The sequence below is a fragment of the Hyaena hyaena genome, unplaced genomic scaffold, assembly GCF_003009895.1.
Source record: "Hyaena hyaena isolate Hyena2069 unplaced genomic scaffold, ASM300989v1 scaffold_493, whole genome shotgun sequence".
Classification (NCBI taxonomy): Eukaryota; Metazoa; Chordata; class Mammalia; order Carnivora; family Hyaenidae; genus Hyaena; species Hyaena hyaena.
The window spans coordinates 170,785-228,627 of record NW_024081125.1 but is presented as its reverse complement, the minus strand read 5'-3'; the positions used below and the strand labels follow the sequence as shown (position 1 = coordinate 228,627).

The 57,843-nt window shown below is 46.8% G+C and overlaps 2 protein-coding genes across 2 annotated transcripts in view; both read left to right on the top strand.

The window, feature by feature from the left end:
• Nucleotides 1–6,863: 6,863 nt before the first annotated feature.
• On the top strand, nt 6,864–34,917 carry LOC120246904 (alpha-1-antiproteinase 2-like). The gene is made up of 4 exons (XM_039254552.1): nt 6,864–7,748; nt 31,008–31,101; nt 31,168–31,278; nt 34,350–34,917. The coding sequence occupies exons 1-4, from the start codon at nt 7,103–7,105 to the stop codon at nt 34,915–34,917; spliced, it is 1,419 nt and encodes a 472-aa protein (XP_039110483.1). The 5' UTR covers nt 6,864–7,102.
• Nucleotides 34,918–54,546: 19,629 nt separating this feature from the next.
• Nucleotides 54,547–57,843, top strand: part of LOC120246913 (corticosteroid-binding globulin-like) — a 10,272-nt gene continuing 6,975 nt past the window's right edge. The window contains exon 1 of the mRNA XM_039254564.1: nt 54,547–55,156. Within this exon, the coding sequence (XP_039110495.1) occupies nt 54,547–55,156 (610 nt within the window). The remainder of the gene's footprint in view (nt 55,157–57,843) is intronic.

The window sequence follows — 57,843 nt, the reverse complement described above, 5'->3', positions numbered from 1 at the left end:
CTGGGGTCCGTCACCTCCTCCCCTTTCTTATCTGGGTTCACGACCCCTTCTTCCACTCATTGGCCCCTTACTGCTTGTAAAAGCTTGTGTTTGCAAAACCCACCACCCTCTTCCCGCAAACAGTTATCTCTCGGGTTTCATCTGGCCCTGAGGGATTTTTTTCCTTTTTGAATTTGTTGTTTCATGTATGAATATATCACAAAGATCTCCTATATTTTTCACTATTTTTTAATGTATGGTTTTAAAAAACTTACATTTTAGTCCATTACGTATGGTACTATAATCCATTTAACAAGTTTTATATATCTGGAAATTTCTAATTTACCTATTATAAATAATGCCATGATAAACATGTATATACTGAAATTTTGTGCATATATGTGATATTTGATTATTTTTTAAGATAGATTTTTAAAGTGACTTCATTATGCATATTTGAAATTTTGATTAATTCTTTAATCTTTTTTAAATATATTTTATGGTCAAGTTAGCTGACATACCGTGTATGCTGTGTGCTCTTGTGTTGGGGATAGATTCTTGTGAATCATCCCAATGTTTACAGCAGCGCTTTCACCAACAGTCAAATAGGGTTGGGTTTAGCTCAAGCAGTTACTTCCCATGTGGTTGCTTCAACAACAATCAAATTATAGAAAGAGCCCCAATGTCCATCAATGGATGAATGGATCAAGAAGATGTGGTTGATATACACAATGGAATACTACTTCACAATGAGAAAGAATGAAATCTGGCCATTTGCAGCAACGTGGATGGAACTAGATGGTATTATGCAAAGTGACATAAGTCAGGCAGAGGAAGACAGATATCATATGTTTTCACTCATATGTGGAACTTGAGAAACTTAACAGAAGACCATGCAGAAAGGGAAGGAGAAAAAAGAGGTTCCAACAGGGAGGGAGGCAAACCATACAAGACTGTTAAATACAGACAACAACCTGAGGGTTGATTAGGGGGCAGGAGAGGGGGAAATGGGTGATGGGCACTGAGGAGGGCACTGGTTGATGGGCACTGGGTGTTGTATGTAAATGACAGATCACGGGAACCCTACCCCTAAAACAAGAGCACAATGTATGCACTATAGGTTAGCTAACTTGACAATAAATTACATTTAAATGTTTTTTAATTACTCACTAGTTAAAAAAAATAAAAAAATAAATAAAAGGGAAAAGGAGGCAATACTAAAAAAAAAAAAAAAAAAGGAAAAAAGAGGAAGAAATCAGGTGCCCCACTATGAAATCAGGGGCAGCACGAGCCTAGAAATCAGAAGCCGCCCTCGGGCCCGGGCTTTCCTGATGGTGGACATGGTCCCATCCATCTCAGATCTCAGGAACAATTCCAGCCTCCAGGTCCACATGGATCCGCCTCCCTGACCTGACACCATGAGTGCTGAGGGCTCCGGGCTGGGGAGCAGGTGCAGGAAGTCGGGGAGGCACGGCCGGATTGCAGGGGACAGGGTAAGAGCAGGACAGTCCCCCGCGCACCCCTAGGCCAGGCCAGGTGCACTTGATGGCTGATTAGGAGGCACGTGGGTTCTCAGAAGTCAAAGCTGCCTTTTCTCATCAGGCGCTCGCTCAGTGTCCCTGGGTGATCCAGAAACACAGTGAACACGACGCAATGAAAACTCAGAGCTACCAGCATTCATTTTAATGTCGTGCTGTGCAGTTCACAAAGAGCACAGCCACCAGAACAGCGAAACCAGAAGTGAGGAATGTGCATAAGGAAACAGTGGTTTCTTTGGTCGGCCATTATCACTAGTCTTTTTTTTTTTTTTTTTTTAATGTTTTATTTATTTCTGAGAGAGAGACAGCATGAGAAGAGGAGGGTCAGAGAGAGAGGGAGACACAGAATCTGAAACAGGCTCTGAGCTAGCTGTCAGCACAGAGCCTGACGTGGGGCCCAAACCCACAAACCGTGAGATCATGACCTGAGCCGAAGTCTAGACTAGTCTTGAAATATTTCCTGAGTCCTGTAGCTCGGATGTGACTTTCAGCATCAAAACGCTAGGATGAAAATGTCCAGGGCAGGGTGAAAGGCACACAGAATTCTGTAATCCCGAGTCAGCCTTCTAACTAGCAGGGCACCATGAGCAGGGCCTTCGATGGCACCTCCATCCAAGCGGGCCTCAGTTCCCGTCCCTGCAAAATGGGGACAATGAGATCGAACTCATTCAAAAGTTTCTTCTGTGACTGATGGCACACAGCGTCTTTGTCTGTGGTGCTGGCTCTTGCCAAATATTACACATCAGACCACAGATTCTGAAAAAGCGGCATAGGAGGCTGGCTTCCCCTGTCTTGTGATTCGCTGGCAGAAAAGCAACAAAGGGATGAATTACACATACTTGCATGCTTTGTTACCAAGGACCTAGACTTGGGAGTCAGATGGGATCTTGCCACAGCTCTACCGTGAACCAATGTGCTCCCTGAGAGCTGGGGAGGTCAGCGCCTCTCTGTGAGCCTTGCTTTTCTCATCAGGAAAATGGGAGCACTAAGGGCCCTTGGGTCTTGATACTCTGCAAGGTGCTAACTATCTCAGGGCAGCGCGATCTCGTTCTTTCCCACAATTCCCCTGAGCCTGGGCGCTTGGCAGGCACCTGCTAGCTCCTTTCTGTGCCTGGACAAATGGACTTTGGAGTTCAGAGGACATGATCCCAGCTCCCAGTGTGAAGATTCCAAGGGCTGAGACCTTGATGGTAACAAGCCCAGTGATTCCCGGCAGCTGATGTTTCCTACAGGTCAACTGTCGGAGGGCAGCTCCAGCACATCCAGGGGTCCCGGAAGGATGGACGGTGTTGGCAAGAGAGAGAATGAGAGAGCCCCGAGATTCTTCCTGATCACCAGGCAGGCATCTCTGTCCTGTCGGTTTTGGTGTCTTTATTTAAAGGTTCAACCACAATATGAGGTCAAAGAAAGGAATTTCTTTACAACGGAAGGTCTTTTGCGATGACAATTGCCGAATTATTCCAGTCATAGTGAACTTATAACAGAATGTTCTTAGTGGAAAACAGGATAACATATAGGTTAAGTTGTATATAGATATTTCCAACATGAGCCAGTAGTAGCAGGAAGAGATACCAGTTTTCGTTTCTCATGGCAGAAGCTGTGCAAATATTGCCATTTCCTTGCTGTGACTGCCATCCAGAGAGGCCGGTGCGGCTCCCGGCAGTCAACCATGTCTCAGGCACCAGTCTAGGCTCTACGGGAGTTCTAATCCACTTTCTCCCCTCGACAGCTCTGTGCAGACAGTTTCAAGGCAAAATGAACTCTTGGCTGTGCGTGGCCTTGGGGCCCCCATCGCCCACCCTTCAGATGGCCCCGTGCCTGCTGGCTTCGCTGGACAAGGCCACTCCAGAGGACAGCAAGGCCCTCTGATGGCATCAGGCACTCACCTGCCGCACTCTGGAGGCTCCCAGCCTCCTTTCCAGCCGCGGGGGTGGCTGTGGGCCCGTAGGACTGAGGGTCCCAGCCCCCCAACACTGCCCTATCTGGAGACGAGGCCCCGCAGGTGCGCGTCCCGCCCACCCAGCCTCTCTGGGGAGTCAGCGCATCCTGCTGAGTGAGTAATTTTCCATCAGCCTCCTCCTGAGCGGACACTGGTCTGCGAGGCTGGGCCACTGTTCCAGGATTATTATCTCCACTTAGCAGAGGGGGAAACTGAGGCACAGACAAGTTCGGCTCCCACTTGCCAGGGTCAGGAGTTGCAGGTGGCAGCAGGCCCTTTGCTGTTCTGCTCAGCCCAGCCAGTGGGGAAGCTGGAATCATGCCCTTCAAACCCTCCCAGCGCATAGTAGGCCTGCTTTGATGATGCATCATGGTGCATCATGCATGGGAGGGGGGGTGCTGCTTGGGGGTTGCTTTGCCCTCCTCCCCCACTTCCCAGGCTTGGAAAGGACCCTGTCGCCCTGATGGTCTTCACCTGTGTCTCTCCCACCTGCAGGCAGCAGGGGCAAGTCCTCTCGGAGGGCCCCCTTCCGTGTTCTCCAACAGGCTTCTCTAACACGTTTCAGGCCCTTCTCTTACCCGGTTCCTTCTCAACTCCCGCCATAGCCAGAGTCCTTGGCCTTGCCCTGCACACCCCACGCCGCCCACTTAATTATCTCACTGGAGGAAGCACATGGCCGTTTAGCTTCCCCCCCCCCACCCCCCCGCCCCCGCCGGTGGCCTGCTCACCAGATTTCCAAAGGATGGCCCATGGCCTCCCTGCTTCCTGCCCCCCTCCCCTGCCCCCTGCACGGTGGACCCTGGCCTTGGTCTTGTGCTTGGAGGTCCTCCTCTGAAAGGCTGAGGTGTATTCATTAACTCCTCAGATAGCCCTGCCCTGGGGTCCGTCACCTCCTCCCCTTTCTTATCTGGGTTCACGACCCCTTCTTCCACTCATTGGCCCCTTACTGCTTGTAAAAGCTTGTGTTTGCAAAACCCACCACCCTCTTCCCGCAAACAGTTATCTCTCGGGTTTCATCTGGTCCTGAGGGATTTTTTTCCTTTTTGAATTTGTTGTTTCATGTATGAATATATCACAAAGATCTCCTATATTTTTCACTATTTTTTAATGTATGGTTTTAAAAAACTTACATTTTAGTCCATTACGTATGGTACTATAATCCATTTAACAAGTTTTATATATCTGGAAATTTCTAATTTACCTATTATAAATAATGCCATGATAAACATGTATATACTGAAATTTTGTGCATATATGTGATATTTGATTATTTTTTAAGATAGATTTTTAAAGTGACTTCATTATGCATATTTGAAATTTTGATTAATTCTTTAATCTTTTTTAAATATATTTTATGGTCAAGTTAGCTGATATACAGTGTATGCTGTGTGCTCTTGTGTTGGGGATAGATTCCTGTGAATCATCCCAATGTTTATAGCAGCGCTTTCAACAACAGCCAAATTATTAAAAGAGCCCAAATGTCCATCAACTGAAGAATGGATGAAGAAGATGTGATTTATATACACAATGGAATACTACTTGGCAATGAGAAAAAATGAAACCTGGCCATTTGCAGCAACCTGGATGGAAGTGGAGGGTATTATGCTGAATGAAATAAGTCAGGCTGAGAAAGACAAGTATATGTTTTCACTCATATGTGGATCTTGAGAAACTTAACATGGGAGAAAGGAAGGGGAAAAATACTTTCAAAAAGAGAGGGAAGCAAACCATAAGGGACTCTTAAATACAGAGAACAAACTGAGGGTTGATGGGGGCACGGGGTAGAGGGGAAAATGTTGTATATAAGCAATGGTCCCGAGTTTTGATGACTAGCCTGGCTTTACTTGCTTCTCCAACAATCTCATTTTAAATAGTACACTCAGAGAGACTAAAAATTTTTGTGCTACTTGAGTCTCTCTCTCTCTCTCTCTCTGTCCCTCCTCTGCTTGTGCTTTATCTCTCAAGATGAAAGGAAGGAAGGAAGGAAGGAAGGAAGGGAGGGAGGGAGGGAGGGAGGGAGGGAGGGAGGGAGGGAGGGAGGGAGGGAGGAAGGAAGGAAGGAAGAGAGAGAGGGGGAGAGAGAAAAGCTTCTAGGAGCTGCTGCTGTGGGTGACTGTGTAGTGGACGCAGTGCCCACACTCGGAGGAGTTCTGTCATTAAGCCCCAATGACAGAAGGACCATGGGGGCAGCTGAGTTTCCAAGGTGACAGATGAAGAGATTTGCTATGGTCTCCCAAAGGCCTGACGTGACATGTCACAGCAGAATCCTGGACCCCTACCCAAGAAACATGGACACCCCAAACCAAATGGGTCCAGTGAACACTTTGGCCCCAATGAGCAAGTTGGGACTCCCCAACTCAAACCTGCTCCAAAATCAGAAGTCTGTCCAACTAAGGAAAGAGAGGCCTCCCAAGTGGGTCACGTGCTCTGAAGCCCTCCTCCCCCTTGCCCAAGGGCACTCTGACCCCAGGGGACCCTGGGCAATCTCTGGGGGATGTCTGATTGTCATCCTTGGCGGTGGGAGGTTGCCACGGGCATCAGGTTTGGTCTAGGATGCATCTAAACATCCTACAATGTACAGGACGACCCCCCGCAGCATAGAATGTTCCAGCCAAGAATGTCCACGGTTCCGAGCTTGAGCCCCCTGACGCCCTGTGTGCTTAGCCCTCAGACGCAGCCAAGTTCCCGCTTCAGGGAGAAAGTTTCTGGGCGAACACGCCATGCATGGAGCACCAGCCCAGACGCGTGGAGACCTGCCCGGGGCCAGCTTGGCCCAAACAGCTTTGTAGCCTTGAGCATGTTCCGGAATTGCTCTCCAAGTCTCAGGCCACTGAAATAAAAGTCAATGTCTGCGAGTGCCTTCAGGGTTGACTGAGTGCCTCAGTGCTTTCATGAGCAGTATCCACCAGGCCTGGAATGTCGGAGGGTCAGATGATAATCAAGTGAGTGCTCAGATGGCCTATTCCGTGAGAGCTGTCACAGTTATGAGAGAAGGGAGGTGGAAGTGTATGGAGTCAGGGAGAGTCTGGGCCACAGTCAGGCAGGAGGGGTTTCTGGCTGTGTGTCCTTGGGCAAGATCTTACCCTCTCTGGGCAGCAGCCACATGTCAATGGAGACCAACTGGGGACTATTCCCAATCGAGGCATCCCTGCACTTGATCCGACCTGCTTCCTGGGTAAGTGCACACACGTACATTATGCTTGCTGTGCCTCGGTTTCCTCTGATGTAAAACAGGGGCCATGGCACTTGCACACGGAGCCATCGTAGATGTCAGCGCTGCTGTCAAGAGCATGGACTCCAGAGCCAGACTGCCCGGCTCTGTGATTCCGTGCTCTGCTCTGTGGCCTGGGGCAGGGGACTTGGCCTCTCTGGCCTTCGTCTCCTCATCTGTAAATAGACAAATGTCAGATGCCCTGGGTCACAGGTCATCACAAGAGGCCCAGGAGTTGAGGCCGCACGGGGCTTACATGGGCTGGGGTGTGGGGAGCACTGTCAGTCTCTGCCGCTGTTCTGTTCTCCATGATGAGGACGTAGGAACGTGCTCGGCACTGGGCACTGGGCATGCTTTACGTGGTGTCAGTGGGTGGCCAGGGACTCGCCGTGTGGCCTGACGTGGGCGTGGGGCCCCTTCTCTGCCTGCAGGACGATGCCATCGTCCACTGCGTGGGGCGCCCTCCTGCTGGTGGGCCTGTGCTGCCTGGCCCCCCGCTCCCTGGCTGATGGAGACGCAGCCCAGGACACACACGCACCCGAGCACGACCATGCCCACCACGAGGTGCCCGCCTGCCACAAGATCGCCCCGAACCTGGCTGACTTCGCCTTCGGCATGTACCGCCAGGTCGCCCACGAATCCAACACCACCAACATCTTCTTCTCCCCTGTAAGCATCGCTACGGCCTTTGCGATGCTGTCTCTGGGGGCCAAGGGTAACACGCATGACCAGATCCTGGAGGGCCTCGGCTTCAACCTCACCGAGAGAGCGGAGAGCGAGGTTCACCAGGGCTTCCAGCAGCTCCTCCGCACCCTCAACCAGCCAGACAGCCAGCTGCAGCTGACCACCGGCAGCGGGCTCTTCATCAACGAGAGCGTGAAGCTTCTGGACAAGTTTCTGCAGGACATCAAGAACCTGTACCACTCGGAAGCCTTCTCCATCAACTTCGGACACAACGAAGAGGCCAAGAGACAGATCAACAATTACGTGGAGAAGGGAACCCAGGGGAAAATTGTGGATTTGGTCCAAGACCTTGACAAAGACACAGTTTTTGCTCTGGTGAATTACATTTTCTTTAAAGGTAAGGCTGTGACCGCCACCTGAGCTGACTCCCACGAACACGCACCCGAAAATATTCTGAAACATGCAGTTCTTAAACATTCCATGGCAGGGCGGGGCGACTAGGTCAGTGCGTCTCTGCCTGTGTTATTCAATTTCCACCATCAACTAAGGTCAGGGAGCCATTAATGGGTGGGACAGTCAAATCATCATCTTCTCTGCAGGACTTATCAGAGCCTTTAATGTCTCACTGTACATTTCAATCCCCAGCAGGGAAGGAGGTAAAATAGGCAGGTTTAACAGAGTGGATGAAGGGAATGGGGGTTCTTGGAACACACTTCCATCATCTCCAGTGCAGCGGAGGGAGGGACAACTCTGGAGTCAGAAACACCAGGGTGCAAATCCTTCCTCTGTTGATTATTAGCTGTTTGACTCTAAGCAAGTCACTGTACCTCTTTGAGGTTCTAGTTTCCTCTCTGTAACGGGCACATAATCATACCCTTGTCGGCGGGTTTCTGTGAGGATTGAACAAGTTACCGAGAACATGGGACTGTGTGCTCACACGGCAGGTGCTCAACTGAAGTTGAACCTCAGCCTGGCCTCTTCCCTGAGGGATGGCAACATGAGGGGGCCTGCGGGCCCCAGAGAGCACTCCAAGGCAGTGGAAATGTCCTGGGGCAGGGAGGTAAGAGCCCCCTGCGGGCTCCTCGCTCTGGAGACAAGAGGGTGATGGAGGGCCCAGGGCCAGAGCTGGCAGGTCTTAGATCTCAGCTCTGCTGGGGGACTTCCAGCAGCCTGGCCCATCTCCTGCCTCAGTCTTCATCCCTGTCCAGTTGGAAATTGAGGCACAAGGGTCCCCAGGGCTTGTCTGGACAGTGTCACTCTCGGCGTAGCAGAAAGGAGCTGCCCAGTCATCTGCATTCCGCAAGGTGGTCCAGGGAAAGGCTGGGGGTGGGGGCGAGAGTGATTTCCTGAATGATAAGAGCCTCCTGTTCACAGGGGACAGGGAGACTCGGACAGGGAGGTGCCGAGTACAACTTGGGAAGCTTCTAAATACACCTAATAATAGTCATTAATCATCTTCGGGCCATCCCCGAAAATAAAATCCGGGTGAAAATGCTTGCTCTGTGCACCCCAGCTGGCTCCACTTTGCCTCTGCGATTCACAAATTCTGGAACCTCCTCTAGCCTCAGTTTAGCCCCACAAAGCCCTTCAGTAACCCGGCGATGTCCTTTTAGACCCCATTTGCAGATGGCCTACCTGAGGCTCTGAGAGAAGTGCCTTGGGCTCAGGGATTTCAGAGGACTTTTGTCCCCTGCCTCTGGGACACTGGGAGCTATTGGCTAATCGCTGAGTCTGAGTTAACGAGTGATTTTGCCTAAAGATGCCATTTATTCAAGAAAGTGAAAGGTGACTAAAGACACAACCTCTGCCCAACGGCTGGCTGGGAACCCAGTGCCGGGTGTTGAACAGATACAGTGAAGGTCCCCATCAGAGTCCTGGACCCCAGGGAGCTTACACCTGATACTAGAAACAAGGCAGTAGCCACGGAAGATGAAGTGCAAGAGAGTCTACCTGCTGGGGTTGGGGGCCACTCCCCAGAGAGGCTGAGAAGGAGAAGTGAAGGCTCACCAGTGAGGTCAGGAGAAGGCGGTGAAGGCCTATGTGTTGCCTTCAGGGCATGAGGTCACAGACCTTCTAGGTGATGGGAGAAGCTGAGGCCTGAGTATGACATTAGGCCCAGAGAAGGGGCCAGGCCCTGGGGAGAAAAGAATCAAGGAGTCCTGTTTTCGAGATGGTTGGTAAGTAAGTACGAGCAGTTGATGGGGCCCATAATTACCAGATAAAGACCTTTCACTTATTAGTCTCCATCCACACACACACATGCACACCTTTCACACACACACATACACACACACACATTTAATGAGCACCTAAGCTGAGTGAAACTCTTAACGTGAAGTACCTCTGTGGCCCCGGGAGATCATATTGCATAGCTCTGATTGTCCCAGTTAGGAAACCAAGGTTTAAAGAAGAGCAGACATTTCCCTGAGGTGTCAGCGGGAAAAATGGGATTGAACCCAGATCCTCACGATGGAAATTCGTATCTTTTCCACTATACCTTGATAATTCAGTTGTGAGTTTTGTGGGCCTTCAGTAAAATGCTCAAATGGTAGACACCCAGCCAGCAATACTGCCTATCTTTCATTGTTTTAGTTTTCATTTCAAGGAAATGCTAGAAAGACCCAGATCCTTAATGAGCCTGTGGTTAAAATCCCTTTCTTGAGTCCCCAAGACAGCCCTCAACCCATCACATGGGCCATGTTCCCAACTCTGGGTGGGGGAAGGTATAGCCTATCTCTGTCTCAAATAGGCCCCTGTGTCTCTCCTCTCCAGGCCAAAATTTATAAGGCTGTGCTGAGCATTGGTGAGAACATGACAGAATATTCTGGAGTCACTCCTTCAGAAGAGAGCACCTGTTCTAAGCACCTGTCCATCAAGTTCAACAGGCCCTTCTTAGTCATCATTGAGGATAAGAACACCAACATTCCTCTCTTCATAGGAAAGATGGTGAACCCCATGCAAAAATAACTGCCTCTCTGGGTTCAGCCCCTCTTTCAGGCCAGGCCCCCTCTCTAGATGACATAAAAGAATGGTGGACCTGGCCCAAGAGTGAGTGTGATGAGCCCATCCCTAATCTTCTTGTCTTGGGGCTTCTGTTTACATGTGTAGAATCCAGTCTTAGAAAGTGTTTGTATATCCACTTAATTCATATGCACTGGGTATGCACACTGTCCAGGCACTATGCTAGGCAAGATTAAATGTTGGTTGAAACCCATAATTTATTATTTCATTTTTATTTGAGAGAGATAGAAAGCATGAACAGGAAAGAGGGACAGACGGAGACAGAGAGGGAGAGAGAGAGAGAATCCCAAGAAGACTCCATACTCAGCATGGAACCCGACATGGGGCTCCATCTCATGACCATGAGATCATGACCTGAGCCAAAATCAAGAGTCGGATGCTTAACCAACTGAGCCACCCAGATGCCCTTGAGACCCACAATTTAATAACAGAGATGGAAAGCCAGAAATGACAGGAGATGGGCCTCTCTAGAAGTGGGACAGGACACCTAATTAATGGTCTAGATTTCAGTAGAAGAGTGACAAAGAGAGAAAGAGGCAAGGCCAAGCCAGGCAGATCACTCAACAGGGAGGAAGCTAAGGGGTCTGCACTCATGTGAGGGATCAAAATTCATCAGAGTGTTCAAGGTACAAATCCACCTTCAATCTAGGTGTTTGGACCTCTGGTTAGATCACACAGTAAAACATAAAAAACATCAATGTCCTGGGGTACCTGGGTGGCTCAGTTCGTTAAGTGTCCAACTTTGGCTCAGGTCATGATCTCACATTTTGTGGGTCTGAGCCCCGTGTCGGGCTCTGTGCTGACAGCTTAGAGCCTGGAGCCTGCTTTGGATTCTGTGTCTACCTCTCTCCCCTGTTCACACTGTCTCTCTCTGTCTCACTCTCAGAAATAAATAAAGATTTAAAAAAAATTTTTTTCAATAAATAAATAAAAAACTTTTAAAAACATCAATGTCCTTAAAGAAAGCACTGGGTCATGCATCCCTTGATACTGAAGTGGGTAAGGCCTCTTCTAAACAAGACAAAAACTCAGGAGTTTTAAAAGTAAGGCTTGACTTACTTGATTTTACAAAATGTAAACCATATGGCAACAAGCAATGTCATTCGCTTTGCCAGTAAGTTACAGCAGTTCTAAATATTTATGCAGCCAACATCGGTGTTCCTGAGTATGTGAAGGAAACATTCACAGAACTGAAGGGAGAGATAGCAACACAGTAACTAGAGAATCAATACTCCACATTCAATAACTGATAGGAAACCACAGAGATCGATAAAAGGAGAAGGACTTGAACCACACTGTAGACCTACTGGACTAACAGACATCCACAGAACACTCCCCCACCGCAGCAGGATACACATGTTTCTCCAGTGCATCGGGAACATTCTCCAGACCATATGCTAGGCCACAAAACAAGCTTTCACACAGTTTTAAAGATTGGAATCAGACAAAGTGTCTTTTCTAACTACAATGGAACAAAACTAAAAATCAGCAGCAGAAGAAAAACTGGAAAATCCAGAAATGTATCGAAATTAACAATTCTTAAGCAACAAATGGGTTAAAGGAGGTGTCACAAGAGCAATTAAGAACTATCTTAACACAAGTGAAAATAGAAACACAACAGGCCAAGACTGTGAGATGCAGTGAAAGCAGTATGAAGAGGGAAATTTGTAGCTGTAAGCATTTACGTGATGAAGAAAAAAAATCTCAGATCAACAACCTAACTTCATACTTTAAGGAACTAGAAAAAAAAGGAACAATCTAACTTCATACTTTAAGGAACTAGAAAAAAAGGAACAAACAACCTAACTTCATACTTTAAGGAACTAGAAAACACAAATGAACAAACAACCTAACTTCATACTTTAAGGAACTAGAAAAAAAGGAACAAACAACCTAACTTCGTACTTTAAGCAACTAGAAAAAAAAAAAAGAAACAAACTAACCCAAAGCCAGCATAGGAGGAAAATAATAAAGACTGGAGGAGAGATAAACAAAATAGAGAAACAAAAAAGAAAATAGTGAAAATCAACAAAATCAAGACTTCGTTCTTCAAAAAGATTTAAAAAATTGACAAATCTTCGGCTAGACTAGCTAGGAAAAAAAGAGAAGAATAAAATAATTAAAATCAGAAATGAAAGAGGGGGCATTCTTTTCAACAAATAAAAAGGATTATAGTAATTAATACTATGAAAAACCTGAATGCCAACAAATTGGATAATCTAGATACAGTAGATAAATTCCTAAAAATATACAACCTACCAAGAATGAATCGTGAAGAAATAGGAGACTGACACATGGTATTAGTTATAGCTGATGTATTACTAGTAAGGTGATTGACTCTGTAGTTAACTCCCAATAGAAAAAAAGCCCAGGACCACATGGGAGTGCCTTCTGAATTCTATCAAACATTTCAAGAAGAATTCACACAAACTGGACCACTTTCTTACACCATACACAAAAATAAAATATATTAAAGGCCTAATATGAGACCTGAAACCATAAAACTCCTAAAAGAAAACATAGGCAGTAGGTTCTTAGACATCACCCTATGTTCTTACAACATAGTTCTCCTCAGGCAAGAAAAACAAAAGCAAAAATAAACTATTGGGACCACATCAAAATAAAAAGCTTTGGCAGAGCAAAGGAAACCATCAGCAAAACAAAAAGGCAGCCTACTGAATGGGAGAAGATATTTGCACATGATATATCCAATAAGGGGTTAATATCCAAAACATATAAAAAACTTACACAACTCAACACCAAAAACAACAACAACAATGTATTAAGTTTTAAAACGGGCAGTGGACCTGAGCAGACATTTTTTCAAAAAAGACACCCAGATGGCCAACAGACACATGAAAACATGCTCAACATCACTCATCATCAGGAAAATGCAAATCAAACCACAATGAGAGATCACCTCACGCCTGTCAGAATAGCTAGTATCAGAAAGACAAGAAATAACAAGTATTGGTGAGAATGTGGAGGAAAGGGAACCCTCATGCACTGTTGGAGAGAATATAAATTGGTGCAGCTACTGTGGAAAGACAGTATGGAGATTCCTCAAAAAATTAAAAATAGAATTATCATATGATCCAGTAATTCTACTATTGGATATTTACCCAAAGAAAATGAAAACCCTAATTGGAGAAGATATATACACTCCTGTGTTTGGTGCAGCATTATTTACAACAGCCGAAATATGGAAGCAACCCAAATCAATAGCTGAATAGATAAAGAAGATGTGGTATATATACATATAAGACAGAAGATGTATATGCATATTTATGTGTGTATATATATATATATATATATATATATATATATATATACTCGGCCATAAAAAGAATGAGATTGTACCATTTGCGACAACATAGACCGACCTGGAGGTTATTGTGCTAAATGAAATGAGTCATCCAGAGAAAGACTAATATATATGATTTCACTTATATGTGGAACCTAAAAACCAAACAAATAAACAAACAAACAAAAACAAACAGACCCTTAAACACAGAAAATAAACTAGTTGTTGCCAGAGGGGAGGGGAAGAAAGGGATGGATGAAAAAGATGAAGGGGATTAAAAGGTACAAAGTTCCAGTTATAAAATAGAGAAGTTGATGGGGCGCCTGGGTGGCTTAGTCGGTTAAGCGTCCGACTTTTGCTTAGGTCATGATCTCGCGGTTCGTGGGTTCGAGCCCCGCGTCGGGCTCTGTGCTGACTGCCAGCTCAGAGCCTGGAGCCAATTTCAGAGTCTGTGTCTCCCTCTCTCTCTGACCCTCCCCTGCTCGCGCTGTCTCTCTCTCTGTCCTAGAAATAAATAAAAATATTTAAAAAAATAAATAAATAAAATAAAATAGAGAAGTTGAGGAGATGAAAAGTACTGCATAGGGAATATAGTCAGTAATACAGTAATAATTGATGTGGCAGCATAAGGCAAGCAGACAGGCCATAAACACCCCTCGAGCACTCCCGGCTGCCCAAAAACAAAGGAAAGGGGACAAACAAATGGCTACCTGATAAAGATCAGAAGTCTTGCAGGACCTGAGTCTCCATTGTTTACAAATATCTTAGTAAATTACAAGAAAATGGCAGTCTCATCAATAGCTTAATCTCCAGAAGCCTGTGGACTCAGTTTTCTGGAGCCCCAACATCACCCCTCCATCAAGACATGGGAAACAAAAGCAAGAAGGAAATGGCGGGTAAATTTCCTCATAACCTGCAGCCCAGGGACAAATACTTGAGGCAAATATAGAGTGTAACATTTCTCCAGGAAGCCCTACTGTCTTAATACTAATGCTTTGCTAGAGGGAAAACAACCTTAGCTTGACGATAGCTAGGCCTCCAGTATCCTGTGATTCTTCGGCATTTGAAAATCTCATTGAAAACTTACCCTTGACTTTACCTCCCCCAACTCCCAAGTATATAACCAGTCTCTCCTCAGGGTCCCTGGGCAACTCTTCCTGCCCAAGGGTCCTGTCCCCGTGCTTTAACAAAATCACCTTTTTTGCACCAAAGATGTCAAGAATCCTTTCTTGGCTATCGGCTACAGACCCTACGAACTCCCCCATCACCCAAAAAGACTTCATCAATAATGCTATATGACACATGGTGACTACATTTACCACGATGAACACTGAGTAATGGATAGAATTGTCGATGGACAGATCATCCAGGCAGAAAATCAATAAATAAACGATGGCCCTGAATGATACACTGGACCAGAGAGACTTGACAGATATACTCAGAAGTTTTCATCCAAAAGCAGCAGAATACACATTCTTCTAGAGTACACATGGAACATTCTCCAAAATAGATCACTGGTCTATTTTGATAGATAGTTCTATCAAATTCTCCAAAATAGATACTGGTCACAAAACAAGTCTCAATAAGTATAAAAGGATTAAGATCATGCCATGCATATCCTCAGATCCCAGCGCTATAAAACTTGAAAAATCAACCACAAGAAAAAATTTGGAAAGCCTCCAAATGCATGGAGGTTAAAGAACATCTGACTAAAGAATGGATAGAATTATCACTGTATTGAAAAAAAAAAAAGATTTCACAGAAGACTTCCTCAAACTCTTCTATAAAAGTGAAGAGGAGGGACCACTTCCTAACTCATTTTATGAGGCCAGCATTACTCTGATACCAAAGCCAGAACAAAGACATTACAAGAAAAGAAAACCACAGACCAACTTCTCTGATGAATATGGATGTGAAACCCCACTGAACACTAGCAAGGAGAATTCAGCAGTACAGTAGGAACATCACACACCCCCGACCAAGTGGGATGTATTCCTGGAATGCAAACATGGGTAACATATGGAAATCAATCAATACAATACATGGCATCCGCAGAATGAAGAGAAAAAACCGCAGGGCTGTCTCTGTTGATGCAGAGAAAATAACTGACAAAATTTCACACCCTTCCATGATAAAAACGCTCCAAGAAACAAGGGATAGAAACCACCTCAACAGCATCAAGGCCATGTATGAAAAGCCAGCAGCCAACATCGGACTCAGTGGGGAAAGACTGAAGGTTTTCTGCCAAGGTCAGGAACAAGCCCAGGAAGGCTGCTTTGGCCTCTTCTATTTCACATAGTTGAGGAAGTGAAATAAGCCAGTCATGGAAGAATAAATGCTGTTAAGACTGCAATTCTGTGAGGTACCTTGAGTATGGAAAACACAGAGACAGAAAGCGGGTTGCCAGGGGTGAGGGGAGGAGGAGATGGGAAGGCGGTGTTTACCAGGGACAGGGTTTCAGTTTCACAAGGTGGAAACGGCTCTGGGGATGGAAGGTGGTGCTGATTGCAGAACAGCGTGAGCATCTTAGTACCGCTGAACTGTACACTGACGTGCGGAAAGATGGTAAATTTTGCATGTGTTTTACCACAATGAGAGACAACATAATACAAATTAGCTTTAAATTTAGGAGTAATGATAACTGTATGACCAATATTTTCCAAATACGCCAGCGAAATTCCTGACATATTAAGCTATTACTCCTAATTCTATGGCTTTAATGATAACTTTACATCAAATTGTTTTATTAAAAAAATACATGTTCAAATGCCATGGTGTAAAATGCCATAAACAAAGCATAAGGACAAGCTGGGAAATTTTGTAGCTGATATGACAAAGAGACATTTTAATTTTAAAGAACTCTCTCAAATCTATAAGGAGACAGTAAGTAATCCAGGAGAATAATGGGCAAAGGATTTAAACAGGCAGAGTACAGAAAATTAAATACAGGGGTGCTCAGTGGCTCAGTTGGTTAAGTGTTGACTCTTGGCTTCCACTCAGGTCATGATCTCATAGTTTGTGAGATCGAGCCCCATGTTGGCCGGTGCAGAGCCTCCTTGGGATTCTCTGTCTCCCTCTCTCTGCCCCTTCCCTGCTCGCTTGCTCTCAAAATAGATTTTTTTAATAAATAGTTTATTGTCAAGTTGGTTTCCATATAACACCCAGTGCTCATCTCCACAAGTGCCCTCCTCCATGCCCATCACCCCCCTTCCCCTCCCCCACCCCCATCAGTCCTCAGTTTGTTCTCAGCATTCAAGAGTCTCTCATAGTTTGCCTCTCTCCCTCTCCCCCCGCATTTCCTCTTCTTCTCCCCCACAGTCCTCCATTAAGTTCCTCCTAATCCTCTTATAGATTTTTAAAAATTAAACAAATAAATACAAATGGCCAATAGGAATATAAGATTTCTCAACCCCACTCCTAATTTTAAAAACATATACCAGAGTGCACCTATCAGATTGGCATAAATGTGCAAGGCTGACAATACTCATTGCTGATTCCCATGTGAAGAAACAGATCTTCTCATATAATACATGGGGGGTGGGGGTGGAAATGGGTGCAATCTCACCGAAAGGTAGTTTTGTGACATCTATTAAAGTTAAAAGTAGAAAAAATACCCTACTTTTTGATTCAGGAATTTCACCACTAGGAATTTACCCCATGAACTTATTTACAAACAACAAATGTAAGGAAAAAGTTCTTTCTAATTGCAGCATTGAAGAGCAAAAAATCCCTAAATGTCCTTCGATAGGGGAATCAGTTACACAAAATTAGATAGGTCTCTATAATAGAATGTCATGCGGGCTTTCAAAATCGTAAGGCTGATTGTACACAGGCTAATTCTATACAGGCTGATAGGGAAAGATCTCTAAACAAAATATGGTAAAAAGCAAAATACAGAACCATGTACAAAATGTGATTTCTTCTGTGAACACACTCTTTCATTTATTTAGTAAGCACCTACTAAGCACAGCTGTGAACAAAACGAACAAAATCACTGCACATAGGAGCTCCATGGGGGATACAGGCAATAATCCTGATAAGTCAATACCATACATAGAATAGGAGAAAGTGATGAGTCTTACAGCAAAAAATAAGGCAGGGACCCAAGATGGGAAGCGAAGATGGGAAGCGAAGATGGGGTGTGAGATATGCTCAGACAGAGTGGTCAGGGAAGGCCTCACTGAGAAACCCAAGGCTGATGGGAAGGTAAGCCATGTAGGTATCTGGAAGAAGAGCAGCCAGGTATAGGGAATAAGGTGATGCAAAGGCCCTGGGGCAGGAATGTCTGGCATGGTCAAGGGAAGCAAGGAAGCAGTGTGCCTAAAGAAGGGGAGAGTATGAGAGACAGAGAAGCAGAAGAGGCCAGAGATGCTAACTGCAGTTCCCGTTCTAGGGGTGCAGGGGACTCATACACTGTACACTTGCAAGGACCAGCTTTTGCTTTAAATGACCTGGAGCCCCAGGAGGGTATCCATCAGAGGCACGAAGTGATTTACACTTTGACAGAATCATATGAAGATGGGAGTGATAGAATCATGAACCGTTCATTCTCTTCTTTATGGTTTTCTATATTTAAAAAGTATTAAATATTAGTTTAAGAATCAAGTGGAAGGAGATACCAGGAGATTAGGAATATGGGTGGGCAGGTAGAAATTCCAGAAGGCAGTTCTAGCTTGGGCAAAAAAACAGGGGACCTGTCATGAAGGAGGACATTCCCCCCCAAGACGTTTCCCATGTCAGTTTGTGTTATGGGAGAAAAGGGTCCTTGGTGAGAGGGGTTTGTAAAACTCTAGACCGAGTATGATTTCCCAGCGTCTTTCAAGTATCACCATCCAAGTGGGGAAGAGAAGATGCAGTGATTCTCAAATGTATTGGACCACAAAGCCCCCTTTTTATCTTTTTACAAATCCTCTCTAGGTTTCCATGGGATACACTTTGCTGCATGTTGCTGTGGGTGAGGTGGCTCTTACGTGAGGCTGTGGCACAGGCACACCTGCATTCAGCTCGCTTGGGCGGTGGCCAGGAGAATCGGTTGGCAAGGCAAGATGGGTGTACGGAAGCCTGAGAGCTTACTCTCCTGTCACTCTCCTGTCACATATACCTGTTGCCCCTTCTGGGCTCACATGCCCTTCTGCTCAAAGACAGTGACTTAAACACAAGTGCTCCTGTCCCCTGGAGATGCAGTGCCATCCCCTGACAGCATGCTGTTGCAGCAGAGTGGCACTGGGCATTCTTGGTTCAGAGTGACAGCACCATCTGCTGCTGCCCAGAGACCCAGACTCCCAACCTCCAGCTTGGGCATTAACTGAAAGGCAGCTGAGGGTCAAGAGGCAGAGTGAACAAACAGGAGTGTCAGGTGGGGAGGAGGTGGCCAGGCTCAGGATTGCACAAGCCCACGTCACCCTGGGCCTGTTAATATTAACTCTATCTCCAGCCTGGAGGAATGTCAGCTATCTGCAAAGTCATTGCCCTGACAAATATTGTTTTGCTCTTCTTGTTGGCTAGGTCTTCCATGATTCTCTCCTGGCCTTAGATTGTGATCCTGATGAGTCTCCCACAAATATGCAGCTCTAATCCCCTATAGTTACACACTGGGGAACATTCCTCCCACCGGACAAAGCAGTCCCTGGTAAAGGACTAAATGTGAGCAGAAACCCAGTAGAAGCAACACAAATCGTCAACCAAAGGGCTTCAGGATAATTGTCATCTTGAGGCATTTCAATAATTGTGACATAAAAGCCACTTCCTAGTGGGTACACCCTGGCTTGGCATCTGGACACTTTTTTGACTCCTAGTTATTGTTTATATAAACTAAATTCATAAAGAAGTAGATTCAGTCAATGAATCATTCTTCCACTCAACCATTTTATACTAAGTAAATCATTCATTGATCCATCCATCTGTACTATAAATGCCAGCCACACACCAGTCCAGGGCTATACCTTGTGCTATGTATAAGTTCCATGTAAAGGCAGTGAATAACTTCATTACAAACTTCCTTGATAAAGAAGCAAGGGCTTTGTAGATATTCTATTGCTCTACTGCTTCTTTGGAGGATTGTCTTCGGGGTCAAAAGGGACAAGGGGACAGGCTGTGCACTGCCCATGGATGCCTGACAGAGGGAGTATGGGGCTCGAAATCCAGGCCATGCTACACTTGCCAAGTGGTACACCCTGGCATGTGGTGGCATCCATCTGGTATAGCAGGTGTTCCTTTTAATTTACATAAAGATGCTATTACTTCAGTGAGTATGTGATCAAACAAGTATAGTAAAATATTAATGGTTGAATCTAGGTAGTAGATTTAAAGTGTCCACTGTAAAAATCTTTCTACTTGACTCTGTATCTTGAAACTGTCATAATAAAATGTTGAGGCAGGGGAAAGTGGAATGTCATTCCTCATCACATTATGCAGGGGCCAGAGCAATGCTGTTATGGGTTGAATTATGTCCCCCTATCAAACTTTCCTATGTTAAAGGTCTAACTCTCAGTATCCCAGAATGTGACCTCATTTGAAGACAGGGTCTTCATAGAGGTCATCAACTTAAAATGAGGTCATTAGAGTGGACCCTAATCCAAGATGATGGGTATCTTTATACACAAGGGAAATTTGGTCCCTGAGACATGAGCATAAAGGGAAGGAATATGAAGCTACAGCAAGAATGCCATGTGAGCAAGAAGATGGTCAGTCTACAAGCCAAGGAGAAAAGCCTGGAACAGATCCTTCCCTCATAGCCTTCGGAAGGAACCAACATCACCAACATCTTAACTTCAGACCTCTGGAGCTCCAGAACTCTGAGACAATACATCTCAGTCATTTAAGGAAGCCAGTTTATGGTACTTAGGCTTGACAGCCCTAGCAGACTAATGCAGGTGTCTTTTCTAATCTGTGCTGAGGGAGGCACCCTGAAGGCTAGCAGAGACCCAATCTTCATCTTAAACTACTCAAGTAGACACAAATGTAGGGTTTGGGTTGCTGGGAACTGACTGAGCTAATGTTTACCTTCGAAGGAGGGGATGATGAAGGGAAGTTGTTGCCCACTGGCATCTAAAGAACAGCTAATGCCCAATAATGGGCTATACTCAAAGAGTTTTGCCACTGTTAACATTTGACACACAACGGTATCTTACAAATAAAGACACATGACAGGGCTGTTTAAAAACCAAACAAACAAACCAACTACAGAAACCCAACCAACCAGGCATGGCAACCAGGCAAAAGAGTTGTTGGAGCTTGGCTCTGTTCCTGGCACTAAGCACTCACAAGCTTACATAATCTTGGATAAGCCACTTAAATTCCATTTTCTCATTCACAAAGACACAGGTTGCAGTGAGGATTAAATAAGGGATTACATGGAAAGTTTTAAGCACATAGTAAGTGCTCAAGAAATGGGGGCAAAACTTCAGAGATAAGATTGAGATAAGCCTCATGAGGGCTAACAAACAGGCTCAAAGGCTTGTTTGTACAATAAACAAATGGCTGCAGGTAAAGGTCAGCAAGACCATGAATGTCAAAATCAATACTCGGCTGATATCAGCTGTTTTTCCATATTAAACAGTGTGAGAATTGACTGGTTTATTGTCCTGACAGAGTGCATAGTGGAATAGAAAGAATGCTTGCTCATGAAGCAAGAGAAGGGATTCTAATCCTCATTTTGCTCCAGACTATGTAACCCCTGATAAGTCCCCATTACCTCCCCGACTTCTATTTCCTTGTCTACAAAATGAAGGCGTTGTCCTAGACTAAAAAATGACAAACACATATCCATGCACAACTTTTGCTCTCACATCCACACAGACTTCACCAATCAACAGTGGCCCTATTTTCTTCTTCATTCAGACAGAGCCTTAGAATCTTTCTCAAGATAAGATTCTGTGGGGGCGCCTGGGTGGCTTAGTCGGTTAGTCGGTTAAGCGTCCGACTTTCGCTTAGGTCATGATCTCGTGGTTCGTGGGTTCGAGCCCCGCGTCGGGCTCTGTGCTGACTGCCAGCTCAGAGCCTGGAGCCTGTTTCAGAGTCTGTGACTCCCTCTCTCTCTGATCCTCCTCTGCTCACGCTGTCTCTCTGTCTCTCCTAGAAATAAAAAAATAAAAAAATAAAATAAAAAAAAAGATAAGATTCTGGGAATCACTATAATAGATCCAAGATGGCAGCTTGGATGTAAGCCATTTACTTTCTTATCCTAGGTGATCTCTAAAATGCCTTCTCCATTTCTGTTTTCTGAGTCTGATTCCTTTCTAAGCCAGAGATGATTTTGTTTTACATCTTTTAAGACTTTCATGTGGTAATTATTTGGGATATTTTACTGTCTGGATTCTTAAATTTTGAGTTGTTGTCTCCTTCAGCACCCTTTCTCCCAGACCAAACGTCCAACACCCTCACCAGGGTCCTAGATTTTGGCAACTCCATTATTTTAAGTAACTTGGCTTCCTCTGCCCATGCCCAAGACAGTCCTGGTTAATGGATTAAGGCACTCTCATACAGAATGATGGAGCATCTAATGCCTTCTCAATTCAGTCTTTTTGGCAGCACTTACCAATGACTTAAAATTTATGTATCAGATAAAAACCATTGGCCATTTAATCACAAGAAAATATGTCCAAAGATACTCGAGATACTCTAGAAGATACTCTAGAAGAAATTACTAAACCAAGACTAACTCTGTGTGTATGTGTGTGTGTTAATAGATACCAAATACCAGCTTCAAACCAATACCATATGAAGAGCTTTCTTTTCCACCTCTAATTAAGCCTTCAAATCACCTTTCCAGTTCTCCTCATACCACTGCAGCCACCTCAGAATGTGCCTGTTCTCAGGAAGCTACCTATTACAGTAGAATGCAGACCAGGGTTTCACATACATTGGCATGCCAAGCCTACCTCAATCTCAACAAACAGCTGGCTTTTGAAGAAGTTACGCAATCTTTCCTGGGTTCATCTGCAAAAGAAAAAAAAAACTAATTCCTTCTCATAGGGTCATTTTAGCACCCATTCTACCACCTAGAAGATGATAAAAAAAATAAATAAGAATGGCAGCTATCCCTGCATGTGTTGCTACCATTATCAATAGTATACCTATATTGATCTATTGGTCCTTGGGCTTCTACTTGGAAAAGAAAATACTGCTCATGCTCTGGAGAAGTGCAAAAGGCAGCAAAGGCACATGAACAAATTGGAGGAATACAGTGTGATCACAGTATTCCTGGTCTGCTTTGTCAGCATCTCCTCTTCCTCTGGTGTGGTTGCCCAGATTCTGTCCATCCTTTAGGGTCCAGCTCAGGTATACCTTCTTCTAGAAGCTTCCACTGAGTACTCAGGCCTCTACTCTGTCTGGTGGAGAAGCTTACTCTTAGTCAACTCTAGTTTAACTCTGTTAGTTTAACATAACCTTTGTCAACTCAGTGTTCTGTCAGCCAGTTCAAGGCTTCCCCAGCCCAGAGATGCATACATCCTGATACCCATCCCTGAGGTATTTGAGTATGGAGACAATAGGCATCCATGGTCTCAAGTGAGACAATCCTCTTGAAGGCAGAAATAAGATCACTCTGAATCCCGCCTCAGTGCACACCCAGGGTTAAGCATAGTGCTTCAGAAGTGGATGGATGGATGCATGAATGCATGGATGGACACATCGATGCATGGATGGACACATCAATGCATGGATGGATGCACAGATGCATGAGTGAACGCATGAATGGACACATTGATGCATGGATGGATGTATGGATGCATGGATAGATGCATGCATAAATGGATGTAAATGGATGAAAAGATGGAAAAACACTTTCCCCTACAGAATGTGCCATCTGTCCTTCCTCCTTAGCTTCTCTGACAATGTAGCAAAGCAACCTTCCATGGCCAAGTCAGTTCAGCATCTCCTGTCCCTCTAGTTCCCCATGGGCCAGTGAGTGCTGCACATTATGCACCCCAAAGACACAGGTGCCATGGGCTAAGGGCTGGGACATATGCCTAAGGAGGGTACACCCTGACCTTCCTGTATGTTTCTGCCTCCATGACCACCAGGATTGGCTACTGATGCTGACTACCCTCTCTTCTCCTCGGCAGAGGACAACTGCCCACGGAGGCCAGCTTTGAGGGTGCTGTGGATGCATCAGACTCCTAGTACCTGACATGTAAGTAAAAATTACCTTCCCTGAGCCTCATTCCTGGCCCCCATGGCTTCCAGGTAGTACCTGAGGAATAGTTCTCTCTGCATGGCTGTGGGCTGGGGTATGGGGTAGGGTACAGGGAGCAAACAGAGCGGTGCCACAGGATCTGGGGCTTATTGCAGAGAGTCGTCTCGTTCAGAAATAGGGAGGCAGTGAAGGATAAAATCAAGCCTTTTGGGGGCAGCAGACTGGAACTTGAATGCTGGTTCAGTCACTGGCTAGCTATAGACCTTGAATTAGCCACTTTACCTTCCCAGGACTCAAAATTTTGCAGGCGTTTGTTGTGAGGATTAAATAGAGTATTCCTCAGAGTATTGGTTCAAAGGATGAGACTTTTATGAAGAGACTGCATAGAAAGTTGGAGGGGAAAACAGGAGGGTCTCTGGTGAGGTCCCCAGAAGTTAGCAAAACCAGGGAGCTCTCACCTGACCAGAGCTGATGCTGTAAAGGGAAGAAATGGTGAGATCAGGGGCCGTGGAGAAGCCACTGTCTGGAAGCATCCAAGATGGTAGAAGGATGCAGCTGCTCCAGAGGCGTGGAGCTGAAGCAGGGAGGAACAGAGATGAGCACCCCTAACCCCTCTCTCCTCCTGCCCAGCATGCCTGCCCACTGCGAAACCCAAGAAGAAATCAGCGGACAGGCAAGCCTGGCAGTACAATGCAGCAGGGTCAGCCTCCCGGGTGTGGCAGAAAAGGGCAGATGATAGATCTGAGCAGGAAGCTGACGAAGAAGAATCTTGCAGAAAAGTCACCACTAACAGAATGAGGAGCAGCCAACTTTTGCCAAGCGCTTACTATGTACCATGAGCACATGCGCTATTTCACCACTCAACAAAGAGTTTAGCCCAAGCATATAAGCACTCCCTACGGTAGAATACTCCATGCATTATTGGTTTAATGTAGTTCCCCACTGATCTAGTAGGCGAATTCAGATTCCGGACATATTTTTAAGGAAGATGGGGGGGGCGATCAGTGACCCCCTCACCCCTACCCCCAGCCCCAGGTTTTCCCTAGCAACTCTTTAGAATGAAGGTGTATATTTTACCAAGTCATAAAGCGCTGTGCGCAGGGGCTTCAGAGATGTGAGACGCGGCCACAGCAGAGGACAATGCCAGTCTGACAGAGCGGCACAGCACTCCAATTTCTGGTGTAGGACCTGGAAGCGTGGGGAACCCAGGAGTTCTCTGTCTCCCTCTCTCAGGGAGCCTACCTAACCCTTCCCCCCACCACCCCTCTCTCTAGACCAGGCCGCCAGCTTCTCCCATTCCGTGGTGACCAACACCTTGTTCCCATGTTCACAGGACAGGAAAGTCAGCCACAGAACAGGGGCACAAATCTCAGGTACAAATTCTGAAGGAAGAGTTTGGCCGTCCCAGATCAGCTCCCGCCCTCCTGATCGATCAGTATGGTGGGAGGTGGGAAGTCGATACTTAGGAGCTGATATGCAAACAAAAAAATGGGCACAAATATATTATACGATATGGAAATGCAAGTGTAACAGGAAAGGGGAATGACCTGTATGAGGGAAAAAGAACTAATTTTAAAAGGCCTAAATTGTTAGAAGGCTCTATTGCAACCTAGTTTAAAAGATTCACTTTTAGAAAGAGAGCTGTTTTCCCTCAAGTTAATAGTTCCTATTGAAATCCCATGTGGAATTTTTTCGATTTGCAAATCATTTCTAAAGTCCATCTGATGGAATAAATTCACAAATATAACTGATGGTTTTTGAAAAAGAAGACAAAAGTGACTTGCAAAATATCTAATGTATTTTAAAAACTACAATAATCGAAACAGGATGGTACCCGCAGAAAAATAAGCAAGTAAGTAATAGGAACAATATAAAAATGTCCAGAAGAAATCTGTGCTAAGTGGACTTCTATAGAGAACAATGGTGGCTTTTCAAACCCACGAGGAAACTTTGGTTTAGTCCTCTAAGTGCTATCAGTTCAAACCACTGCACATTTGAGGAATGGGATACTATGATCCCCATGTCACACCAAATCCAAATTTAATTCCAAATAGATTAAAGGGATAAACACATTATTATAAAATACAAAAAAAATACTTGAAAAAGAAACTGTGTGTGCAGTTTTTTATAATCTTGGGACATGAGAGTCTTTCATTAGTATGACTGTTGGCAGGTCAGAGTACGTAAAGCGCTAGAACTTCTTTATGATGAAAGACAAAGACAGACTGGCCAAAGAAAACATTCACAGCATCTTTGACCAGCAAAGGCTCAGTATTTGTTATGTACTTAAGAATTTCCTGCAACCGAACAACAATTTAAAAAATATATAGCAAAAGGCCATTTCCATTACATAGTCAACAATAAAATGATGCCAATATCCGATCAGAAAGAACATGGTGTAGGAGTCAGCTTCACCTGGAGTTTGTAGGAACATAATTGGTTCAGACTTTGTGGATGGCCAATTGGTAGTACCTAGGAAATTTAAATGCATGCCAAATTCGTAAATGAACCTTACAAAATCATTCACACTTTTCATGACGCATTTTTGAAACATAATGGGGAAAAAATCAACACCCATCAGGGGCGCCTGGATGGCTAAGTCAGTTAAGCATCCGACTCTAGATTTCAGCTCAGGTCATGATCTCCAGGTTCCTGAGTTTGAGCCCCACATTGGGCTCTGTGCTGACATTGTGGCACCTGCTTATGATTCTCATTCTCTCTCTCTCTCTCTCTCTCTCTCTCTCTCTCTCTTTCTGCCCCTCCCCAGCTCACTCACTCTTTCTCTCTTTCAAAGTAAATAAATTTTTAAAAACTTAAAAAAATCAATACCCACCAATAGAAGATGATATAATGACTTGTAGCAAGTGAATACTCTCTATGCAATACATAGAACCATCACAATAAAGGAGATGGGCACCTACTGACAAAACAGTAAAATACATGTAGCGTGTATCAAATTAAAAAGTGATGGAACACCATGCAAAATGTAATCCCACTTCATTTGAAGTGTGCACATATAATTATTCATACATATAGCTATGTTCTGTGTGTAAATATCACATATTGAATTCATATAATTCATATACAAGCCCAAACAAACAAAAAAATTGAGGCCAACATACACCAATTTTTAAAACTGATTACCTTTGGGGAGCAGGATTGAGTGAGCAGGTAGGAGCTGAATCTTTATACTGTGACTATTATATTTTAAATAGAATTTATTGTAACTAAAATCTAAAGAAGCCTGCAGGGTACAGCTAGGACTTTTTTTTTTTTTCTTTTGTATAACACCTATGGTTTTACCGAACATCCGTTGTGTTTTGTCCACCATGTTCTCACATTGAGATTACCACAGTTCCAGAGTCAGGATTCAAACTCAGGTCTACCTGATTCCAAAGCTGGCATCTTACCCAAGTGTTCACTGTTCCCCTTGAACTTCCCATTTAAGCTGACCGCAGGGCGCTCAATGGAGGAGGAGAGCAACAGAAAGTATTCTGGGGTCCCAGGCCCTACTGGACTGGGTGACGATGCTCTGTGTCTCTGTGTCCAGGATGGAGCGCCCTACTCTGTTCTTCTGGCTACTGGTGGCTAGGCTGGGTCTTCATGCCTGTGGCCAAGGGGCTCCAGACCAAGGAAATCACCCAACCCCAGTGACCCCATAAGCCTCCTCAATCTTCCTGAACAATTCCCACTTGGCCTCCAGCCTGTACAGGCAGATGGTGGCTGCAAACCCTGGCAAGAACATCATCTTCTCCTCACTGGCATCTCCATGCCGTTCACCTTGCTGGCTCTCCAGGCCAGGCCAGCAGCACGCACCCAGGTACTGGCGGTTCTGGGGTTTCCCCTTGCCCAGGTCCCAGACAGCATGGTGCATGAGCACTGCTGTCAGCAAGTCTTTACCCCTTGCTCTCCCTGGGGGCGTGCCAGCCACACATGGGCAGCATGCTATTTGTGGACCAGAAGCGGTACCTGTCACGCAGACTCGTCAACATCGCCCAGAATCTGTATCACACAGAGGTCTTCCTCATCCCCTTCCAGAACAAACCAGTAGCCAGGGAGCAGATGGACCACTTCACCAGCAAGGTGACCCATTGCAAGATTGGGAAGCTGGCTCAGGAGTGGACCCCGAACACTGTCTTGATTCTGGCCAATTAGATTTTCTTTAAAGGTAAGACATTCTCTAATGACGGTTCAGACCCCTTTGCAGTGTGTTACAAAGCTCATCTGTCTCTTGTCCCACTCTCGCTGCCTCTCCAAGAATTCTACCACTTAACTCCTGCCTCTCCCGTACCTGCAGCCCATCTTCTGATACCTTCTCCTAAACATTCCTGTTCCCTCTCAGGCTGAGGCCCTATCACAACCAAAGTTTTAGGTAGAGGCACCCACACACAGACCAGCTACATAATTTGTGGGTTTCACAGTGAATGAATATGTGGGGCCCTTGCTCACTTTTCAAGGTGGTGACCACAAAGCATTAAGCTATGGGACAGCTGGGCCACACCCCCTTGAAGGCAGCCCTGCCCACGCTGGCTGTCCCAAGCTGCCTTCCATGCTACCAAACACAAGTTCTGGGGTAGGGCTCACCTCAAATGGTTTTGCAATCTGCCTCCCACCCACCCTCAAAAAACAAAACAAAAACAAAAACAAACCTCCTTGTTAAGCCAGGAGCCCTGTCCTTCTGTGTCCACCCAGCTTTGCTACATTTAACTCTGTTTTATGGACTCTCCTCCCTGACACTTTCCTCTCGTTGGCTCAGCATGCCTTTCCTGGTCCCCCTCCCTCTGCCATTTTTGCATATCTCCCTCTCACAAAGAGCCCCGTTAAATGATGGTATTCCAAAGAGTTCTCCGTCAGTCATCTTCTTTGGGCAAGTTTGACTCTCCAGTGGCCCCTACCCCTCCTTCACTCTGGACCCTCAACTCTCTGTGCCCAGTGCCAGCCTCTCACGAGCTCCAGACCCATACCTCCCACCTACTGTCTGGTCACCTCCACCCAAATGTCCAAGAAGTGCCCTAAGTTCAGCATGCCCCAAGCAAGAAGAATTTCTTCCAGCTGTTTCTCCCCGCTCTGAATCCTGTCTTCCATTTCCTTTCCTCTAAGTCTGAATGCACCTGCCCAAACCAGGTCTAACCACTATCTGGGAAGATCCTCTGTCTCCTTTCCCTCCTGCACTACACTTATAGACTGGAACTGCCACCTGTGGATGTCTCCTCCCTAATTGTTCTTCAGTCTGTCCCATCGTCTGTCTCCACTGCCACTCGCCTTATTTGGGCTACATTGTCTCTTACCAAAAGAACTGCAGTTGCTTCTTAACTGGCTTTCCTGTCTGTAGTTTGCCTCCCTTAATCCAGTTTCCACCATGCAGTCCGGGTAACCATTCTATCAGTCAAACTTGATCTTATAACTTCACTGCTGAGAACCTGTAAGTGACCCCCACCCAACTGGGACACTTAGGGTCATGCTCCACATCTTTGGGATGGACCACAAGGCGCTTCAATGACCTGTCCCAGCTGACATCTTCAACCACATCTGTTGTCACCCTCCATCCACCTTCCTCTATCCAAGAGGGCCGGAGGCTAGCCCATGAAACAACACCCCTTCCTGAACTATGTGATCTCTCCTGCCTGTGGGTCTCTATACAGGTCATTCACCCCATTCCTCCCCTTCTCCCCTCCATGTCCCCGGCCATTGGGTAATCCCCCCTTCAGGGCTCAGCTCCAAAGTCACCACCCCCAGGAAGCCTTTTTAAACAGCCTCTACTACTAGGGTTGTCAAATTCAGAAGTAAAACATAGTTATATTCATATTTAAAAATTTGTTTCTCATTTTCTGAAATTCAGATTTAAGTGAGCATCTTGTATTTTGTCTGGCAACTCAACCCACCATCCCCCAAAGTAGATGGCAGTGGGATAAATGTTTTTTGCTTTCAACCTGCTGAGTGTGAGGTGCTTCTAGGACACATGGATGGAGATGACCAGATGGCTGGCTGGGATTATGGGTCTAGAGCTCATAAGAGGTTTGGGCTGCCCATTGAAAGTTGGGGGGTCTTCAGTTAACAAGAGGGTTAGAGCCACTGGAGAGGAAAAACCTGTCTCTCCTCTGTGGTCTGGGATGGTGCCACTTCCTCTCTTTACTCTGAAGACTTAACATGCAACATTGTAGTTTTCTGATTACTTGTTTCTATCCCCACAAGTCTGTGGGCTTCTGAATACAGGGGAGGTTATTGTGTTGTATAACACCCGCCTCCCTGGAATCCAAACACTGTCAAGGTTACAGTGCTCAGAAATTCAGCTTCCTGGTTCTCCACACTTCCTGCCCTGCAAGGTTGGCTATGCGGCCCCTCAGAGCTGGACCCCTCAGCTTCTGGTCAGGAGCCTCAGCTGCCAGAAGAGAAGGCAGAAAGCCAACTCTAACGAAGGAGGGGGTGGGCTCACCCCAGCCTTGACAAACCTCCTTGGGCTGTAACCTACGGTTTCCTTATAGAATGCATTCGAGCTTCTCCAGCTGATACCAGGGAACGAACAGTGCAGTGTCATATTTTGTAGAGTTGCAGTAAGCACTGTAATAGTAAAATTAAGAGCCAACAATTACTGAGCAACTGCTATGTGCTAGGCATTGTGCTCAGGCTTCACTTAGAGCATCTCACTGAATGCTCACAGATACCCAATGAGGCAGCTGTTATACCTCCAGTGTATGCATGAAGAAATTGATGGTCCCCATCCTCTCCCTGGTGTCACCTCCTACTACTCTCCCTCTCACTCCTTTTGCTCCAGCTCCATAGGCTTCCCAATGTCCCTTAAACACACCAGAACCATTCCTGCCCCTGGGCCTTTGCACATACCATCCCCTCTCTCGGAGCTATTCTCCCTGTCGTGTCATCACACCCTCACCCTGTTAGGCATTTCTTCCATGTCACCTTCTCAAGGAGGCTTTATGTGAAATGACAACTCCCCTCCCCTGACATTTCTTATCTCCCCCTCCCTTTATTTCTCTCCTCAGCACTACCACCATCTAACACAGTTCTCCTTAATTTCTTTTATCCCTTGTTGCCCCCCCAGTATGTAAGCTCTCCTCCAACAACGATCTCTGTGCACAACCCTATTGCCTGCACTGAGAACGATGCCCGGCACACAGCATGAAATATCTGCATCCAGTGCCCTCTGCCATGAATGCTGGCCGTGTCCTTTCTCTTATCAGGAAAATGGAAAGTCCTCTTTGACCCAAAGCTCCCTGGGCTCAGACTTTTCTCGGTGAGCGAGGGGGTCACGGCCCTCGTGCCCACCATGCACCGGCCAGGCTGGCTCCAGAGCCAACACCTCTAGCACCTGCACAGCTACGTCCTGTGTCTGCCCTCCAGCTGCAACACCCCCGCGGTCTTCATTCTGCCCAACACCAGCACGGCCAGGGAGGCGGAAGCGGCTCTCGCGAAAGAGAAACTTGACATGTGGACTCAGCCGCTCCCACTAGGGTAAAAGCCCAGCTATTTCTACTCCCATATGCAGGAACAGCCACCCTCTCGGCCTCTGCAATGTGGGGGGGGGGGGCTGTGACCCCTCTGGTCTTAGGGTCCATGATGTGAGGGAGCAGGGGACAGTGCACACCCTAATTATTAGGCATGACTCAGCCAACCACTCTTGCAAGAGATGGAAAATGGTGCACCATCACGTTTCAGATCTTCCTCAGAAAGATTTACAGTTCGTGTTAGGATTTCTTTCTTTCTTTTTTTTTTTTAATTTTTTAAGGCTTATTCATTTTTGAAAGATAGAGAGAAAGTGAGTGCAAGCAGGGGAGGGGCAGAAAGAGAGGGAGACACAGAATCTGAAGCAGGCTCCAGGCTCTGAGTTGTCAGCACACAGCCCGATGCGGGGGTTCAAACCCACGAACCATGAGATCATGACCTGAGCTGAAGTCAGATGCTTATCCCACTGAGTCCTGCAGGCACCCCTCTTGTTAGGATTTCAAAGCACTGAGATGCTTTAAAGGACTCTCCAGCCTTTCCCAAACAGGATTTGAACACACCATGCATTTTAGCATAAGACCTATACACGCACTACAGTCCCATGGAAGCCATGGTTGGCTGGCTATCTTCCCAACTTTTAACCAATACATTCACTGTGACCAGTGAGTGACCCAGTAGGAGCCTGAACCAGGTCCCTTTACACGAGGCTGTGGCATTCCAGCCACCTGCATTTCCCTCCTTTTTGTCATGTCCTCGATCAATTCACATGCTCCCCAAAGTATGCAAGGCCTCAGCCACTCAAGATGAGCATCACTGGATTCATCTGGGAGCTTGTCAGAAATGTAAGATCTCAGGCCCCATCACATACCTACTGACTTAGAACCTTTATTTTAACAAGATTCCAGGGAATTCACATCCAGATTGAAGATTGGGAATCCCTGACCTGGGCTCCAGGGAGGCCTCAGTACTGCCAAGTAGACCTTGGAGACCCACCGCCATCATAAATCACCAAGCACTGTCTGCCTCATGCCTTCTGAACACCCGTCATTCTCTCTCAGCACATCAAGGGCCACACCGCGCCTCACCCATGGTGGGGGGAGCATCCTGTGTGTCATCCGATGTTTGGTGGATGCCCAGATGCTCTATCTACTGGATGCCAGCAACACATGCATCACACACACACACACACACACACACACACACACACACACACACACACATCAGGTGCGACCACCAAAAATGTCTGCACACTTTGCCGGATGTCCCCTGGAAGACAAAACCTTCCTCTGTTCCTCAGGATGACCCCAGGTGCAGACTGTGGGCTCAGGCACCTTGCCTGCCCTGTGTTCTCCTCCCCACCCAAGACCTGGCTCACTAGACATGGAGCAAACCACACTGAGCTACGGATTGAGGTTTTCGCCCAGACAGAACTTTCTGGACCCCCAGCACCATTTCCCTAGAGAAGACTGAGGGACTCAGCTCTCATGCCAATGGGCTGCTTGGCCCACCTGCAAGGTGCCTGCAGCTGTTAGGAGACTGTTGGCTCAGCTGGTGGTGGAGACAGGGAAGCCAAGGGCAAACAGTCTCCCTGCGGCTGTGAACCCAGTGTACTTTGTCAGGTGCAGACACCATAAGGTGAACCAGGAGGAAATAGGAGACGTGGGCTCCCAGCCGCATCCCGGGGCCACACTCAGCCAAGGCAACAGGGCAAGGCTACACAGACAGACACACAGCCTCCTATCCTGCAGGGCCCAGTGAGCGTCCAGTCTGAGCGGCAATGGCATCAGACTGGGTTCAAGCCTTGCTCTTTAGACACTGTGTGACTTTGGTGTGGGGGGCGCTTGGGTGGCTCTGTCCGTTAAGCCTCCAACTTCAGCTCAGGTCATGATCTTGCAATTCGTGGGTTCGAGCCCCGCATCGGGCTCTGTGCAGACAGCTCAGAGCCTGGAGCCTGCTTTGGATTCTGTGTCTCCCTCTCTTTCTGCTCCTCCCCCACTTGCACTCTGTCTCTCTCTGTCTCTCAGAAATGACTAAACTTTAAAAAAAAATTTTTTTAATTGAAAAAAAGAAACTGTGTGACTTCGGGGAAATCACTCAACCTTTTCAACCCCACATTTTCTCATTGATGGGAAGCCGGTATTTGTGACACCCCAGCTCCCAGAGCCACCATGAGGACAAAATGAAATTACCTTATAAAGTGCCTGGCACAGGTCTGTTCGTTGAAGGCACCCAGTAAACACAGCTGATATGGGTGTTACTCTATTAACTTCCGTGCAGTGAGATCGCTCGAGGGGCCATTTGTTAGGTGACTTGACCTCAGCTCTGTTTGCCCCCTTCACCCCCCTAAGTAGCAGGAGGAGGCTGTACCTTCTGAAATTCTATCTGGGAACAATCAATTGGAGCGGTCCCTGCCCTCAAGGGGCCTGTCAGATACATTCAATAGCCGTGCCTGAATCACAAGCATTTCTCTGCAAACCAACTCCATGAAGATTTCAAGGGTAAGTTAGACATCCCAGGTGTCTGGGCCGTTTATAGTGAGCCTCTCTTCCTCCTTCATTCAGCACGCACCGGGGGGCCGGGTGATGCCTGTGGCCGCGCAGCGCCCTGGGGGACACAGGGCCTGGCCGCCAGGGGCTCCCCATCTGGTGCGGAAGTGAAATGTGGAACTTGTGAACTGCAGCACCCCAGCTGCTCCAGAGGAAAGGGCTGAGCCTCATTTGGCGGTGAGGGGTGATGCCCCCCTTTCCCAGGCTCCCCCCTAAGGCAAGCACCCCTGCTCTGGGGACAGCGTGAGGCCAGGCATTGTTTGTGCAATACTGACCCCTCCAGGAGGGGGTGACATCCCCTCCAGGTTCCACGAGAATCAGGGTGAGCCCCCCTCGACCCGCCCCACTGGGTCCTGAAGCCCTAACACCACCGTGGGATCTCTGGGGAGTAGAAAGAGGAAATACCTGGAAATGTGAACCAGCTCTGGGGGAATGCGGGGGGCGGAGGGGGCGTGACGGGAGCCGGCAAGAGGGGAAGTGGGTCTGCGGTGCCTGGTGAGCGGGGTCTGGCTCCTCGGGGGCCTTGTGGGACAGGCGAGGGCTCTGGGACGGCCCCCCTGTACCCCGGGGGGGGGGGCCGGCAGGGGATGAGACGGCCAGCGAGAGAGGCAGCACGGACAGTGAGAAGGGTTGGGCAGGGGAGGCGTTTGGAGGTGGAAATGCCAAGACTCCTGTGGGAAAGCGATGCAAGCTGGGAGCATCCCGGGGGCACGAACCACGGAGGGGCAGAGGGGGCTCTGCCGTAGAAAAGGGACCGGAAGAGCAGGCAGTGAGCCCTCCACCCATGAGTCAGGCCCCATGGGGAGAGACCGCATCCTCCATCCCTTTGGATGAGGAAACGGTCCCCACGCAGGGAGCCCGCTCGCGCCCACGCATCGGCCTTGACAGAATCAGGAGTCCGTGGCAGGCCCTTGAAGTGCTCTGTGCGCCACAGGCCACAGCCTCTCCGCCTGACCTTACTCCCCAGCGAACAGAGGGTCAGAGCTCAGCCCCAGGCCCAGGGCGGCCACCCCCCGCCCCGCGCCCCCGGAGGAGAAGCAGCCCCTGCTGCGATCAGCACCCTGAACTCGGTCCCCGCAGGCGGTGCACAGAGCAGAGCTGACCATGGACGAGAAAGGAGATGAGGAGGAAGATACCTCAAGCTTCCGGTCCCACCCCAGGCCCCACCCCTCCCCGGTTCATTACCACGGACCTTTCCTGCTCTTAACATTTAAGGAAGGCAGCCCAGGCCTTCTCCTGATGGGGAAAGTGATGAATCCCACAGCAAAAGCCTAGTCAGGGGACCAGAGGACACGCCAGCCTCCACCTCCCCCGTCCTGAGCTCCCGAAGGAAAAGGAAGGGGAGGGCGGGCGTGCACTGAGGGCACAGCTCCCGGTCTCTCTTCCGGTCTTGGTACAAAATCCCCCTGAGTCATTATCGCCCAGGGCACAGATTAGCACACGAACGTCCGGAGAGTTGAACGTTCACAAGCCCAACTCACTGTCCCAACACCAGCATTCCTGGGAGGATCTGCAGATCTGTGTCACCCTCGTGACCTCTGTGACTCCCGGGCAGCTTCACATCCCTTTCTGGTTTCTGGACTTTTCTCTCTGCTTTTAGTTCTCTCGTGCCCTTGCTCCCTGCACTGCGGAGGACCTGTGTTCCTTGGAATGATCAACTCAATAAAGCAGCAAATGACAGCCTTGTGTGAAGGTGCTTTGGTGCCCACTGAGAGGGGTCTAGGTGTCCTTTGTGTGACACAGAGGGCTGTGTCCGACAGCCCCAGGGGCAACGAGGGGCCAGCTGGGTCTCAAGTCTCTGTACAAGTGGCTGAATGTGCCAGGGATTTCCAGGTTCTCTTTGCTAAGAAAAGCTACTTAATATGACTTTGCGTTTGGAAGCTTTGCCATGTCTCAGCCATGTCCCTGCACAGAGCTCCTTTTTAAGCCCTGTCCGCAAAGCTCTGCGTGAGGGACTCCTTCTCTCAAAGATGCTCACAGAGCAGGCGCTGAGCTCTTCGCAAAAGTCCCATTGTGCGGTCGGTCCCGAGCAAATCCTCTGAGCAAGCCTCCATCAGGTACCTGAAGTGCGCGATGCACGATCATGGGGCAGAAGGAGACAGAGGAGGCAGGGCCCAACCTCAAAGGGTCATCGTGGAGGTGCTCACGGCACCTGGCCTGGGTACAAACTGGAAGCCGGGTGATATATTCTCTTTTGCTACCAAGAGGGTCCATGTCTTTACTGGGAGGCAAGTCAGGTAGAATTTTAAGCCGAACGGTCAAGGAGCTCAGTACTGAAGGAATGCGAATCAGTGACAGGTGCTAAAGGCGAAGCCTGACAGCAAACCGAAGTCAAAGAATCGTGGTTCTTTACTGTATATACTAACATATGCATTTGAAGCAGTAAAATCTCCTCCTCAACACAGGATGAGATGTATCTGTAAAGGTTTTTAAAAACAGCTTTTTGAGATACAATTTACATACCATAAAACTCACCCACTGATGGTGTAGGATTCAATGATTTTTAGTAAATTGAGAGCTGTACCAATGTCCTCAGTTCTGGAACAATTCCATTGCTACAAAAAAATGCAATAAGAGCTTTTCTTATCAATTCCAACTCTTTTTTTTTAAAACCTTAGACTGATTATAATATATATATATATATATTTTTTTTTTTTTTTGAGAAAGAGACAGAGAGAGAATGTGAGCAGGGAAGGGGCAGAGAGAGAGGGAGACACAGAATCTAAAGCACGCTCTAGGCTCCGAGCTGTCAGCACAGAGCCCAACATGGGGCTCAAACCCACAAACCATGAAATCATGACCAGCGCCGAAGTTGGACGCTTAACTGACTGAGCCACCCAGGCACCCACGATCTTCAGTAATTCTCACGACTGATAGTAGACAGGTGGTGCTCAGCAGAGGGTTCACCCTGGGACAGGCCCCCCTAAATGCTGCTTGATTCTAACACATATCTGTTTCATAGATGAGAAAAGTGATTATTCAGAAAGAGTAAACCACGGCCAAAATCTGTGACCAGGGGCCAGGGTTTCTGGGCTGAAGCTCTCAAGCTCCTCCTTACTGGCCTTTGGGATGGGGACTAGTTACCCTCTGGCCCCTGGGTCCTCCCTAAAATCAGAGCCTGTGTCCTTTCAGCTGATGGGAATCCCTGGGGACTTCACTCTCCAGTCATTGCACAGACTCCATCACAGCCCAGCGACCTCGCCACAAGCCCAAGTGGCCTCCACACCCTCTTTTTTCCCCCAGCTCCTTCCTTGAGGCTTCCAACCCCACTGGGATGTGTGATCCACTGATACTGCCAGTTTCCGCCTCCCTCTCTTCCCGGAGCCCTCCCTTCCTCCTTGCCCTGCTTAAATTCCACGGCCAGCTCTATCCTCAGCTCCTCTGTCTTTCTGCCTTTATCATGCCTGCTTGGCAGAACCCTCTGACCCTCCCCACCCCTACCCCTGTTCCAAGCCTGCACTCTAACTGCTGAATATACCTTGAAAAATATCCACTGATTTTTTTTTTCTGATGGGTCTCATTTTAGATTCATGATCACTAGACCATAAAAGAGGACTTGATCCTGGGAGCAGCCGCCCTCTACATGAGCCCTTTTATGCTCCCACAGCCTTGAGTAAATACTGCATAACTTGGCTCTCATGCCTTCACCTCTTATCTAACCTCCAACACCTCCTGCCCCAAATCACTCTCGTCTGATGACCTTATTTCCTTTTCACTGGCAAAATATGGGCAATAATCATCTACCCACCCACCTGCGGCTCCACTCACATCTCCACCTTCCCTCGTGTTGCAGTGGAGACCTGGTCATGCCCCTAGCTGGGGCCACCCCTCCTCCACCCATGTCATTGGTGGTATTTTATCTCACCCATTCAAGGACACCACACCAACAACCCTGGCCCTTACCTTCACGATCACAAACTCTCCCTATCTACTAGACATTTTCTTTTTTCTTTTTTATGTTTTATTTATTTCTGAGAAAGAGAGACAGAGAGACGGTGCGAGCAGGGGAGGGTCAGAGAAAGAGGAAGATACAGAATCTAAAACAGGCTCCAGGTTCTGGGCTGTCAGCACAGAACCTGACGCAGGGCTCGAACCCACGAACCGCGAGATCATGACCTGAGTGGAAGTCGAACACTTAACCAACTGAGCCTCCCAGGCGCCCCAAAGACATTTTCTATCAGGATGCAAACATGTTCCTATTTCTTCCATAAGATGGATGGGTGGATGAATGGATTAGGTATAGGTATACAGACATATGCACATGATAGATATGAACATGGACATAGACAGATAGAAGTAGAAATAGAGGTCATACAATCATTTCCTCCTCCAGCTGACACATCATTGGGGTCTACCAACATAGTGGTATATTATTCAGCAACAAAAAAAGAATTATCAGATAACACAGTACAATGTGGATAAGTCTCAAAAACAATACATTAGGTGAAAGAAGCCAGAGCAAAAAGACAAAATATTATGTGATTCCACTCATACAAATTACCCAGCAAAGGCAAAAGAACAGAGCCATAAAGTAGATCAATGGTTGCCCACAGCTGGATTTAAGAGGAGGAGCTGATAGCAGGACACCTGGGGGTCTCAGTCAGTTGAGCATCCGACTGCGGCGCTGGTCATGATTTCATGGTTCGTGGGTTTGAGCCCCACGTCGGGCTCTGTGCTGAAAGCTCGGAGCCTGAAGCCTGCTTCAGATTCTGTGTCTCCCTCTCTCTCTGCCCCTCCCCTGCTCACATTCTCTCTCTGTGATTCGCTCTTAAAAAAGAAATATATATATATCAGTCTAAGGTTTTTAAAAAAAAGAGTCGGAATTGATAGCAAAAGCCCTTATTGCATTTTTTGTAGCAATGGAATTGTTCCAGAACTGAGGACATTGGTACAGCTCTCAATTTACTAAAAATCATTGAATCCTACACCATCAGTGGGTGAGTTTTATGGTATGTAAATTGTATCTCAAAAAGCTGTTTTTAAAAACCTTTACAGATACATCTCATCCTGTGTTGAGGAGGAGATTTTACTGCTTCAAATGCATATGTTAGTATATACAGTAAAAAAAAAAAAAAAAAAAGATGAGGTCATCATCTGATGACATTAGAAAAGAAACCATGTATCAAATAAAATGATATAGAAGATTATATGGAAACATACTTGACAATAAACTATTTGTAAAAAAAAATGATATAGAAGAAAGGAAATAATAATAAACACAACAGAAGTTAATGAAATAGAAAACAATGTAAAATAAGATTAAGAAAATCAAAAGTTGGTTCTTTAAATATACAATAACATTAACAACCCATTGGTGAGACTGATCAAGAAAAACACAAAAGAAGCACAAATAACCAAGGTCAGGAAGGAAATATGAGCCATTCCTATGCATCTGAAACATGCTAAAAAAATAGTATGGATGTGTTATAAAAACTATAGATACGAAGGTGCCTGGGTATCTCAGTCAGTTAAGCATTTGACTCTTGGTTTTGGCTCAGATCATGATCTCATGGTTCATGGGAGTGAGTCGTGCTTTGGGTTCTGTGCAGCATGGAGTCTGCTTGTGATTCTCTCTCTCCCTCTTTCTCTCTGCCCCTCCTCCTCTCTCTCTCTCTCAAAATAAATAAATAAACTTTAAAAAATTGTGTATAGGGGCACCTGGGTGGCTCAGTCAGTTAAGCGTCTGACTTCGGCTCATGTCATTATTTCAGGGTTCGTGTGTTCGAGCCCCACACTGGGCTCTGTGCTGACAGCTCAGAGCCTGGAACCTGTTTCGGATTCTGTGTCTCCCTCTCTCTCTGACCTTCCCCTGCTCACGCTGTCTCTCTCTCTCTCTCTCTCAGAAATAAATAAAACATTTAAAAATTTAAAAAAAATAAAACAAAACCGTGTATACGTAAGTTTTTAAAGTTAGATTAAATGGACAATTTTTTAATCCTATTTGAAGAAATAGAAAATAGTTCTCTATGAAAGAGTTAAATCCATACGTAAAAACTCCTCGCAAAGAAAACTCTAAGCCCAAATGACTTCTCGGGCAAATTCCACCAGAAATATAACGCCAAGTTCACACATGTTCCCAGATTTTAGAATAACAGAGTACACTTTGCAAACTGCTCCATGAGGCCACGTGACACTGATACCCAAACAGGGTCGGAGCCGTGAGGGTAACTCACAGCCACTGTCTGTTACACGTTACATCACTGCCATCCATCAGCACCATAACTCTCTTAGGCAGGCGCGACTCTGCACCTCACTGAATGGATACAAAACTTAAGGTCTGCAGAGAGTATGGGATTTGCCAAAGTCACACAATGAATAATCGCTGGAGTGACACTGGAGACAGACAAGTCTGACCAATTCCAAAGGTCTGGCAGTCTTTCTTACTATCTTTTTTTTTTTTTAATGTTTTATTTTTGAGAAAGAGAGAGAGAGACATGAGTGGGGGAGGGTCAGAGAGAGAGGGAGTCACAGAATCCGAAGCAGGCTCCAGGCTCTGAGCTGTCAGCACAGAGTCCGACACAGGGCTTGAACTCACGAGCCACGAGATCATGACCTGAGCTGAAGTCGGTCCCTTAACCACGTGAACCACCCAGGCGCCCCTCTCTTACTATCTCGATTCTAATCTCCTGCCTCCTCTGACCTCAGGGAAGGTGGGAGGTTAGGAAACTGAGCCTCAGAGAAGTCAGGCAACTTGTCCAAGGTCACAGAACAAGTTGGTGAGAGAGCAAGAGTCAGGCTGGGACTGTGCCCCAGACCCCTGCGAGGGACCTATCGAAGGGGCCTGCCCCATGGGCTCCTGGGACTTCCACATGCTACTGCCAAGTAGGCCACACGTGGACCAGCAGGGGGCGTTCACATCACCTCTCCACACCCCGCCAACCTCCTGGGCCCAGGCATCTGCCCTGCGCAATGCCTATGATAGAGACCAGAGTGCCCACAACCCCTCGTCTGCCGTGGAAGCACGCAGGGAAGGAACGCACAAAGCCAGAGGCACCTGACCTCTGTGCTGAGGACTTTGCCTAAGGCAGCTGGGTTCAAATTCTGACTCTTCTACGTGCCAGTGTGACTTCAGGTAAGCCCTCCAACCTCTTTCTGCCAGTCGCCTCATCTGCCAAATGGGCATATCAATCGGCAGCAGCATTCATATGCCTTGGAATATATCAGGCACAGTTCTACACTCTCTCCACACATTAGCTCAGGCATTCTTTACAACAACCTAACAGATTCTAGATATCCGGATCTCCCTTCCTCAGCTGAGTAGAGAGCTTACCTAAGGTGCCCAACATCGCACCGTGAGGAGCTCGATTCGAACCCAGGCCCCACTCTTGACTGCTCCACTATCCTGTACGATAATAATACCTACCCTCTGGGTTCTTGTGAGGATCGAATAGATCAATATTTGGCACTCAGCACTGGCACTCAGTGAGGGTTCGATAATGCCTGCTGCTGTCTTCACTGGGCACCAGACCCCATGCTCAGTGCTTTGCACACGACCGTGATGCCGGAACAGAGTAGGAATTGGCAGGTAGGATGTATACAAAAAAACAAAAGGGGACCAGCTGATGCAGAGCCTTATCAGTGCGTTAATGGCCCCCCTGGGCTGATTTCCTGCCTGTCCAGGTGCAGGAGGCTCTAGAGAGGGTTAGAGTTCTGCTCAGTCCAGGAACTGCACAAAGGGTAAGCATACAGGGGTGATAGGAGGCCCCACCAGTGCGGGGGAGTCAGCGTCCCTGACCCACAACAGCCAGAAGGTGGGTCCTGGGACCAGCAAGGGCCATCTAAGGTTAGCCCGCAAAGTCGAAGATTTAGCCCATGCCACCCCCACACTGGCCATAAGTACTAGCTGGCATTCGGCTTTGCCAACACAGCTCATGATTCCCAGGGTAAACAGCCGGCCATGCTCGGCGAAGGCCAGCCAATGACTCCTGCCTGGTGATTCGGATTATTGCTACAGGTCGCTGGCTTGACGTGGCCTCTGTCCCACACCAGACGAGGCCGGGGCCCTGTTTACTAGAGGTGGGACTCCAGACAGCGCTGCCTTCTCCACAGAGCTGCAGGAGGGAGAGGGCCCTGAGCCACCCTGAACAGTCCCAGCTTCTGGGATTGGCAGAGTTGGGGAGGAGGGACCCAGAGCTACACGGCTGGCCTGGGGTGACTTCGTTAGGGGCCGGTGGAGGTCATTCTTCTAGGATTTCGGGCGAATCCTGAAACACCAGCAGATCATTACCGAATGAGACCCAGATGCGTCAATGCTGAACTGGGCTTTCCAGTAAGCAGGGAACGGGTCTCACTCACCAGAAGGCCATGAGCCAAGGTCTGATGCACACAGACCAAGTGTGCAGGGAATACGTGACTAACAAACAGACATCTGACTCAACTGTGCTTAAAGAAAGTCTTTATTTTAGAAAATTCGTTTTCCATGTTAAGGGGCTGAGGTTAATGGTTAAAGACAAGGTCTTCTGGGGTGTCTGGGTGGCTCATTCAGTTAGGCGTCAAGTCTTGATTTCAGTTCAGGTCATGATCTCACGGTTCATGGGTTCAAGCCTTCACATCGAGCTCTGTGCCAACAGCCTGCTTGGGATTTTTGTCTCCTTCTCTCCCTGGTCCTCCCCGGGCCACTCTCTGTATGTTTCTCCAAATAGATAAAAATAAACTTAAAAAATAATAAAAAGACAATGTCTTCTTGTCAGGCACTAACAGTAGCCAGTACGTAGTACTAAGTACTTTGTACTAAGTACTACCTAGACGCCAAAAAGACAAAATAAAGATGTCACTTCTGGTTCTCTCGATGCAGACCTTACCGTGTGCTCGCTACCCTGCTTGACCCACGGTTGTAGTCTTCAGCCTGGATATGTATAAATGTGTACGTATTTTCAGAATCCTCTGAGACTCAGTTTTACACATCATGACCCTTTACTCTTAAATAGCGTCATGTATATCTTCTAAGAGTTGCAGTTGTGATTTTTCAGTAAAGCTCTCAACTTCAAGAGAGTTGGCACTGGTACAACACTGTCTTCTCATGTACCGCTCATATCCCAACTTTGTCAATTATCTCAATAACGTCCTTCGTAGCACACATTTCCACGGTTAAGGAGGAAGCCATCAGGAATGATTTGCTGGTCTTTCAGGGATCACCCCAAGCCAGGGGAGAAGTTTCTTGCTGAAGCCCTCCCAGAATCACCGCCCCTCCTCTGAAATCACACCATTACAATGCCATGCCTCTTTGATCTCCTCCAGGAGGTAATACATTTAGACTTTAATGCCACTGACACTTTTAAATTTGTTTAATTTTTTTTTGAGAGAGAGAAAGAGAGATAGAGACAGAGCATGAGCAGGGGAGGGGCAGAGAGAGGAGTCACAGAATCCAAAGCTGGCTCCAGGTTTTGAGCTGTCAGCACAGAGCCCAACATGGGGGTCGAACTGGCAAACCCCAAGATCGTGACCTGAGCCAAAGCTGAATGTTTAATTGACTGAGCCACCCAGGTGCCCCTGACACTGATACTTTCAAAGAACACAGTTCCAGGGCACTTGGTTCATTCAGTCACTTAAACAGCCAACTTTCAGTTTCAGCTCAGGTCATGATCTCACGGTTCATGGGATCAAGCCCCATGTCAGGCTCCAAGCTGACTATGCAGCCTGCTTGGGATTCTCTCTCTCTCCCTCTCTCTCTGCCCCTGCCCCCACAAAAATAAATAAGCATGTTTAAAAAATAAAAGAACACCATCCCTGTTGTCACTAAATGGCACATACATATGGAAAAAGATAAAATTGATCCCCACCTCACACCATACACACAAATCAGATCTCGATGGACTGCAGATCTACATGTAAAAAATAAAGCAATAAAAGCTTCCAAAGGAAACATAAGAAAATAGGTTTCACAGTATCTGGGGAGGCAAAGACATAAGCAGCACTGAAGACAGAATAAATAGAAGGATTGGGTTCCACTGGAACTGTGCACTATGTTTACCAGAAGATGAAGAGAGCAAAAAGGCAGGCCACAGACTTAGAGAAGGCATTTTGCAATCTATGTATCTCTCTCCCCGGCACTCCTAACAATCAATAGGAAAAAAGATAATCTGACAGGAACAGGCACCTCTCTTCCATCTTACTTACACAGATCTTTCTCAAAAGATAATATCCTTAGGTAAGAGGGAGAAACTGTATTATTCTGGCTCTTGTGTGTTTAACAAAAAGGTTCAAGTTTATCTGGCACCTCTCATGTTTCACCCCGAGGAGCAAGAATAAACCAGACTGTACCTTCCACAGTCCACCCGGAAATCTCATTGGCTACCAGTTCATTTGGTACATCTTTTTACTTTCATCTTTTTAAAAAAATTTTTAATGTTTTTTATTTATTTCTGAGAGAGAGACAGTGTGAGTAGGGGAGGGTCAGAGAGAGAGGGAGATACAGAATCTGAAGCAGGCCCCAGGCTCTGAGCTGGCAGTCAGCACAGAGCCCAACATGGGGCTCAAACCCACGAACCATGTGATCATGACCTGAGCCGAAGCTGGACGCTTAACTGACTGACCACCCAGGCGCCCCTTTTTACTTTCATCTTAAAACCATCATCAGCTTTGCTAAACTTCCTGCCTCTACATAGTAAGGGTCCTCTTCCTCCTGCTTCCCATAGCCTGGTTCCAACTGCAAACTCATTTTTTTAAAATGTTTTATTTATTTCAAGGAGAGAGAGAGAGAGACAGCGTGAGCAGGGGAGGGTCAGAGAGAGAGGGAGACACAGACTCCGAAATAGTCTCCAGTCTCTGAGCCGGCAGTCAGCACAGAGCCCGACACGGGGCTTGAACCCACGAACCGCGAGATCATGACCCAAGCGAAAGTCGGACGCTTAACTGACCAAGCCACCCAGGCGCCCCACTAACTGCAAACTCTTAATGACAGCCTCCTCCACAGGGTCACAGGCGCCCACTAGTGGACGTTATAAGACCTTTCCAACTCCCACTCATTAGCTGATCTCAGAGCCGCCACCACATTCCCTGCCTTCTGTTATGCAGGACCCCACCTACACCCAGGTACCTAATCTAGGTACTAGGGCCTAATAAGTTACCTAAAACTTTAATAGCAGGAAACAACCATTTATTATGCTTCTGGGTTCTGAGGGCAGGAATTCATACAAGGCATCGCAGGAGTAGCTTGTCTCTGTCCCACGATGGTTAGGACCTCAGCTGAAGGTTTTTAGTGTTTTCAGTAAAGGGTAACCGCCATAATACCAAAAACAGAATAAGTACCTTCTGAACCAATGGGAGAAAATTCAACCTTTTCAAGAAAATAAAAGACAAAAAAGAAAAATTATATAGCAAATGTATGAACTAAAATGGCATGTCACTGCTAACACAACAATAATTTAAAATAAATGTAAATAGGTTAATTTTCCCAATTAAGAGACAGAGACTCTCATTTTGGGAGTAATAAAAATAAGTCCAACTGAATGTTGTATACATGAGACACTTTTTTTTTTCTTTTTTTTAACGTTTATTTATTTTTGAAAGAAGAGAGTGTGTGAGTAGAGGAGGGGCAGAGAGAGAGAGAGACAGAATCTGAAGCAGGCTTCAGGCTCTGAGCTGTCAGCATGGAGTCGGATGCAAGGCTCAAACTCATCAACTGCAAGATCATGACCTGAGATAAAATCGGACACTTAACCAACTGAGCCACCCAACTGCCCCTACTACCCATAATTTTTTAAGAAAACATGAAGCATTTATAAAAATAGAGCATATATGACACACCTCGAGGTGGGCACACCTCGTTTTCTTGGGCTTCGCTTTATTGTGCTTCACAGATACTGTGTGTTTTCAAATTAAAAGTTTCTGGCAACTGCATTAAGCGAGTCTGTTGGCACCATTTTTCCAACAGTATTTGCTCATTTCATGTCTCAGTGTCACATTTTGATAATTCTCACAATACTTCAAACTTTTCCATTATTATTACATTTGTTATGGTCATCGGTGATCCGTGATTATGACCTGAGGAAAGCTCAGATGCTGTTTAGCATTTTTAGCAATAAAATATTTTTTAATAATTTTATTTTTTTATTATCTTTTAATGTTTATTTTTGAGAAAGAGAGAGAGAGAGAGCATGAGAGGAGGAGGGGTAAAGAGACAGGGGGACAGAGGGTCCAAAATGGGCTCTGTGCTGTCAGCACAGAGCCCAATGTGGGGCTCAAACTCACAAACCATGAAATCATAACCTGAGCCAAAGCTGTATGCTTAACTGATGGAGCCACCCGAACACCCCAAAAATAAAGTATTACATTTTTTTAGACATAGAGTGTAATGTAAACATAACTTTTATATGCACTGGGAAGCCAAAAAATGCATTTGACTCACTTTATTGTGATACGTACTTTAGTGTGGTGGTCTGAAACCAAACCCACAATATTTATTAGGTATGCCTATAGATAATATATTTTGACCAGTGTGAAATAAAAGCAAGTAACAAAAGAGTAGTCTTAGATTCTAAATACACTAAATTACATATTACTAAGTTACCCTGGAGTTCAAACTAAAACCATTAAGGGAATTGAGAAACACATCAAAAAATGACAATGAGAATAGTAAATGTCAAAAATTTGTGGGATATCATGAAGTCAGAATTTAGATGAAAACTTTCAACTTTAAATACACTTATATGAAGACTGGAAATGTTAAAAAGTAAGAAAGCTGGCTAGGCATTTAACTCAAGGAATTAGAAAAAGAACAACAGAAGGGGAAAAAAACAAGGAATTTGAAAAGACAGTAGAAAGTAAAACTAAACACAGAAATCAATAAAAATAGATTTTAAAAAATAGTTTAAGGATTAACAAAACTAAAAGCTGGTCCTTTGAAAAGATTAATTAACTAGACAGAGCTCCCTAACAAGGCTCCCTATCAAGGGAGGAAAAATAAGAAAGGAAATATTTAAATAAAATACAGAAACAAAAAAAAATCACTGATATGACAGACATTTTCAAATAATATAAATTCCTAGGTATAAATTCCAAAATGTGCTTAATAAAGAGAAAAACTTTAAAAGGCCAAAAAGTATTAATAAAATGAAGTGCCCCCAAAACTCTAGAACCGACCCTGGGTGCAGGTTTTCCTCTTTATTCATGGAAAGAGCTCCCCTCATCCCTGAAGGGGAGTAATACTGTTATCGACCAGCAGAGGGCACAGAAACCCGGCAGGCAATCACAAGACCCTATTCTATGTGATCAGGCCAAGGATGAGCAGTCAGGCCTGGAGTCCTTTGGGGAACAAATACTAACAGTGAGAAAAAAGTGTCTCTCTCCTTCTGATATCAAATAACCAGTGAGAACCAAATAACCTGCAACTGCAGTGGCCACCTGTGTCCCCACCATACAGGCTAAAGCAGGAAAGCTGAATAAAGAAGAGCTAAGAAAGAATTAAAAAAAAAAAAAAAAAAGAGAGCCCAAGAAATGATACCCAACCTGGAAGCCCTTGATCCAGCCAAGCCTGAAGCCCTCCCTACCCTTCAGAACTCTCATTCATGAGACCCAATATCTATTCTTTCTTTTGCTTTAAAAATGTTTGTGGTCTGTCACTTCCAGTCAAAAGAGAACTAACAAAGGAAAATGCAGGAAAGAGGGAAGGTGCTAGACTTTCGAGTTGAGTGGTCTGGATTTGAATCTCGAGGGAAGCTCTCTTAGTTGCCTCACCTAAACAGAAGCGGTAATAACAGTATCCACTTCATAAAGCCATTGTGCGATTAAGTGAGATAATCTGTGGGAAGCACGGGGTTGCCTGTATTCCATGGCTCTCTGCCACCAGACAGAGGTCCCCTTGAAGGCAGAACCTTGCTGGACTCTTCCCCAGCCCAAGCCTGGCACCCGGTTCTTCACAGGTGTCTGTGCCATCGTGCTAATTAAGGGCACCTGCGGCTTCCGTGGAAGCTGCCGCCGGGCAACCACAGGCGCTGACGCAATGCCGGCCACATTTTGATATTAAAAATAAAATTCAGAGAACTGCCCCGGAGGAAAGTTAACTTGCAGCATTGCTGTGTTTGCTCAAATTTTCTGGAAAGGCCTCCCATTGGTTAATGTCTGGGGGGAGGGGACCACCAAATGGTGAAGGCCACTGGCCCCCCCTAACCATTAACCAGCAGGGAAGCTGGCAAACAAGATTTAGCGGTGGCGCCCCGCCGGCTTACTGTACACGTTCGAGGGCTGGGGACAGGAAGCCGGTGGCTGCAGCCTGAGCCCTCTGCAGACCGTGAGTAACACCTGAACTCCGTCCATCCCTCCGCTCCCGCCCCGCCGCCTCCAGAACGAAGCCATGATTGCATCTCGCGCCTGTGGTTATTTTAATGGGCACTGAGCGTTAGGGCAGCGAGTCGTGATACGAGGGTACTGGAGCGGTGACGCTGGGAGGCTTTGGCGGAGTCTGGGGGTCACCCAGGGGATATGATTTCCCTTGGCCTCCAGGCTCGCAGGGAGGTGACGCGAAGCGAAGTCATTCCCATCCCTCCCTTGGCCACTTGGCCAAGCTCCTAAGCCCAGCCAAATAGCACAAGGGTGTGACAGCCTGGCTGCAGGGGTGCGAGGCAGCGCCCCCTGCCGGGGAGTGCGGGCAGGGAGGCCGTGCAGGCTGCAGGGCGCGCACACCTACCTCCGCGGGCTCACCTGGGTCAGGGATAGGAACAGAGCTCTCAGAGCCACACCGCACGTGCTGAGGTTTGAATGCAGAGGGCCCCGCGACGGCACCTGGCCCGCAGGGGCATTTGGGAAAAGAAAGAACGCGGTGCGTGTGTACTTCGAGCATCACTTCAAACACGAGCGACAAGGAGGACAGACATGAAATGAAATTCACCAAGATTGTTGACGCTGCATTGTGACGTTGCCGGGTGCTTTTTGGAGAGCTTTTACCCTCATCACTTTGCTTCCTATAGAGAAGGCGGAACGGCACGGCACAGACTCTGAGGCCAGGCTGCAGGGCTTCGCATCTCAGCTACCTCCCTGGGCCTCCATTCTCTCATCTGTAAAGTGGGCCCAGGATTGAGTGAGGCCACATAGGAAGGCACTAATAACAGCTGTGACTGGTATTCACGGCAATCTCACCATCTCACGAGGTGGATGGAGTTTTAATCCTTACCTTGGAGGATTAACACAGGAGGGGATGAGGCCTGAAATCCTAGAAAAAAAAAAAAAAAAAAAAAAAGGGCAGGAAGAGGAGGGAAGGGAAAAGAACTCTAACTGGGGCAAGCCGGCCCACTCCCAGTCCGTGCCCATGGGGCTCCAAGCAGGTGTGGAGGGGCCGGGGCTAAGGCAGAGGCTTCACTGCAGTGTGGTGGCGCCACGATGGGGAAACACAGAGAGCAGGTCTCCTGGAAGAGAGCTGGGACCTGCGAGCCCAAGAACATAAGGAAGTGAGCCAGGCAGGGCAGGGGAAGGAAGGGCCTGCGAGTGGAGCCACGTGGGGCAGGCCAGGGGCGGGGCCGGCTTTGTCCCTAGCTCCCAGGCCTGAGCCCGGTTCCGGCTCCACAAACAACGGGGAACCGAAATGACCCGCCCTGCCCCTGGCAGAGACCCCTGGCTGACGGGCTGGTGTGTGCTGGAAACGCCTGGATACCCAGCGGTGCTGTGGCTCAGACTTTTAGGGGCCAGATTTGAGGCTGGAGCAGGGCTGTCACCTGGCACAGTGTCATGACCAGCCCCCTGGGCCACGTTAGTGACCGGAAACACCCAGACTCACTGAAAGCTTTTCAGCGGGAGAATGGCCAATGGGCTTGAATTCTGAAAAGATGCCTTTGGCTGCAGGGGTGAGAAAGGGTTGGAGGGAGCTGAGCAGGGGCAAGGACACCAGGGAGGGGCGACCGCTAATCCTGGAAGAGGTGACCATGGGCCCCAGACGTGGACTGTGCTCTGAAACTAGAACATGGAAGCAAATACCAGAAAATCAGAAGGTCAAAGGGACAAGGCCAGCGGTGGGTATTATTTCCAACTCTATAATTATACCGAGGAAACTGAGGCAGAGTTTAAACCGTCCATGCGTGTCACCTAGTTCATAAATAGCGAGGCTGGGCTCCTAGTCCAGCGTGGCCTTCCATGAGACCTGGAAAATGAAAACCAGGCAGCTGGGAAGGGAGGGGAGAGGAGCAAGGAGGTTGTCAAAGCAGGAAAGGGAAGAAGCAGGGAGCTCAGGGCAGGGGACTTGCCCACCATATGGAGGGAGGCACGGGAGACACGTGGGGAGGGGGCTGCAAGAGGGGTTGGGGGCTGCTTGCACCTGTCACTCACGAGGAGCACGTCGGGGCCTCGGGGTGTTCCATAGCAGACCAGTGGCCCCAAAGTCAGACTGCACCATGTTCTCCTGGGGTTACTGGCTCCACTGTGGGCTCCTGGCCCCCTTCCAGAATGGCGGGTCCCCAAGGTGGGGCACTGCAGGAAGACCTGCTCCTTCTTCTTTACTGGGATACCAGTAACAGCTGTTATTAGTGCCTTCCTATGTGGCCTCACTCATTCCTGGGCCCACTTTACAGATGAGAGAATGGAGGCCCAGGGAGGTAGCTGAGATGCTAAGCCCTGCAGCCTGGCCTCAGAGTCTGTGCTGTGCCGTTCCCTTCTCTATAGGAAGCAAAGTGATGAGGGTAAAAGCTCTCCAAAAAGCACTGGGATACAGGTAGCTCCATAAAGCACGGGGGAGCTGGGGACCAGCAGCCCTGCGAGTAGAACGTTCCCTTACTGGTTTTGACCTTGGCTGCAATTTTTTTTTATTGCTCTTACCAGACATCTTTGAATGGTCTGCATTTCTCTTTTTCCTTAATGTTCTTATCGTGATAAAATATACAAAAGATTGATCATTTATTTTTTTTATTTTTTTAAGTTTATTCATTTTTGAGAGAGAGAGAGAGAGAGAGAGAGAGAGAGAGAGCACGAGTGGGGGAGGGGCAGAGAGAGGGAGACACAGACCCCGAAGCAGGCTCCAGGCTCTGAGCTGTCAGCACAGAGCCTGACGCGGGGCTCGAACCCACGAACCATGAAATCGTGGCCTGAGCTGAAGTCAGATGCTTAACTGACTGAGCCACTCAGGCTCCCCGAAATTATTTTTAAGTGTACAGTTCAGTGGCATTAAGCACATCCTTTGTACAGCCAGTCCCACCATCCATCTCCAGAACATTTTTGTCATCCGAGCCAAAAGCCTACCCATTAAACACTAACTCCCCATTTCCCCCTCTCCCTGGCCTCTGTTAACCACTCTTCTACTTTCTGTTTCTATGAATCTGACTGCTCTACGTCCCTTATATCAGTGGAAGCATACAAAGTGTGTCTTTTTGTGACTGGATTATTTCACTCCACATAACGCCTTCAAGGTTTATCCATATTGGAACAGGTGTCAGAATTTTCCTTCCTTTTTAAGGCTGAATGGTATTCCACTGTGTATACAGACAACGCTGTGAAATAAAAGAAAGAATATATATCGGTCTCTGGCCCCCAGTTGCTGACACAGAGCTCCTAAAATCCTTGTGATTTCCTATGTGATAAGAGCATTAGGAGTAACTCATGTTCTAATATTTGGTCTTTGCCCCTGGTTCCTGACACAGAAGTCCTAAATCCCTTGGAATTTCCTGGGCGATAGTGGCGGCTTTTGTTCTAATGAAGTGACTTCTGGTGGGTGCCCGGATAGCTTCAGGATGGGGCTGGTCCCAGAAAGACCAAGCTCTGATTAGAAGCTTGGAATTTTCAGTCTCATCCCCCTTTCTCCAGGGAGGGGAGAGAGGCTGAAGATGGAGTTAATCATCTATTCTGCTTACATGATGAAGTTTCCATAAAAATCCCTTGGTTTGGGGTTCAGAGAGCTTCTGGGTGGGCGAACATATTTACTTGCTGAGAGGGCGGTGCACACCAACTCCAGAGACAGGAGCCCCTGCATTTGGGACCCTTCTGGACCTTGCCCTATACATCACTTTATCTGGCTCTTAATTCATATTCTTTACTGTCCTTTATAATAAACCATAAGTGTTTCCCTGAGTTCTGTGAGCCAGTCTAGCCAATTATCAAACCCCGTGAGATGGTCATGGGAACCCTGATTTGTAGCCAATCAGAAGTACAGGGTGACACTCTGGGACTTGTGATGGGCATCTGAAGTCAGGGGTGGGCAATCTTGTGGGAACTGAGCCCTTAACGTGCAGGGGTGAATAGTGTCAGAATTGAGTTACACTATAGGACGTCTGGCTGGTGGTGGAGAATTGCCCGGGGTGTGGAAAACCCTCATACCTGGTGTCAGAGGGAAACGTGGCAGTGGTGCGGGAGGAAAGGAGAAACATGGGAGTGTTTTCTTTATACAACCACCTTTTATGTACCCATTCATCCATTGATGGACATTTGGGTTGAATCCATTTTTTTTTTTTTTTTTTGCTACTGTGAATAATGCTGTTACGGACATTGGAATGTACAAATATCTGCTCAAGTCCCTGCCTCCAATTCTTTTGTGTATATATATATATATATATATATATATATACTCAGAAGAATCGTTAGATCATATGGTCACTCTATGTTTAATTTTTTGAGGAACTACCATTGTCTTTTCCACATGGCTACACTATTTACTATTCCCACCAGCAAGGTACAGGGTTTCCAAGTCCTCTACATCCGTGCCAACATCTGTTTTCTATTTTGTTCTTGTGGCTCAGTTTGATTTTTGAAATAGCCATGCTAATGGGCATGCATTGTATCTCATTGCGGTTTTGACTTGCATTTCCCTGATGATGCTAATGTGAGCATCTTTTCACGTGCCTGTTGGCCACCTGTATATCTTCTTTGAAGAAATGTCAACTCAACATCTTTGCCCATTTTTTAAATTGGATTTTTTAAAATTTTTTGTACTTGAGTTTTCCTATATTCTGGATGTTAATCCTTTATCAGATATGGGATTTGCAAATATTTCCTCTCATTTTGTGGGAGAAAAAGACTCTATTGAGTGAACAAGAGTTTTTAGAGTCCAATGCGTCTATTTTTTTTTGTCACTTGTACCTTTAGTGTCATGTCCAAGAAACCATCGCTAAATCCAGTGTCACGAAGTTTTTTCTCTCTGTTTTCTTCTGAATTTTATTTCTCCCTTACATCTAGGTCTTTGGCCCCTTCTGAGTTCATTTTTGTATATGGTATAAGATAAGGGTCCAGCATCACTCTTTTGCATGTGGATAATACAGTTTCCCCAGCATCATTTGTTGAAAAGACTTTCCTTTCCCCATTGAATGGTGTCGGCACTTCATCAGAAAGTATTTGACTGTTTATGCAAGGGTTTATTTCTGGGCTCTCCATTCTATTCCATTGGCCCCTATGTCTGCTTCATACCTGGGTGGCTCAGTCAGTTAAGCATCTGACTTGAGCTCAGATCATGATCTCACCGTTCCAAAGTTCAAGCCCTGGGTCAGCCTCTGTGCTGACAACTCAGAGCCTGGAGGCTGCTTCCGATTCTGTATCTCCCTCTCTGTCTCTGCCCCTCCCCCATTCGTGCTCTGTCTATCTTTCAAAAATAAATAAACATTTTTAAATTATGCTGAGTGAAATAAGTCAGGCAGAGAAGGACAGATACTATATGTTTGCACGTATAGGAGGATTAGGAGGAACTTAACGGAGGACCATGGGGGAGAAGAAGGGGAAAAATAGTGGGGGAGAGGGAGGGAGGCAAACCATGAGAGACTCTTGAATGCTGAGAACAAACTGAGGGCTGATGGGGGTGGGGAGAGGGGAAGGGGGTGATGGGCATGGAGGAGGGCACTTGTGGGAATGAGCACTGGGTGTTATATGGAAACCAATTTGACAATAAACTATTTAAAAAATACAGCAAAGATATGCCAAGAATAGGGAACACTATGATATGCTAACTGTTCTTTTAGTACCAGCAATATTCCCTTACGGTGGTTTATTCAGAAGAAGTGAGGAAATGATTTTGTAGATAAGTGTGTCTCATTCTGATATTAGATAATTACCAACACATTCACTTATGATTACTTTTTCTTCAAAAGAGATAAACACATTACAAAATAAGCACCTTATACTATGGAAAACAATAAAATCCTCCATGATCATAAAAAAAATTTTTTAAAGGATGGTTTTGCCAGGTATGGGATACTTGGTTGATAGTTTTTTTTCTTTCAATTCTTTGAACATATCACTTGGTCAGATATTTAACCTTTCTGGGCCTCCATTTCTTTCTTTTTTTTTTAATGTTTTTTATTTATTTCTGAGAGAGAGAGAGAGACAGCGTGAGCAGGGGAGGGTCAGAGAGAGAGGGAGACATAGAATCTGAAGACAGGCTCCAGGCTCTGAGCTGTCAGCACAGAGCCTGATGCGGGGCTCTAACCCACTAACTGTGAGATCATGACCTGAGCCGAAGTCGGACACTTAACCGACTGAGCCACCCAGGTGCCCCTCTGGGCCTCCATTTCTGCCTACCTCAAATCATAATAATAATACCTACTTGATTTTTTTATCAGTGAGGATTAAATAAGAAAATATAGGCAAAACACATAGGCCAGTGTTGGCGACTGGTAGGTACCAATCATGGCAGGTATAATCATACTTTCAGAGGAGGAAATTGAGGCCCAGAGTCCTGACTTGCCCCAGGTCACACAGCCAATGGGGAGGAAGGAACTGAGGCTCGAATGGGGTCTTCCATGGGGTCGTCTGCCCGTCATCTCCCCACTGCCTTGGAGGCCCCACGTTATCTAATGAGCATTCCTGATTTTGCAGGGCCTGCCCATCCTGGACAATGCTGCTTCCCCTGTGCACCTACTTCCTCTGGCTATCCACCAGTGACCTCTGGACTGTCCAGGCTAAGGACCCGGATACTGATGTGAGCACAAGGAGCCCTCAACGGGACTTGGCTCCAAATAATGTTGACTTTGCCTTTACCCTGTATAGGCATCTGGTGGCTCCAGCCCCTGACAAGAATGTCTTCATCTCTCCTGTAAGCATCTCCATGGCCTTAGCTATGCTGTCTCTGGGCGCCCGTGGCCTCACACGGGTCCAGCTTCTCCAAGGCCTAGGCTTCAACCTCACCAAGACATCTGAAGCTGAGATCCACCAGGGCTTTCAGCACCTCCGCCATCTCCGCGGGGAGTCAGACGCCACACTGGAGATGGCTATGGGTAATGCCTTGTTCCTTGACCGCAGCCTGGATCTTCTGGAGTCATTCTCAGCAGTCGCCAAGCACTACTATGACTTGGAGGCCCTGGCTACGGATTTCGAGGACTGGGCTGGAGCCAGGAGACAAATCAATGAGCATATCAAAAATAAGACCTATGGGAAAATTGTGAACTTGTTACCGACACTGGACAGTCCAGCCTCACTCATCCTGGTCAACTACATCTTCTTCAAAGGTACTCCCTCCACCCGCCCATCCCGTTGCCAAGAACAGTAAGAGCCATCAAAACCCAGGGTGCATTCTTGGGCAAAATCTTGGATTTTACAAAGCACATTTTCACCTGTGAATCCCCATCTTCACCATAATCCTCTTAGGAAAGTAGAATGATATCATCTTACAAATGTTCAAACTGACACCTAGAAGAATTGAGCTACTCACCCAAGTTCTTATAGGTTCATTTGAGGTCCAAACACATAATCATGAAAGTCTGACCGTCCCATGGTCTACAAATGTTGGCTGAGTGCTAGCTGTGAGTCAGGCACTGGGCCAGGGGCTGGAAGCATGGCCAGACACAGCCCTTGCCCCCAGGAACTCCCCAGATGGCCCCAGGCCACACACTTCCCCAGAACTCACAGCCAGCTCTGATCAAGCGCCGTGTCAGCCAAACTTCAGCTCCTCCTCACCAATCTGGAGCAGGGGTTCCAAAGTTCTTGTGCATAAACATCATCATGGGCACTTGTTAAAGTTATAGATTCCAGAGCCCAAGCCAGACCTACTGAAGCAAAACTGTTAGAAGGAAGTCCCAGAATTTGCATTTTTAACAAGGCCCTCTCCCCCAGTCGTTTTTATGATCAGATAATTTGGGAATACATTATTCTTTTTTTTAGTGTTTATTTATTTTTGAGAGAAAGAGAGAAAGAAAGAGAGAGAGAGAGTGGGGAAGGGGCAGAGAGAAAGGGAGACACAGAACCCGAAGCAGGCTCCAGGCTCTGAGCTGTCAGCCCAGAATCCAACATGGGGCTTTAACTCACGAACCGTGAGATCATGACCTGAGCTGAAGTTGGACGCTTAACTGACTGAGCCACCCAGGCACCCCAAGGGATATATTATTCTTGAGAATACAATCTACAATCCTTAGTCTACAGCAGTGGTTCTTAAACCAGGGTAATCTCCACCTCCTCCTTCTACCCTCAGGGACACTTGGCAATGTCTGGAGACATTTTGGGTTGGTACAACAGAGGATGGTGTGCGGTGTGTTCCTAGCATCTAGTAGGTAGAGGCCAGAGAGGCTGCCAAGCCTCCTACAATGCACAGGACAGCCCCCACAAATGGTATCTGCCCAGAATGGCTATCATCCCAAGGCTGAGAACCCGGGCCTAGAGCCATCTGCTTCTCTGTCCTCTCCAGCCTCACATCCCAGCATTTTCCCTTTTCCAACTTCCAACACACAGCACGCTCACACACACATACACACTATGTGCATGAGCACTTGTGTACACACATGTACACACACACATGTACACACGGGTGTGAGGTAGTATCTCATGTGGTTTTGACTGATTTCCTGATAATGAGGGATGTTGAGCACCTTTTCGTGTACCTGTTGACCATTCATATGTCTTCAGTGGGAAAATAGCTATTCAAGTCCTCTTCCCATTTTTCAGTTGAATTATTTGCTCTTTGCTATCGAGGTATATGAGCTCCTTATACATTTTGGATAGTAGTCCCTACCCAATATGCAGTCTGCAAATGTTTTCTTCCATTCTATAGGCCGCCTTTCATTTTGTTGATCGTATCTTTTGCTGTGCAGAAGCTTTTTAGTTGAGGAGCACCTGGGTGGCTCAGTCGGTTAAGCGTCTGACTTCGGCTCAGGTCAGATCTCACGGCTCATGGGTTCGAGCCCCGTGTTGGGCTCTGTGCTGACACCTCAAAGCCTGGAGCCTGCTTCGGATTCTATGTCTCCCTCTCTCTCTCTGCCCCTCCCCCACTCATGCTCTGTCTCTCTCTGTCTCAAAAATAAACTATAAAAATTTTTTTTAAAAAATAAGAAGCTTTTTAGTTGGATATGTTCCTCTTGTGTATTTCTCCTTTGTTGTTTGCACTTTTGGAGGCATATCCAAAAAATCATCACCAAAAGCAATGTCAAGGAGTTTCTTTTTCCCTATGTTTTCTGGCTTTGTGGTTTTAGATTTTTTTTTTTTAAGTTTATTTATTTTGAGAGGGAGGGGCAGAGAGAGAGAATCCTAAGCAGGCTCTGCACTGTCAGCACAGAGCCTGTTGTGGGGCTCAAACTCACGAACCGTGAGACCATTACCTGAGCCGAAGTCAAGAGTCAGATGCTTAATTGACTGAGCCACCCAGGCACCCTATGTTTCAGGTCTTATGTTTAAGTCTTTGAGTTAACTTTTTCAAGTGGTGTTAAGATGCTGGTCCAGCTTCACTCTTTTGCATGAATATCTAGTTTTCCTAACACCATTTATTACTTTTCTTAATGCTTCTTTTTGAGACGGGGGAGAGGCAGAGAAAGAGGGAGACACAGAATCCGAAGCAGGCTCCAGGCTCCGAGCTGTCAGCACAGAGCCCGACGCGGGGCTCAAACTCACAAACCATGAGATCTGACCTGAGCCGAAGTCGGACGCTTAACCGACTGAGCCACCCAGGTGCCCCCCCAACACCATTTATTGAAGAGACCATCTTTTTCCATTGAGTTATCTTGGCTCCCTTGTCAAATATCAGTTGTCCCAGGCACAAGGCTCATTGCTTGGTTTTCAATTCTATTCCATTGGTCTGTGTGTCTGTCTTTATGCCTACTGGCATACCCCTTTGATTACTAGTTTTATAATATAGTTTGGAATCAGGAGGCATGATGCCTCCAGCTTTGCTCTTTCTCAGGATTGCTTGGGATCTCCAGGGTCTTTCGTG

Bases quoted from the DNA above. Each gene is read 5' to 3' on its own strand.
- LOC120246904 (XM_039254552.1), top strand. From the start codon at position 7,103: ATGCCATCGTCCACTGCGTGGGGCGCCCTCCTGCTGGTGGGCCTGTGC. The intron at 7,749-31,007 runs GTAAGGCTGTGA...TTCTCTTATCAG, and splicing joins GAATTACATTTTCTTTAAAG to GAAAATGGAAAGTCCTCTTT. The intron at 31,102-31,167 runs GCCAGGCTGGCT...TCTGCCCTCCAG, and splicing joins CTCGTGCCCACCATGCACCG to CTGCAACACCCCCGCGGTCT.